At 37.7% G+C, this 72089-nt stretch overlaps 4 protein-coding genes across 8 annotated transcripts in view; all 4 read left to right on the top strand.

Annotated features, from left to right (window-relative positions):
- The first annotated feature begins 897 nt into the window (after window positions 1-897).
- On the top strand, window positions 898-21710 carry LOC117282992 (glutamate receptor ionotropic, delta-1-like). The gene is made up of 9 exons (XM_033754947.1): window positions 898-991; window positions 3253-3426; window positions 3516-3742; window positions 5641-5843; window positions 6642-6913; window positions 9289-9382; window positions 14423-14581; window positions 19724-19836; window positions 21533-21710. The coding sequence occupies exons 1-9, from the start codon at window positions 912-914 to the stop codon at window positions 21708-21710; spliced, it is 1500 nt and encodes a 499-aa protein (XP_033610838.1). The 5' UTR covers window positions 898-911.
- LOC111873100 (glutamate receptor ionotropic, kainate 2-like) lies at window positions 21689-29509 on the top strand. Its single transcript, XM_023867514.2, has 5 exons — window positions 21689-21706; window positions 22171-22397; window positions 24978-25186; window positions 26216-26487; window positions 28384-29509. The coding sequence occupies exons 2-5, from the start codon at window positions 22319-22321 to the stop codon at window positions 28616-28618; spliced, it is 795 nt and encodes a 264-aa protein (XP_023723282.1). The 5' UTR covers window positions 21689-21706; window positions 22171-22318; the 3' UTR covers window positions 28619-29509.
- A 4567-nt stretch (window positions 29510-34076) lies between these two features.
- LOC111873078 (tRNA (uracil-5-)-methyltransferase homolog A) lies at window positions 34077-55555 on the top strand. 5 transcript variants are annotated; one of them, XM_023867467.2, is made up of 10 exons: window positions 34077-34219; window positions 36673-36916; window positions 42254-42424; window positions 42526-42690; window positions 44609-44801; window positions 46464-46591; window positions 47922-48175; window positions 51525-51756; window positions 53982-54174; window positions 55151-55555. In XM_023867467.2, exons 2-10 carry the CDS (start codon window positions 36677-36679, stop codon window positions 55483-55485), a joined length of 1911 nt encoding a protein of 636 aa, XP_023723235.1. In that variant the 5' UTR covers window positions 34077-34219; window positions 36673-36676; the 3' UTR covers window positions 55486-55555. The 5 variants fall into 5 exon arrangements, with proteins under 5 accessions (XP_023723235.1, XP_023723238.1, XP_023723237.1 ...); XM_023867470.2 differs by having other exon boundaries at window positions 36673-36688; XM_023867469.1 differs by having other exon boundaries at window positions 34087-34119.
- Window positions 55556-58825: 3270 nt separating this feature from the next.
- Window positions 58826-72089, top strand: part of LOC111873092 (transmembrane protein KIAA1109) — a 169575-nt gene continuing 156311 nt past the window's right edge. The window contains 7 exon segments of the mRNA XM_033754961.1: window positions 58826-59062; window positions 61917-62210; window positions 63648-63791; window positions 66193-66354; window positions 66972-67102; window positions 68448-68807; window positions 70486-70584. Of these exon segments, the coding sequence (XP_033610852.1) occupies window positions 61973-62210; window positions 63648-63791; window positions 66193-66354; window positions 66972-67102; window positions 68448-68807; window positions 70486-70584 (1134 nt within the window). The 5' untranslated portion in view covers window positions 58826-59062; window positions 61917-61972.

The following is a 72089-nucleotide window of genomic DNA, read 5'->3' on the forward strand; positions in this document are numbered from 1 at the left end:
CTTCGACATCGAGAAAGCCTTTGGCACAACGTAGCACTTTTGCCTAGTACACAGACTGTCAGAATTAGAATTGTCTACAAGTTTCATTATACTAATTGCACTATTGTACAGAAGAGAGTCAGAACAAAAACACTTTTCGTTTCACGATTCTCTCAGATGATGTTGAAGTCTTAAAAAAACAATTGGAGCTTGCTTCCATAACATGCACTAAGTTAAAATCGTAGTTCAATTCATATTCCTTTTTTCACATTTCTCTTCCTGAAGAAGATCTGTACAGTAGAAAGAGAACTATTTCTAACTCCAAACAATGGAGTCCTAGTTCTCTTCGAAGCGTTCAGCAACCCGGAAGGGATAGAGGAAATAGGATTACCCCTCTTTTTCCTCTGAACAGTTAACGAAGCAGTCAACCGCTGATTTGCCTCTAGCCACTATGAAACACTCATGTGGTTTGTTTTTGCAAGAATTCATGTTAGCGGAGATCAAATGTTAAGCAATATTTGTAGCCAATTTTGAATGATTAGTAGTTCCTAACTTATCGTTCCTCCAAACTTCCTGAATCATTTGTCATGTTACTTAGGATTGAGAGATCTTTTTATATTCTAAGCGATATTTGAGGAATAAGGAACTTAGTTCAAATTATGGTATGAAAATAATTTATTGATATACAGCTTCTCCATCAGTTTCTTCTTCTTGTCACTTTCGGAAATAAAATGAAATAACAAGGAAAAAGTGAACTTCTTTTACTGTAACATCCAGTATTTCCAAGCAATTTTACTGCATGACGACCTAAATAAGACTGATATTAAATCAGCGAATGGAAAAAGAATGTTTAGCATCGATATGAGATTTGTAATGATCAATTAAACTTTTATTTGTAGGTTGTAGGAGATTCGTGGGAACACTTTTTCGACATGAGTCACAAGCATTTGAATACATTAAGTAAGAATAATTACGCGCTGATGGCCTATGTTTCGGAGATGCTTAACTTCAGGTAAGCTCTTCACATTTTTTTCCTGTGGCGCTACAGCCCCAATTTGGGCCTAGGCCTACCTCCAGGAAACTCTCCGTTTCACTTCGGTTTACTAGATCTTAAACATTCGGTAGGACTCCTTGGGGGGGTGATCAGCTCGTCGCAAGGGCTCTACCTGTACACAGACACAGAAAAACGCACATATACAAACACTAAACATCCATGCCCTGAGTAGGATTCGAACTCACGATCTCGGCTTCCGAGCGAGCGAAGACAGTGCATGCCTTAGACCACTTGGCTACCGTGACCGGCAAGCTCTTCACATAGCCTGTAGAATAATTGCTGCTGGAGCGTTCATGTCGGCGACGCTAGGAATAAAGAGTTACTCTTACGTCTTTGGTGTTGCACAGTATAGGCAAACTAAGCACGTGTTCATCTATAGGGGTGCAATCACAACGAAGCAGACCAGAGCAGTCCAGCCTGGCTGCTTTGAACTATGTTATTAGATCTAAATGCCGACGACCCAACGGCATAAGTCACAGGCAAACACAAGTCTTGTCTCGCTTTGTCTGGAGCACAAAGGTTCACATGCCATTCTTCGCCAGTCAGATGGAGCAGCGCAATAGGAGATAGTCCAGTTTCGACCCTAAACTTTTGAGTTAGCGCGACAGGAATCATTCCTATACGATGTAAAGGATTATCGCTACAATGTTACACGTATTTACGGGGATACAGATTACTACAAATTGAATTCATGACTTATTACAATAAAATCTGAGCGATTACACGAAGAGGCCTATTATCCTAATTATTCTAACATTGAAGTGTCCTGGTAGGAGAATGGAAAGCATGCAGATTTCTGTCTAACGTCAAGAGCGCGAGTGGGTGGCCTAGTTACCACAAGACGTGTCAGATTAGCGAGATTTTCAAGTCTTGATTCTGTTACTACTCGGAAAAGAGCTCCTCCATTCATGTTTCCTTTCGTTACAAATGCATGCAAATGAAATACATTTCTAATAAAGAGTTCAGTTTTCCCACGGTTGATTGCACAGGTTTTTCAATGACGGAACAATTTTAGTCACCATTCCCGAAGAATACTAAACTATTCTGCTTGTACGAAAGTTCTCTCCAGGGATAAGATCTCATTTCCCCGTGTGGAGACAGATTAGAACAATTCTACCGTAGCCCTGCGACTCCCGTGGAAGGAGACGGAAAGAACATTTGCTGCCCGGGGGTATAACTGGGCCACACTGTCACTGGGGAATATACCGTATTTACGCATGAATAGGCCGCACATTTTTTGCCAAAAATTCAAGAGGAAAACTGGGGTGCGGCTTATATTCGAAATATTCGAAATCACACTTCATTTAAAAAAAATTATATTCATAATTAGTAATACTAGTAGTATACTAATAGTAATAATATTCCAAGAAAATTATTTTTTCTANAGTGATAATGAAGATAGCGCTTCCTTAGTTAACAGTTCTTTTTCAGCAGTACATTATAGACATGCACTTATCTCTCGAAGCAAATGTGTTAAAATTATAATTATTATTAATATTATATTTTTTCCCTGTGGCGCTACAGCTCCAATTTGGGCCTAGGCCTACCTCCATGAAACTCTCCGTTTCACTTCGGTTTACTAGATCTTACACATACGGTAGGACTCCTTGGGCGAGTGATCAGCTCGTCGCAAGGCCTCTACCTGTAGACAAACACAGAAAAACGCACACAAACATCCATTCCCTGAGTGGGATTCGAACCCACGACCCAGGCTTCCTAGCGAGCGAAGACAGTGCATGCTTTAGACCGCTCGGCTACCGTGACCGGCATTAATATTATATACACTACATATAATAATAACAATTATTATATATAATTCTTGTGTAGCTGCACAACTGGTGCCTTCACAAGAAGGGCTCAGCTCCATGGAGTTAGTTAGATAGAATTATTATAAATGAAGACTTTTCTGTACCAGTACGCAAGTGTGAATATAATTTTAGTGTGAAAAACGACACACCCTAATTGCCGGTACAAGAGGATGTTTCTTTTCAGCATCAAGTCTAGACCAGCTCTAGGGCCTCTGTAGCTTGCCAATACTTCCATCTAATGCCGAAGTGAGCAATGCACGAATCTTCATCCTCCATACCTCTTCATGGCGTGATACTTATACGCGAGCGCCATTTTGTTAATGCACCGGATATGTCTTCTGACGTCAGACTTTAGATATTCGTATACCGCAGGGGTGAAGTTATTTAGGTTGTCTTGTATTTTCTCTACAGAATGAATTTGACTATGGCAGACACTTGGGGTTTCCCAGTGAATGAAACAAATAATTATACAGGCATTGTGGGTCTTATGCAACGTGGTGAAGTAGAGATCGGAGCTGCTGGACTTCTGATTAAAGAAACTCGCATGGATATGGTAGACTATGCTGGTGAAATAGTCACATTCAGGTAAGAGTACCATCTGTAATTTCACTTCTACTAATATATGTAATTCAAGTACTTCCCGTTTCTCACAATGTTTCTCTGGTTCTTTTCAGGGGTGCATTTATGTTCCTGAAACCTTCTTTGTCTGAAGTGTCCATTATATACTTTTTGCCATTTAGCGAAACGGTTTGGATTACATTTACTCTTACAATAGTAATCTTAACATTTGGCCAGGAATTGTCAAATCGTTTATATAGAAAAGCAAATAAGTCGAAGATTGGGGGACCAACAGAGTGGAGCGAAGCCATATTGAACTCTATTGGCATTGTTTGTGAACAAGGTAATGTTGTGATGGGTACCAACTGAGATGGGATTTTGTGTATTATGTGACAGAATACAAATTCCACAAAACATCCTGCCATTTTTCATAACCAACGCTCGGGTGAAAGACACGGATATTAAACACCAGTTATACGAAATTCAATCCAAGTAAGAAATTAATCAGTTATGTCCTTCAGACCAACTTCACAGTTATTCCTCTATTCCTCATTCGCTGTCCCAAGGGAATGGGTTCTCTTCAAGTTTCTATATCAAAGACTCTTTCCTCTTCACTTTTTCCCCACTCCGAGATACTTTTCCTAAATAATGAACCTCGCTGATCTATCGGTGCTAGTAAGAACTCCTTAATCAGAAGTTTCAAGTTGTATAGTTTTCTCCCTTCTACTTATAATTCCTCCCTTCTCTGTTCCCCTATGTCCCTTGCCAATTTTCTCTAAAGCTCTTAGTGTTCTTATTTCACTTCTCGGACCCCAGGACTCGAATAATCACGTGAATCCTGCTCGCCCATATACATTCAGACTTAGGATGCAAGTGAAGTCACCATCTGTAGTTAACTTCTCACTGGGCCTCGCCATAGCTCAAGTGGTTAGTCGCTGGCTTCCCACCGCGGCTGCCCGGTTTCGATCCCGGGGTCTAGTCAGGTGGGATTTGTGGTGGACAAAGTGGGGATGGGGCAGGTTTTCTCCAAGTACTTCGGTTTCCCCTGCTAATCTTCATTCCACCAATTGCTCCACAATCACCCTCACCTATCATCTGGGGCTGGTACAATAGGCCAGAAGTGGCCGCAGTACAAGGGACTTAGTCCCAACCCACTAGCAATAAAAAAGAAACTTCTCACTGCTGAGTGTGTCATTTTGCACCGTTCCTCAAACCCGCATGAGAAAGGGAAAATGTGGCGTGTCCATGTGCAGAACTTAAAGGTGTACTTGAAGATTTGAGGTTTTTATGCGGTGACTATGAAGAAAGCAGTTTTCTGCGATGTGGCGCCGTGTAGGTATTGTGTTAACCGACATTTCGGAGGAACGTATTACCTCCATCTTCAGGGTAGAAGAAAAGAAAAAATCCGCGAGCGAACCAGCGCGAGAAGGTGCAAACAGACGGTTAGCACGCTAACAGACAGTCTAACGTACTGTTAGACTCACGCTGGTTCGCTCGCGAATTTCTTCTTTTCTTCTACCCTGAAGATGGAGGCGATACACTCCCATGAAACGTCGGTTAACACAATATCTACACGGCACCACATCCCAGAAGACTGCTTTCTTTCGTGTACACGAAGAGTCCCGATATGTTTTCTTTGTTTATCTATTTGTTGCCAGTTTTCTAGGCAATCATGACCGGTTTAGTAATGCAAGGACGATCTAGGACAATCGCTCTTTCGTTGCTGTTAATAGAGCAAGGGATCATTACTCGGCGAGGCGGTTTGTATATATTGACATCATGGTTACATGTAACACACGTGTATATGTAGTATGTATATTCACAATAGTGCTATAACAAATTAGCAGTTTCGTTGTTCCAGCAGATAATATTTTTACAAAAACTCGATGAAGGAAAGGGATCTTTTGGAATATTTTTCCTTTTTGTTCAACGAGAATGTGTACGCGTGAGATTGCCATAAACAGATTTTCAACTAAAAGCAGTTCTTAAATTAAAGAAATTGTTACAACCCTAAGTAGCACTTCGAAGTTTCTTGCTGGAATTTATATTTTGCAAGTTTGTGACTAATATTTAATTTTATAATTCTAAATCATCCTTACAAATTTTTCCTTTTCGGCCTCTTCAACAGGGAGAATATTTTTATAGTCTTCACCAAATATTTTAAATGTTTAAATTTCCTTTTTAGCAGGAAAAATGCTTCATAGTATGTCATTATTTATAGCACTTGTTTCTTCATTTTAGGTTTATCAAATCCACCAGAGAATGTTTCTTCGAGGATAATTTTCTTGTGTCTTTTAATGTTCTCTGTCTTCGTACTCACGTCATATTCAGCTATCATTGTATCCCTCCTCCAGACTTCCAGCGATGCAATCAACACACTAACCGAGTTGATGGACAGTGGGTTTCATTTGAGTATGGAAGACATCAGCTACAACACAAACTACGTAAACGTGGGTACTAACGGTCTCGTGTTCAGATTTTTGAAGTAGCAGATTCCATTTTTAATTCATTTGTTATGATTTCCTTTCCCAACGTTCATAAAATGTTTGGATAATGGATAAATCATGCCTATCCGACCGTCTGCATATTTCATCTTCGAAACTACTCAGTTAATTTCTATAAAATTAAAAATTATGGAACTACGCTGAAGGTTTTGATGCAAATTTAATTTTAATTCATGTCGGTCCAACGCAAATCTCAGTTTAAGTGAAATTCGATATGAAAATATCGATTTTCCAAAACCTCACTTAACATATATGATATATGCCATAAATTATATACCTCCTTAACCTCTGCAGTTGTTATTTGAAACATGCGGATATTTCAATTAGGTAGATATTTAAGTAACTACCCACAGTTTCTGATTAACTAGCTTGTGTTATCTGTACTGAGATTAGCTTTAAAACAGTACATTTCTATTGGTAATATCAAATCTGATCATATATGTAAAATGTAAGGAACATGTCTCGAAAATATGTATACCGGAAAGTGAAGTTTTGATTTTAATTTTCCTGTTTTATTTGTATGAATTTTATATAATAAATGCATAATTGAATATTATATGTGCCCTCTCCGCCTGTGTCTTTAATTTTTGAAATACCGAATGGATTCAGATGAAATTTGCTACTGGTGGGTCCAAGTCAAATTTCGCTGCTCGTTTTCTTTTGTTATATTATGTTATGCCTCTGCAATCTCTTACTTCTGAAATTACTACATGTTATAGGCATGTATTTATCTTGTAGGACACAACGGATCCTATTATACAACGACTTTTCAAAGAGAAACTCTACGTGCGGCCATACAAAGAAGCATTCACCACACAGGAAGTAGGAGTTGAAATGATACGCGAAGGGCTCAATGCCTTCCACGGAGATGCAGGTGCTTATAAAGTTATGAGTGATACTTTTGAAGAATATGATAAATGCAGGCTCAAAGAAATTAAAATGTATTCTACAGATAAACTCGCATTTCCTGTTCGTAAGGGGTCTCCCTACAAGGAACATATCACACAGAGGTAAGAACACTGTATAGCAGAGTAGGGCAGATTAATTTTCATAATTTAATTGATTATTTAAATATGGTGTTTATTTTTATTTGTTATATAGCATGAAATGAGACGGAAAATTCGACATGAATTGTGAGAAGGAATTTGAAGGTTCTGAAATAAATTAGTTGCCGACTTCTGACTGTAGAGGTCTGTATTCAGTCATATTTCAGTCCACATGATATATATGATGAAGAAAATGCACGGATGAGGCTGCTCTGAGCGCTTTGTTATGCCACAGTGGAGGCGGAATGTACTAACTGGGCCACGATCATCTCCATCGATATCGTTTTCAGTTCTTTAGACATGCTACAACCCCAGCTACGTAGTCTCGAAACCGATAGCGCAGTTACATGACTTAGTTAGTTAGTTATTTAGAGAGGGTGGGTTTTCCCCATGCACCGCGACCAGTTTGATCTATTGTGCTTCCCTCTATGATATTCTACCAGTCTCTTTACCCTACCGATAAATGGTGCGTACCATCAGTCCCGCCGAGCAAGCGAGTTCGGCCACTTGCTTAGCGGTGTCTATAATGTTTCCCCCATCTATCGGAGGTCTTAGAGATTATTGTTGGGCGGGAAACGTCCTGGAATTTGGCTCAGTGATCCCCTTTGGGGATATGAGGTTCTTTTACGTGCCGTAAAGTTACGACACGGGACACACAGCTTAAAGTCCCTCCCGGAGGACTTGTTCCCTGAATTTTTCCGCCCTTAAAAATTCGACGACCTCCGCCGGGTATTTGAACCCGCGTACTACGAGTCATGAGGTGGGAACGTTACCTCTAGACTACGGAGACTGCTACTTACATGACTTACTAAAATGGATGATATGACCAATATTCGCGTAGGCATACCGCAGAAAATCTAGAAAAACGCCAGTCAGGAAAGTCGATAAGAAAGTTGAGGATGAAACCTGACCCCTTTCAAATGCATATTATTTTCCCGCTACGCCAGACTGCTGATTATAATAGATTATAATAAGGTGAACTGAACTGAGCTGCTCTAGCGTCTGGTGTTTGTGTTAGTGGTATCAAAACGTTGGTACTTAATAACAGTCGGTTTCGTGTGCGATAGAGCCGCGTCTAGTAAAACTTTCTTGTCTGTGCTGGATGGGGGCACGCGGTAGCGTAGTTGGTTGAGGCATTATGCTACAAGCCGGAAGGTCTCGGGTTCAAGTCCCGATGAGGTCATTGGATTTTTTCAATTGACCAAATCCTTCCAGCCTCACTATGGCCCTGGGATCGACTCCGCCTATAACAGAAATGTGTACCAGGAATATTCTTGGGGTATAAAGGGCGGCCGGCGTGTAAGGCTGACAGCCTTGCCACCATCTATGAGCCGATTGTCTAGATAATGTGGGGACCTCAACATCTCACAACCGTATGGACCTCCATGGCCTGTTACAGGGATACCTTTACTTACTTAGTTACTGTAACAGGAATACACACCCAGATTCATGTGTCCAGAGGTAGGGATCCGGAAGAAAGAGTTGTGGTCGCTCAACAAACTGCATTCGCCCCAGTCATTAGGCTGAGACTAGAAATGTACAGTCCGTCGGTCACCTTCAACTCGACCATGGCGACCGGGTGCGCATTTGTCAACAAGTGCAATTGAAACTGCCCTATAGGCGGAAGATGCCAAGAAACAGGGCAGAAGTGCAGTTAATCTCTAAAGTAGAAATTTGGACCTGTAATCAGGTCGCACCTGGTTCAGATTTCTGCCGGTGGAGATTTTAATGACTAAGGTGCTTCATGGTTTTCTTCCAAATCTATGTTTTGTTGGTTCCTGAATCTAGTCCAGATTCTTCTTTCCTCCCCTGTTCTTTCCCACCCCATCAAAATTCTCTGTTACGCCATTTAATTAGAACGTTGTTAGATTGACTGGATGGAGATGTTTGTCAGATACATAAACAGGTAAAAATAAAGTTATTCCCATGCTTAATTAATTAAGCAACGCGTCATGAAGACGTGTGGGGGAGTGGAGGTATATGTCCACTGTTCTTAACATCAGTATTAGATAGAGATGAGTGGTCAGCTTAACGCCCTTGCCGCTTTACCCCCTGTGAATAGCCCTCGGTTGTTGGATGGGCCCCAGATCCACTCTGGATGTTATGGAGTGGAAAAAATTCTGTTACACCCAGCTCCTCGATCGTCAAGTCCATAGCCTAGTCGCAATACGGACTGAGCTACCCCGTCTCTTTAGATAGGTAGATTCTTTTAAATAATGATGCCCCAAGCCATCCAGAGAAATTTAAGTCTGCGGCTTAATGGATACGTGTTTCCTTGATAAAAAAAAACCTGGAACTTTCTCCCATGCATAATTTTATACTTTCTTTCTTATTTTCAGGGCGCGATGGCTGAGAGAAATTGGCTTAGTGGGCCGAGAATATAAACGTTGGTTTTATCAGAAACCGAAATGCGATTCCAGCAGTCAAGGTTTTGTAAGTGTTCGGATTCAAGATTTCTACCCAGTGCTTTACATCCTCTTATTCGGCATAATAAGTTCCCTTGGCATTCTTGTGGCTGAGATAATATACAACTTAATTGGTGGTGTCAAATGGTGGCCTTGGATCCGCCATACACAACAAACATTTGCGCTGAGGTGATTATCTGATGTAGTTAAAAATATTTCAGCTTATGAAATTTTTTCTGTAAAGTATGTAACACATGCGTATGTTCCGTCAACACAATTCCGGTATAAATTGAATAAATTTATAGTGTTTCTACTTCACAAAATGTTTCAGCACGTTTATGGTCATCATCATGTAAATCATTTTACATTCACATTTCAGTTTTCCCAGAAGACTGCTTTCTTCAAGTTTGATAATATTGGTGAAGGATTAAAGTAGTTACAGACAAAGACCCCAATTTATATGCAGTTCGTGAAAGCACGTAATGTAATAAATGCATATTTTATTCAGGCATGAAAACATTTTTGGCAGCAGGCACATGCTGAAATGTTCGCATATAATATGCTCCAAAGGCTGGAAGCCCAGTTCCTGCAGTGTATCGACGTGGGTGTGCGCCTGAATACCTTTCCTTAGATATGGAACACTTTAGATGCAGCTTCTTTCTTAGTTTCTTGAGGTGGTTTAAGACAGAGTCCACTTGGGGCGTCGGTCACTAGTTGGTCTATTGAACCAGCCCCGGATGATGAGTGTGGAGCAGTCGGTGGAATGAGAATTGGCAAGGGAAACCGAAGCACTCGGAGATAACCTACCCCAACGCCACTTTGCCTACCACAAATCCAATATGACTCAACCTGGGGTTGAACCCGTACCGCCGCGGTGGGAAACCAGCAACTAATCGCCTGAGATATGGAGAGACCTTAATTTATATATAAGTACAGATCGTAATAGATTCATATTTTAACAATTTTTTACGATTAGCCAGCTCGAATTGCATCTTAGATTATAACAAGTTAGTGGAAGACATGCCATAGTTGTTACCAGTGACATGTCAGTGCTGATGTTTGTTCCGATTTCACAGTTTTTCTTTTATATGTTTCAAATAAACTTTACGAATAATATACTAGTTTTCAATAAATTTTACACAACTGCTCTAAACATTACAGTTGAGCCCAAGTGTGGAGGACTATGAAGACTGTTCTGGAAGCTCTGATTTTGTATCCCTTCATTTATGACTTTTTCCTCCGACCCGTTGTATTGTCGTTAGGTTAGATTATCCGGAATGCATAGCACCTTGTAGCATTATATATTTTTATATTATAATATCATCAATTTAAATTTAAATTAATATTTCTCAGTGTCTCCTTGTGTAGTCTTGATTAGTAAATATCGTCCCAGGGTTCGAAGGTTGCCAACCCCTGAATTACACATCTAGCTATGCTATGAAGTGAAGCAAAAAAGGAAAATCTTAATCCAAATTAGAATATATATTGTGCTAAGATAACGCAGCTTTGCATTTCGTGTGTTATACACTGGCATGAAAAACTATATATCGGTTACTCTAAATTATAGGGTATACTTATTTGGGATGTCTTAACTTTTCAGAAATATTAAACCACATACATTCTAGAACATGCCGATTTATATAATTTTTTATTATTTAATTGCATACGTATATGATATATGAATTAAAACATGTTGTATTCAATATAAGTGCTTTTTATTAATTTATTTATTTTCGTCTGTAGAGTAACAAGTGTCTGATCTTACAAAAGATATATTAATTTAATATTAGCTAATCTGATATTCTGATTTTACTTAAAATTATCTTATTGATTTTCTGTTCCTTTTAATAATTTAAAATTGTCAAGTTCATGGACAAGTTGATATGAATCTTCCTTGAACTCAGTTTTTTAAAACTTCAGTCTGGATTTCAGTCATTAAAATTCCTCTGAAGAAAGATCAAAGAATTCTCTTCAATACCTCTTTCTTAGAGTGAAGCAGACTCTGATGACTGTCAGTGTTAGTTATGAATTTTTCAGAAGAGATTGAAGAAGAGTTACCCTATAAAAGAGTTTGTCACTTTGTCCTACATCTGAGATGTAGAACTATGTTTTATTATTACATGTAGGAACAGTGGTACTATAGTGATAATACCTCTTTCTGGCCCTGGAACTGTAATAACTGTATCTGAGATGCCTGTTCCGCAGATCATATTGTCTCTCATTACGTCATTCATACTGCAGAATGACGTTTCTTCTTCTGTTGTTGTCAACTGTTGGAATTTTTCAGGTAACATAAAGTTTAAAAATTTTGTTTTATACTTTGACAGGGGAGGTTTTAAAGTCAGGCTATCGCCTACAACTTTAAACCTGTGGTCTATTTCTTCATTCGACCAGTTGCAGCCTTTATAATTATACATAAAGCTTTTAAACAGCAGCCGTAATTCGGTAAACTGAAACTTCGATTTCTTATTATAATAGTCAAGGTCTAAACACTCAGAATCATAATCTATATGTCCAAAGTTCATAAATAATGTCCAAAGCTTTTCAAAACATTACAATGTTGTTGTTCTTATTGTTGTTTTTCTCGTCGTCATTATTGATCTAATGTCGAGATCTGGTGGTAGCACTCCTTCTTCGTATTTGAGAGGTCCACGGTTCATGTCTCGGTCCGGAATCTATGTATCCTGGCTGATGTTTAGTTGGCCTCCTTCGGTTCTTCCTTGTGAATGCCGGGATAGTAACCAGAATTAGCCCAAGGTAGGTTTTCCAATTCATTATCCACCAGTTCTCCTGTTGTTCTAATTCGTATAATCGGATCTACTGAAACCTTCGTTAAAAAGGCAAAGTATATCTAATGACATAAGAGTATACAGACTCCGTGGTTCTAGTGCGCAAGCGAACTATTCCGACCGAGTGACCGCAGTTTGTTGGCGAAGTTAGTGCCAACTTTTAGCGGAAAGTGGATGTCGCGTGGTCAGCGCAACAAATCCCCATGGCCGTTAATTTAGGTTTTCTAGACCGGAGCCGCTATCTCCTTGAATTAGCTCCTCAATTATCATCACGAGGCTGAGTGAACCCCGTTGCAGACTCACTACTTCTCAGAAAATGTGGTAGCCAGGAACTCTGACCACTAGACCACATAGGCTGTCCCTTAAGAATAAGCAGTACTTGTTAATTTAATTAGGAAGAAAAATAAAAGATATTTGTGCACTTACATTGAGACGTATTCTAGCTTCCCACATAAAGATTTTAAGTGCCAATAACAATATCGGATCTTAAGTCGGCTGAAATTTTAACGCAGTATAAGCTGCTCCACTGACCGTCTCTGTGGTCTAGTGGCCAGAGTTCCTGGCTACAGATCCAGAGGTCCCAGGTTCGATTCCTGGTGCTACCAGAGGATAATTGAGGAGATCTTTCAAGGAAACAGCAGCTCCGGTCTGGAAAACCGAAATTAACGGCCGTGGGGATTCGTTGCGCTGACCACGTGGCATATTCTATCAGCTAAAGTTGGCACTAACTTCGCCGACAAGAGGCGGTCGCTCGGTCGGTATAGTTCGCTTGCGGACTATAGGCCACGGATTTGGTTGGTATAAGCTTCTCCGTTATCTCTCCACAGGCATTTAAACCATTCACACTTTCCTTAATCTGAAAAATGGGTTCTGATTTTACAGCTATATGGGTTTCTTTTAAAGTAGAATGGTAGAATGTTCAGTGAATAATGGATCGAAAGGAATGTGGAAGGAAACGTTGTTGCCAAATTTTAAGTTATTCTCTAAGCATTTTTCTGGATGGACTGAGAAGTAGGAAGGAAAGCCGAGATTTGAAGCTTGGGTCCCCCAGATGCGAAGCATGAGAGCTGATCACACTACGGCGAAATTTGGTCCACAATAATGCAGGGTAACAGATCCAGATGGCAGTAGATTCCAAATGCGGAGACGAGGTATTTTTGTTAGCAATAGATCCTGCATGTAGTTCCGATGTAACCAGATAAAATATGTTATATAGTTTTTTCCACATTTGGTTTTCTTCTATTATTTATTTTTATTTTACTTATGAACATTCCTAATACAAACTCATTTTCATTATGCATTCTAACTAATGATTTGAGTGTAAGATTTGAGGTTTTCACGGCGGTGACTATGAAGAATGCCGTCTTTTGGGATGTTGCGCCGTGTATATATATTGTGTTAACCGACGTTTCGGAGGAACGTATCGCCTCCACTTTCAGGGTAGGAGAAAAAAGAAGAAAATTTGCGAGAGAGGAACCAACGTGAGCAGTTTCTAACAGACTAATGTCGAGTGGCATTTTCTTCTTTTTTCTTCTACTCTGAAGATGGAGGCGATACGTTCCTCCGAATCGTCGGTTAACACAATATCTACACGAAGGCACATCCCAGAAGACTGATTTATTCTAATGATTTAAGTTCCTTATAAAATTAGGAGAATCTATTTATTCTCTTTAGACTGAAATTTGACACGGCATTTTTTTTTCTTGAAAATTTATGCACTAACGTTCTGCCCTACCCGTAGCATAGATACTGCAACTCGAATAGGGTCGGGAATTTATGACTTTGCTCTTGGCTTCAATTTTCAGACATTGAAAAAACATTTGTTCCTCTTTCATACGAATGGAATTGTTTGAAAATCGCTTATTTCGAAAACGGTTTTGTGAGAAATATATTATACGAGTAACAAGGATAAAGGATATCTAAAATCAAATCATTCAGAACTGCCAGTTTACTATGAAATCACTCCGAAATGCAGCGCCTGTACAATTTACAAAATTTCTCCCAACATGCCACAAAAAAAATGAAGATTCTGTACTCCCATTTTCCCCATCATGCGGCAATATCCAGTTTTCTAGTTGTTCATAACGGCGACCGTGATCGAAGAGACAGAAATTGAGCTGTATTCTCTAGCTATCAGCAAAGACCGACAGATCCTCTGTTCTATATTAGTTCACGATTTCAGCTTCTGTGATATTTTTGTGACTATTTTAGTGTAACTCACTTCACATTAGAAATTTGTTTCCTTACTTCCCCTGTGTGTTGTTTTATGTTAAGACCAGGTATTAATGGCCAAGTACTTGTCCCAGAAGAATGTTGTAGCGAAATTGCAAGATCCCGCAGAAGATGCAGACATTTCGTCACTTCTCAGGACTGAGTACAGTCACACTGCTGTGATTCTAGACCTTCAGTGTGAGGGCAGCATTCTCTTCTTAGCAGAAGTAAGCTGCTAAGTCTATATGCTATAACAGATCTCCAATGTTCGACTCATCATACTCCGGATGGTAGAATTGAAAACTTCACAAGCTTATAAAAGAGTCACATATAGTGTATGTCAACAAGATACGCAGGCTGTGGAACTGAATAATCAATATACTGTTACGAATGTAAAGCAATTTAGACACAGATGTTTGTAGTAAGGTCAGTTAAAGCTAAAAGTAAAATTGTTCCTGTAATCGATTAATCAAGCACCTCCACCACCATGGAGGTACAGCTCCATCATTCTTGACCTCAGAACTAGACGGAGGTGAGTGGTCAGCTTCATGACCCGACCACTTTACCCATTGTACCCATTCAATAGGATGCTGGGTGTATCTCAGAGCCTGCCCGGGCACTGTAGAGGAGAAAATATCTTATTCCTGCAGGGAATCGAATCCCGGCCACCCAGCCTTAGACCGTCCCTATACCGACTGAGCTATCCCGGCTCCTCACACATGTTAATATTGCCACACATAAAGACATGAAGCCATAACATGTAAACTATTTATATAGAAATGTGCGCATACACGAATTTGCCCCAAACAAACCAGGTAAAAATTGATTTTTCTTTTTTGGAACCGAAATTGAAGAGTATTATTATTATTATTATTATTATTATTGTTAGAGGGGGTGGATTTCCCCATGCACTTAGACCAGTTATTGGTCCATTGTGCGTCCCCCTTTAATTTCTACTATCCCCATACCCTACTGGTACTGGTGCGTGCTATCAGCCCCGTTGAGCCAACGAGGTCGGCCCTCGGTACCTGATAAACTGAAGAGTAACTAAAAAGGTAAAGAATACAAATATAAAACGAGTTTTTAGTGACAATGGAAATGAAGTAATTTCACCTCTTTAAGGTATTTAGAAATGTAACCAGACCTGAACTCTGTGCACATTACAGAGATTGCAATTTAATGACCAGAGGAATGCCAAACCCATGAAACTGGATTGGGTTCGTAGCTGATGTGCTCTCTTTTGCAATTATTTCACACCTACATCTCAAATCTCATTAGATTAAAATGGAGGAAATTTAGTAAAATATAAAAATATTTAGAAGAAATAACATTTTGTGACGATGGTATATTAATACGAAAATAATTGTACAAAGATGTTTGTTTCCAATAGCTCACTCCAGAAATATTAATGCATAGTGTTGAATTTTCAGTATAGTTAGAGGGTACCTAAAATATGGAGCCGACGGACTAGCAGCAACCAATACATGTAGTAGGGTAAATTAGTTGGAGCTAGATATTTTCAGATTTCACTCAGCTTCTAAACTTAGAAAAAAGAAAATATATTTTTATGTAAGTAAAAAAGTAAAAGTAAAGGTGTCCCTGTAACAGGCCGTGGAGGCCCAGAGAGTTGTGAGATGTTCAGGTTCCCACATTTTCTAGACAGTCGGCTTATAGAAGGTTGTCAGCCTTACGCGCCGGCCGTCCTTTACCCCCACGGAAGATTCCTGCTTGCCTCAACCAACTATGTTACCGCGTGCCCCCACCAAAATTAACTTTATTATAGGGAAGTGGATTCTATCCCTTTTCCTTTGCCTTTCATTCTTCTTTGGTTGGGGGGTGATTAGAAGTTTAATTTAGCGGTCACAATTTAATATCCAAATCCATGAAAGAAATGTGAACTAGCTTTAATGAATATTTCAAAAGTTGTGTTTAGGATGAGAAATATATTAAAAGTTCCTCATTAAAATGTCTAATCACAGGCTGGCAGAAACAAGTATCTGAAAATTCAACACCACTGGCTCCTACTGGCAATGACCAACTACTCCGGAAATGGTCTAATACCTGGAGAGAATTCATTGATCACAGTTCTGGAGTCACTATATTTTCCAGTGGATAGTCAAGTGTCCTTAGCACATCAAGGATCTGATGTGAGCCAAGTCCTACTGCAGCAAATATATAAGATCGGGCCTGAGCTACGTCTTACATTCACACCCCTTCTTCAATGGTCTTCTGGAGAGCTTCTGCCTCCAAAACTTAAGAGAGATGATTATCAAGGGATTTCTATAAAAACTACTACAGTGGCAAGTAGTAACAGATTTTCATATCCTACGAGGGAGAGTCAGTAAAAAGGCCATGAATGAAAGTAAAACAGCTGTAATGGATATAATAAGTTTCCTATTTGTGTCACTAGATAGCAGCATAGTCCATCTTCATGAAAGTCTAGGGAACAGATGAACATGCGCAGGTTCAGGAGCTGGTTTCAGTAGTAAAAATAGCGACTGTGCTTCAGGAATATACTACAGAAGAGCAGGGTTCTGTTGTACTTTTTTGTAGGCAAAAGGACTCAATGCAAAGGATATTTATAAAGAAATGTTTGCTGTTTACAGTGGGAAGTATTTGCCGTGTAAAGATTTTCACAACTGGGTCAAGAATTTTTCTGAAAGCCGTTTGAAAGTCGCACATTATGCCCACCCAGGTTGCCCCGTTGAGATGTTAATAGAAGCAACAGTTCAGAGGGTGGAAAAGTCGGTTCTGGCTGACAGGAGAATAATGATTGGCAGTGTGGCAATTATGCTAGGGTGTTCCCATGAGTTAGCACTCAACATAATGTATGATCGTTTTAAGTTTCGGGAAGTGTGAGCAGGGTGGGTGCCCATAAAACTGATGGATCGAGAAAAAATGAACCAAAAGGATCTGTCCTTGCAACATCTCTTACGATATGCAGATGAAGGAGAAGATATGCTTAACAGGATTGTTACTGGGGATGATTCATGGGTGCACCACTACAAATCCTAATAAAAAATTGCTTCAATGCAATGGAAACGTTCCAATTCACCTTCAACCAAAAGTTTAATGTTATGGATATGCCATCAGCTGGGAGGGTTATGCTTACCGTGTTTTGGGATTCTCAGGGAGTACTGTTAGCCAGCCCATTTTCAGAAGCGTCATGAAAATGTGAACTCTGCATTGTACTGTGAAGTACTGTTGAAGCTTTGGGATGCAATTCGCAGAAAACATCCAGACTGACTGATAAGAGCAGTATTGCATCATTATGACAATGCCAGAGCCCATACAGCCCGAGCAACCCAGGAGAGAATTCAAGAACTAAATTGGGAACTTCTCGAACATTCGCCTTACAGCCCAGACTTGGCCCATTGTGACTTCTCTCTGTTTGGTCAGTTAAGATCCATCCTAGTGGCACAGTTTTCGCTGATGATGGAGAGGTTGAAACAAGAGTGCGGAAGAGGATGAGATCACAACCAAAAGACTTCTATGCTGCGGGTTTTGACGCACTGGTAAAGCAGTGTGACAAATGTATCAATGTTGGTGGAGGATATATGGAGAAATATTTTTTTCAGGTTCAAATATAATATATTTTACTTTTTATATCCATTTGTGACCTATTTACTGACTATCGCTCATAATAACATATCAGATGTAGTAATATAAAAAAATATTCTATAGTAGTATATTCTTTTTAAAGTTTCTTTAAATGTTATGAGATAAAAAGTAAAATCATCCCTGTGACAAATCTCCATGCTATACAGACATAAAACGGAGGTAAAGCTCCACATACTCTATATCTTTTCATTAGGTGAGGCTGAGGCATCAGCTTCTTACACCAGCCATATTCCATTGTTCAAAGATCCCTTGCCAGGCACCGTCACACAAACATCAACAATGCAAGACAACACAACCAACATACGAGTATTGTCACATGTATCAGTGACTAAAGACGGGATTCGGATTGGTAATTGGATTTATTGACCACTTACAGGTTGTAACTAAAATTAATTATAACACTTCCAAGATTACTGTAATTACAACACACAAAGAAAGCCTTCAAATCACATGTTGAGTCTTCACAGGACGACTTCTAATTCTTCTTCTACTATGAACTTCCTGTGGCTATCTCCTACCGAGAACTGACTGACTGACTTGTAGTGCCGATTGTCTTCAAGATAATTCCTTTGGCAAGGAACCCATGGAAAACACTGTCTTCTTTTGTTAAGACTGCATGTCTACAGCTTCGTTGCTTGGCAATAAACGTCCTATGGTTCCGTGCATTTTCTTCTCACAGATCATAGAGTAAGCACAGCTTCCCATATATTGTTGTCATGTTCTTGGGGGGGGGGGCGTTCTTTCGTCAAAGAGGGTGCCCCCAAAAAAATAAGACTGTAACTGTCAAACAGTCATAAATATTTGGTCATGAAACATCAGATGGGGCTCGACACAAAGACTTACTGACTGACTGATGGTCAGTCGCAATGTGACTTTGAATTTGACTTGGATTGGATTAGAAAATTGGTTTAGAGAATTGGGTGGAGTTCTGGAGGGTCGGCATTCCAAGGTGATTCAACAGGAAATAGCAAGAAGGTTTCGTAGTGATTTAAAGTAACAGTTCCTGTGATACATGCGTTTCCAGGAAATGTATAGCGTGTCCTAGTGATTTGTGGAGTGAGTGGATTAGCGGCAGCTCTCTACTTGATTGTGAACGAGAGTGGTCGTAAAATAAGACGTCAATAAATCTAAACATCTAATCCAGAACCCCGGACACATGAAAATACTATATAGTAATATACAAGAGGGTGCAAATAATAAAGACAACCAACACAGTCTAGTTTTTCATACAATGATATACAATCCAGAAATATGCTCTCACTTCAGGGTCACACTGGTGTAATTAATGTTAAAATATAGTACAAAAACGGAATTTAAGTTAACTTGTGTAAAGTCATCATGATAAAACAAATGTGTGTAATTGTTATAGATTAAGTATAATTAATTTTTGTTTATATAACTGATGGGACTTGTCTTGTTGTCTTTGACTATTTCTATATCCACTGGTCTTCCAGCCATGTAAGAATCAATGGAATGTAAATGAATGAATGTATTTAATTGTGTGAGAAAAGTTAAAATGTTAAATATATTTTTGAGAGTGCTTATAAAGTAGGGAGAAAAGGAGTTGAACTATTTCAGCATCGGTTAGTTTGGCCACATGTACACACCCAATTGTTTCAGGCCACAAATCACTGGTATATATTTATGAATTTCTAAATTGTACCTGAACATATTTCCAAGTGGGGACCAGTACGAGAGAACTCATATTTGCAAATGAGATTCTGATAAAAATATAATTATTTTCACAGGTAATTGATGATGTGTGGGAGAACTTCTTTGATATGCGCTACAAACATATTAATTCCCTGGGAAAAAGTAACTACATGATTATGCTACTAATATCTAACATGCTGAATTTCACGTGAGTAATTGTATTAGATTTCTTTCAAATTACCTTTTAAACAAAGATAAATTAATAGACAGAATCATAATTAAAAACATGAATATCCCATACGTAACACTGTGTAATAAAACGAATCACTCGAAAGATGGGGATAGAGACAATTCTCAGAATATTGTGTATATCAAATATCTTCTGACACTGAACAGATGCCAGAATAATGCAGAGGAGCTTCCACTAAATGTTCTTTGACTTAAGGTTCTCCTATATTTAATGTTCAATTTTAGTCATTAAAAGCCAATACTATAGTCTTAAATTAACTTTATTTAAGATCTTCCTCAATGTAGTGTTCAAATCAAAATATCCCAAGAGCAGTAAAATGAAATGAGAGTGAAATTTAGTCAATAGTTTGAACCTCATAACTTTCAATATGAAAATAATATTAAGAAATTTCATGCAAATAACATGTCTTCTTTGTGCATAAATGGAATATTTTGACCTTGAAAGACAGCTGAAATTCTTAACATTTTTTCACAGTCCACCTGTGGTTCACTGGCTATGACTTTTGGAAACACTGTTTTATATAATTATATGCAGATCAACTACTTAGGCAAGTTCATATTTGAATGTTACATGTTTGCTATGCTACCACTGAGTGATACAATAATTAAAATTTTTCTCGTGATTTAATTTCACTGATTCTAGCAGATCAGTTCATTTAAATATCTTTCAAATACAGTGTTCAAATACTGAATGTGGGAGCAGTTCCCTTTGTAATTTGCTACCTTCCTTTGCATTAAGCACATTTGCAAATGTTGAAATATTTTCAGAACATGTCCTGCATTTTGACAGAGAATTACTGGGAGCATCATTACGTGTATATTGCATTTAGCTTTGTGTTAAATACACAACCAAGCTGCAAATTCTGGTTGTGACTTTTTCTTCTTCACAACATTCAGAATGGCTCCAATGCCCATCCAAGTATAAAGATAATCAGCATAAGAATTTTATTGAATGAATAGACTGAAGTAGCAGCAATGTTCTATTCTTTTATTTTCTTTTCTTTTTTGTGGTTCATATCTTAGATGGGTTACTGGTTAATGTCAATGTTTCAACACACTGCGTGAGCTAGGAAGATGGTCATGAAAGAAAGGGAGATAAGGTTTTGGAAAGATGTGGGTATAAAATGTAAAGCTGCCCATATAACAGGCTGTGGAGACCCATAAGGTTGTCAGATGTCAAGGTCTCCACATTTACTTGACAATCGGCTCACAGATGGTGATGAGGTTGTTAGCCTTGTGCACTGGCCGTCCTTTAGCCCCAAGAAGATTTCTGGTACTCATTTCTGTTAGAGGCTCAGTCAACCCCAGGGCCATAGTGCTGCTGGAAGGATTAGGTCAACTGACAAATCCAGTGACCTCATCAGGAATCAAACCTGTGACCTTCCGTCTTGTAGCATAGTTTCTCAACCAACTATGCTACCACTTGCCAGAAGGATGTTGGTACAGTATATTTCAAGATATTACCTTGGAATGTGTCTGGAGAAAGTAATAAACAGTACGAAAATCTCAATCAGAAGAGCTGCTGGTTGGCCCAGTTTTGAAACATGGCAGCTCATGAATACAATAATAGTATGTTATTACTAGAATTAATTCTTTGAGGATTTCTAATATAAATGATAATGACACCCATTGCACTAAATTTTGTGTTCCTACAGGATGAATCTAACTTTAACAGATACTTGGGGATTTCCAAGGAAGGGAACCAGCTGTTATGATGGAGTTGTTGGTCTATTAGAATGTAATGACACTGAAATTGGAGCATTGGCCATTCTTTATAAGGAGAGTCGAATGGATAGAATTGACTATGCTGGAGAGACATTTGTATTTGGGTGAGTGATTGTTCAAATGCATGTCTTTTTCACCATCCTTCATTTATCCTGTAAACATACAGTGAATTTTGGGTATTAAAATTACATGTCCTTGAAAACAATAGAAGACAAATCTAGTAAGATGTAGTTATCAGAAACATCCTGTAAGGACTGTATAAACTACCGTTCTGGGGATTCAATGTATAAGTTCTTTAGATGAAATATATTTTATATAACTTCCATATTTATATTCTTAAAAATTCAGAAGGCCAAAAATCCTTTGAAACAGATTTTATAGACATTAAAAGCATAAATATTTAGTCACATACATGCAATATCATTCATATCACGAGCCATTTAAAAGAACTAAAAGCATGCACTACTCTTCTGTACACAACTCAACTGACAATAAATTGTAAGGGTTGTAATGAAGAATGTTCTTTTTGGAGACAAGCAACAGATGTGTTTGTTCATTACTGTTCCAGGCTTTCATTTAAATTCTTGAAACCATCACTTTCTGAAGTATCTGTTATCTACACTTTACCATTCAGTAGAGCAGTATGGGTCACATATACAGCAACAGTAGTAATACTGTCAGTAGCTTTGTATGCAACAGAGAGGCTGCAACGCTGGATGAATCCATTACAAACAGATCCTCCTCTGTTATTTTGTGATACTGCACTGAATTCTTTAGCAATTATGTGTGCAGAAGGTAAGACACTATAAAGTAATTTCACTACAATTAGCACAAAGAACATTTCTTCCTGCTTTTTAATTTATTTAATCCATTCACTGTTCTAACCCTGTTCTATTCTGGCAGTATTGGAACCAGGATGTCCCCTGGAGAAGGGAAGAAAAATGGGGTGGCAGATAAATCACTATGCTCCCCTCGCCCTCTCATTCACCACTTGAGTTGTGTGTTTGTGTGTGTGTGTGTGTGTGTGTGTGTGTGTGAGAGAGAGAGAGAGAGAGGAGATGGGAGAACAGCTGGTGGGAAGAGAAGGGGGAAAAGGACAGGGTGTATTAGAAAGCAGTCACAGGCTGATTCAGAAGAAACAATCTGCCGAGCCAGTGAAAACATATGGAATGGTACATTACCAGTCCCTTAATAAATCACAAAAGAAAACTTATAATACATAAAAAAACTTGTCAAAATTATGTTTATCTGTTATTAAATTGATTTTTATTGTTTAATAGCTCAGACGGTATTGTGACTGGTTATGTGCTGTATAACTAAGATTCAATTTCTAGCATAAGCATGGATTTTTCTCCTTTCAATCATATCCAGTCCAATTCTGCGTTCTCTCCAGTCTCCTAACCTGTCCGATAGATAGCAATTTTACCTACATTGATCATACTTTTGTTTGTATCATGTTTGTGGGGAATTATAAAACCAAACAATGGGTGTCACGGTTGAAGCAGGTGGAATGTAAAATTGACTACTTATTCTATGTAGTACCAAGGTTAAGAATGCATGGAACTACACTCACATTGTTTCTTAATCTTTATTCCATGGTGCTCACATGATTATAAGGACAATTCTTTTCTGTATTGTTGTTGTTCCTGAAAAAGTATCCTGTTTCTTATATTTTAAAGCCTTATTTCTCATTAAGCACTAAAAGTACCCCCATCTCCCTGCTTTGTCACAACTAAGTCCCAGCACATTACTCTGTGTGAAAAAGCATTGTTTCTATACACACATACAGAGGACATGATAAGTTAATAAAGTATGGGAATTATTTAGAGAGTGCTGTGGAATTTTTCTGCATATGTAAGTATTTTTTTTAATACTGTTATAGCAGCAGATTTCCACACTACAACTTTGCAAATTTGGCTGAGTGGTAGAGCGCTTCCACTGTTTTCAACGAATACCAGATCTGAGCCTCTGTCACTCTATTTACATGTGCAAGGATGAAATATTTCATAGATATCTAAATTCTGACAGTTGCATGAATAATGGTAACCCACAGCTGGCTGATATACACCCACACCAGAGGTACATCAGCTACAAAATTTATTTACAGCAAGGTGAACAATGTTAGGATCATAGTACATGAAGAGTTAGGAAGACTATACAAAGTAGATATGGTGGCCTAATAGAGATATTATCCTTATATATGCTTTGAGGTACTGCAAGAGACCAGAAATAGCTGCAGCACATTCACCCTCTTACTGGATCTATATTTATAGTTCGTGAATGCAAATTTCTAGTGCTGTCTTACAAATAAGATGGAATGGATAATTTCAAGCAAAAACACCAAGGGTGCAGAAGTATCTTAAATATATCTTTTTGCTTTTACTCAACTAATATATCAGTGCTGAAATCATGGGATCTACAGATAAACACAAAGCTCTTGCATTTTTTTTTAATTGTAATATTTTCTTGAAAAAATGTAATTATTTGTTTCCATGTTGAATGATCTATTATGAATAAGAATGAGGGTCTTTATCAGCATTATCATATTATAACTAATATATATTTATATTCACAGAAACCTGTAAGTTCAAGTGAGAGGAAGATTTATTTCGTTATTTTTTTTTAAATAGGATACCTGATAGTTTTTGTATTTGTTCAGAAAACCATCATTGATTTAATTGTAATCTTTGCAGGGATTAGAAGATCATCATTGAGTGCTTGTAGATCTCTATGTAAAATATCCATTATTTCCGTCCAACTTTACACAAACTTGCAATGTATTGACAAGTTTTATTAAAATTCCCCAGTGCTGAATTTAATGAAAATCAATTTAGTGATTCTCAAGTTATTTCATGTGTGTGGATGGGCAGATTGACCTAATTTAACATGTGCCCTTCAGAGTTGCAGAAGTGCCTTTAAAAAGCAGCTAGAATATGCAGAAACCTGAGGTTCAAAACAAGGACCTGCTGAATGCAAGGGATTATCTCTGCCATTCAACCAAATGTGCTCAGTACTACAGGTGATTTATTGGTATTATCACAGTATTGGTGATTTAAAGCAATTTAAGCATATACCCAGGAAAGCCAGTTGCCTACAAATGGTGTGCCCATGCCGTATTGACTTATATCTTCTGTATGAGTGTGATAGAACTATTCACTAAGCTATGGTTCCCTCCGATAATCATATTTCTGTCAACCCTTTAATGGAATAAATAAATCTGTATCTTGAGTGGTTTCTTCTTAGAAATTAATTTATTTACTTGATAAGAGAGAAGCCACAAAGGTGAGGAAATCATAATTAGAGACATTGTCTCATACACACACACACGTATATATATTATATGATTTTTGAATGATTAATTTATTAACTTTGCAGGGTCACCACGTTCACCAAAGAATCTTTCATCGAGGATTGTGTTCCTGTTTCTTCTTCTACTGTCTCTGTTCCTCACTACATCATATTCAGCAATCATTGTGTCACTACTACAGACACCAAGTGATGCAATCAACACTCTAACTGAGCTAATAGACAGCCCATTCAAACTAAGCATGAAGGATATTGCTTATAACACAAAGTTTGTAAATGTATGTATTGTGAACTTCAGGAAACTCTGAGAGTTTAACATCACCATCATCTTTCATTCATCAACTCATTCATTAACATTTATAATAATGTTGGTTGCCACATGAGAAATCTCTCTGGTTTCTTCTCTTACATCAAAGTAGAGTTCGTCATTTAACCTCTCTCCTTATTCTTGGTCCATCTAGTGGTTATTTATTTACATATTCCTTTCTTTATATTTAGAATATATCTACCAATATGTATGTATGCTTTTCATACACAATTTAAAATATTTTAATTATAGTTCTTCAAATTAAAAATATGGTCTGTTTTTTACATAGAATACATAGGAAAATAGACAGGCAGATTGTTCAATCAGCACTGTGATGAAGTAGCACCATCAGTGTATGTGGCAAGGATGTCCGGCCAAGTCACCTGTAGCTCAGCACAGCATCAACTTTGGACACTGCATCTAGCTCCACGATATTAGCATCCTCTTAACTAGATCAAAGTATAGGGATCATATCATCAGGGAGGTCAGTCCTATTGAGCCCTTTCCCAGTAATAAGAAGAGGGAGGATGGCTCCTGCCTAAGCAAGTCAAGCGAAATTTTCATCTGCTCTTCCCCCCCCCCCCCACCCCCACCCCCAGGAGGACCCGAGCGCGGGAAGCTGAAGAATCTCCCTTTGTAGAATCCATTGCCAGGAAATGGCTAGTGGAGACTGTAATAGACTGAGGACACTAGTCTTCGGGTATGTGTCAGTGAACTGTAAAGTGTAGTTCTGACTGCTGTATAAAAGTAGTCAATAAATCCAATAACCAATCCATACCCAGTCTATAAGTCATGCACCCCCAAATATGTGACAGTATTTAAAAAGTATTTTATTGATTATAGGTTATCTCTGACAAAAATGGGGTGACATCATGGCCATCCTCACCCCATTACAAGCACCTCATGTGATAGTGTGCTTTACATAAAAAAGCAATAGGTTATTTTAAATGGGCTACTATGTAAATTACATGTTAATATAATAATGTTCTTACTTTCTTAGGATTCACCGAATCCTGAGGTAAAGAGAATGTTCTATCAGAAATTATACACTAGACCTTATCATGAAGCATTTACTACAGAAGAAATTGGTGTGAAGAATTTACGTAAAGGATTGCATGCTTTTTATGCTGGTTCAGAAGCATATAAAATTATGAGTGACACATATGAAGAATATGAAAAGTGCAGATTGAAGGAAATATCTATCAATCCTTCAAACGTTCTTGCATTCCCAGTGAAGAAGGGTAGTTCATACAGAGAACATATCACACAAAAGTAAGTACCTAGTAGCAAGAGCATGGTATAATACCCTAAGGATTCAGAACAATGGTTGATTTAATTTCTCGGATAAAATATGTGTATATGTGGTGTTAACACCACATATACATGGTGCCAAATCCCAGAAGACTGCTTTCTTCATAGTCACTGCCATGAAAGCCTCAAATCTTACATATTTTTAACATGTTTATGTGAAGTATAGATATAAAAGAACTAAATATATTTAGTATTGGACAGAAATTAAAAGAATGCCAACAGAATTATTGAACATATTTTATGAATGTCAACTAAGCAAACCCTTCAGAAGTTATTTGACTATCCTTCTAAAGGAAGAAGAGAGAGGAATCAGCCTTCAAAGTGATGGAATGCTCAGTTTACCTATCTCAAAGATCAGAACAGGTCAAAAGGACTAATGCTTGCAGTTGATCATGATGTATGTGTGTATCTATATATATGCAGTAGGCTCTTGTTGCACTGCATATTCAGATGTAGTGTGGCTTTGATCATGTTCCTCAATGTTATATGATGTTATATGTCTTATAAATTCCTATTAAATGTCGTGGTATTTTGCTCTAAGCAAACCCTGTGGAGCCAGAGAAACAGCCATTGTTAGTGAATGGCTCTGAAATAACATTTGTTTCTAGGCAATGGCCACAAAGCAAATGACAGAATGACATCCATTACTAGGCAGCAGATTCTTACTAAGCTAGAATAGACGGCAACTGCTAGGGTATGGGTTGGTAAACGCGTTCCTGCGGCAACAGATACGCATACAGAAACAGTGTTGTCTGCATGGGCTGTGCCGAGGAGTTATAAGGAAGACAAATGGGGCGACCAACTCAGTTCTGTACAGGAAGCTGTGAAGGAAATAGACAGTTGGATGGAAGCTGCCATTCAAAGAGGGCTTGAGCATGGAAGCTGAATAATCTCCACTGTTAGCAGTTGTTATCAGGGAATGGCTGGTGAAGATGCAGCAGGCTGGAAAGCTTAGCAGGTGCTGTGGTGATTTGTGAACTGTGGAGATTAGCAATGGCGCTGTAATTTCATGTAGTTCTGAGTAGTGGGTGTAAGTGGTCAATAAATCCAGTATCCAATCCAAAACACAGTCAAGAGCCACTCATATATGCAACAATGTTATATTTACATTACAGGTTTGTATTGTAACTTTTATTGCTGTAGTTTAAAGGTACAAATGGTAAAGTCTGTAGTCTGCTATGAATGGGTTGTATGTTTTTGGTTTCTCTAACTTCGAGACTAGTGTATTAAATGAGCAGAATTTAATGAGAACCCACTTTCCTGTTCAGCAAAAGTTTGAAATGTACTTTAAAATTTCAGTTATTTGTTTTAGTCACTGCATAAATAATGTATATATAACAACAGCAATTCCAAAACCAGATATGAAATAATTTCACTTCTAGCCAAGGTAGCTGATAATATGTGTAATGAAGCTCTTTCCCAGCACCTGTTTTATATCGAGAGCCTACTGTATAATATTTCGGGACCTTGCTAGGTTCCTATCTTCAGGTGATTGGTTATCATTATTTAAACAGATATTATAAATAACTTTATTTTAATTGTTACTAGCAGTGGTCAGGAGTGAGCCTGAAACCCTTTGAATGCTAAACTTGAATATTAACCACTAGATCTACTCTGGCCAACCAAGTAGTCTATTGATCTTGTTAAATATATTGCACTTACTGGCATGTCAACAACAGATGCCTTGAATGCCAACAGCAATATCAGTAACAGTAACAATAACAGTAATAATAGTAATGCAAATAAACTGCTTTCTCATACATTGTTTTAGAAGCAAAAATATGATAATATCTTCATGGGGAGAGAAGATGAAGTACCTAATTTTACACTAATTTAAATATATTTTTCTCTTTGTAGAGCTCGTTGGTTGAAAGAGGCAGGCATGGTAGATCGAGAGTACAAACGCTGGTTCTCCCAAAGGCCTATGTGTGATGCTTACAGCCAAGGTTTTGTAAGTGTGCGCATTAAGGACTTTTACCCAACATTGGTTGTGTTATTGATTGGTATTATCAGTGCTAAAGCAATATTCATTCTGGAATTTGTGTACCACAAAACAAAATATGGCACATACTGGCCAACAACCCACCTGTAACAGTGGATGAACTTGTTACTACTGAGCATAAGAAGGAAATGGCTAACCCATGATGTCAGATGACCTACCCTTACAGTTGTACAAATTCTATCTGAAAATGACTAAATAGTAGAAGTGAGCTACTTCATGATTCTTAGCAGATTAGATGAGCCACTAGTAACTTGAAATTTTGTCAGATTCAGTATAAAATTCTTAAAGCAGAGGTTCTGCTTGCTGCCTGCTTCATGATGGTTTCTTTTCTGGCCTGTTCTTCAATCCTGAAGATGAAAATGTCATGCTCCTCCAAAATGTCAATTGACTTTCATTGGTGTACGTGGCATTGTATCCTAAGAGATAGAGCTTTTCAAGACCACCACTGTGAGAACCTCCAATTCTACTTGATGACCTTCATTTTAATTTACTGCAAATAGAAAAATACTATTATGAAGCTACTCTCACTACAGTATCACACTACATTCATCTGAATTATGTTCTCATTTTGAGGTGACAGAGTTAAAGCAATTGCCATTTCACAGGGATATGTTTTCAGTGTTCTAGAGGTGAAGACTTTGAGAGAAATGCCGGATACTTCTTACTGAGGATGACAAAAAGTGTTTCAACCTATTCTATGAAACTGACATCTCATATTTGAAAACACCCCATTATGGAATTAATTTAGCTATTGTCATAGTGTTAGCAAGCCTGGAAATGAAGGCTTTTGCTGTCTCAATGGTGAGGCTCATGGTAGCATACAGATATGAAGAAACAAAGTTTAGTCCCAAACTGTGGTGTAAAAGTTTTCTGCTCTAAAATATGATATCATAGAAAATAATTTTACAGTAACTTGTAATTTCCAGATGATGGTGGTCCAGATATGTAGCCTACTTTTCATACCATCATCATCATCATCATCATCATCACCATCACCATCGTCATCATCATAATCATGCTCTAAAATATGATATCATAGAAAATAATTTTACAGTAACTTGTAATTTCCAGATGATGGTGGTCCAGATATGTAGCCTACTTTTCATACCATCATCATCATCATCATCATCATCACCATCACCATCGTCATCATCACCACCATCACCATCGTCATCATTGTTGTCATCATCATCATCTTAATCATCATCACTGCCCCTATTATGCTTTCGTTTGTGCCAGCCTTCTATATGAACACAGAAAAATAGCCTTCGGCTACAAGACTTCTACAACTTCAAGTATGACAAAACTAAGGATGTAATGACGAATATAAGTCATGTGCAGAACATTGCCTTCAAGCTTAGTCAACTGAACCAAAACGTTTATGTAAACATGATCATGACAACAATTCTACCAGAAGACTACAAACACTTCAGCACCACCTGGGACTCAACGGCGACCATGGACAGAACCCTTGACAACCTGGTGGCCAGACTGATGTTGGAAGAAGTGAAGTGCAAGATGGCAACTAAAGAAGAGGAAAGCATAGCTTTTAAGACAGTAACTAAAACCAAAAGTAAAACCCCTTTCAAGTGTTTCAATTGTAATGGAATTTATTACACCATGTAAGATTTGAGGTTTTCATGGTGGTGACTATGAAGAAAGCAGTCTTCTGGGATTTGGCACCGTGTATATGTGGTTATATTGTGTATATACTGATTTTTTATTCACGTTTAAGTAAGAGAATGTGGGGTGAAGCTGTACTCACTTCTGCATACCTGCTAAACAGAAGTCCAACAGTGATAGTGAATAGAACACCAGCAGAAAATTGGTATGGTAAAAGACCAGATCTGGCTGGATTGAAGATTTTTGGTTCAGAAGTGTACACTAAAATTCTCGGACCATTGAAAAAGTTGGACAGTCGTAGCAAGAAAGGAATATTCGTTGGATACAACACAAATGGCTACAGAATATGGGATCCAAATACTGAAAGGACCTATGCCACCAGAGATGTGACATTCACAAGTAAACCTGTGACAACTTATAAACAAAAGGAAATGGAAATAGTGATGGATCCAGAAGACAAGCCAAATACTCTAGTTCAGGAAGATAGCAAAATGCAGCAAGAACCCAAAGCTGACAACAATGAAGAAGAACCAACAGATACTGAAGAGGATGAAGAAAATGACTGAGAAAATTTTAGTTACATGTACTAATTTTGTAATCTGAAGACCAAAATTACTAAGTGTTATTCAATTTAACTTTGTAAAACAGCTAATAATGTTGTAACATTTTGAAATTAAGGAGCAATGTTGAGAGTCTAGTAATGTAAAAATGTTCATGTTGGTAATAGTGATCTATATTCATTTGTTTTTGTTCTTTATTATAATAAAAAGTTTCTTCTCATCCAAAATGGCTGTTAAGTGATATATAAGCATGACACAAATAAAATCAACAAATATAACATGTATAAGATGCACATCTAAAGTTGTGCATATCTATGAAAGGTTTAACGAATTGATGAGTGTCACATTTTTAACATCTGTTTCTGTGTAAAAATGACATGAGACTTGATCAAAGTAATGTAATGTCACAATACATTTGTCTCATATCACATGAATCTACAACTACACTTACAATTTTCCTTTTCATATTTCTTTTCCTCACTGTCATCGTTTCAATTTTGTGAACTACACAAACAAGAAAGTGTTTAAGAAGAATGCTGCCTTCTAGGATGTGGCACCATGTAGATCTTGTGTGAACTGAAACAGCGCCACATCCCAGAAGACAGCACTCTTCATAGTCACCACTGTAAAAACCTCAGATCCTACATTCATAAAGTGAATGAAATTGACATGTTGTAAACTGCAAAAACAAAACCTGTCCTAATCTACCAAATCAACCTGACCTAAACTAACTGAACTAAACCTATTACAACCTATACTCCTAACCAAACCTAATGAATACTAGTCTTTGTTACTGTAACTAACTCCATGGGGCTGAGTCCTTCTTGAAAAGGCACAAATAGCTTAGGTAATCAAGAGCTTCCACACATTTTATGAACCTGTATGTTCATTATTATATTCACAATAGCCCACCATTGAGCCCTATTCTGAGGCAGATTAATTCAGTGCATACTGCCCACTCCCATGTCTCTGATATTCATTTTAATATTATCCTCCCACCTATGTCAATGTCTTCTTATTGGTCTCTTTCCTTCCAACTTTCCCAGCAAAACCCTCCAAGCTTTCTTCTTCTCAGCCTCCCTTATGCATACTGCATGCCATACCCATCTCATACTCCTTGATTTAATCATTCTAGTTACATGTGCCCAAAAATGTACATTTTTAATCTCCTCATTATGCGTCTTTCTTCAACCTCCTATTAATTCATCCTCCTTGGTTCAAATATTCATCTCAGCACCCTGTTCTCAAATGTCCTCATTCTACAAGTATATTCTTCCTTAATGCCAGACACTATTTTTTTTTATTGCTAGTGGGGTGGGACTAAGTCCCTTGTACTGCAGCCACTTCTGGCCTATTGTACCAGCCCCAGATGATAGGTGAGGGTGATTGTGGAGCAATTGGTGGAATGAAGATTGGCAGGGGAAACTGAAGTACTTGGAGAAAACCTGCCCCAGCATCACTTTGTCCACCACAAATCCCACTTGACCAGATACGGGATTGAACCCAGGCTGCTGCGTGGGAAGCCAGTGACTAACCGCTTGAGCTATGGTGCGGCCCATGTCAGAGACTAAGTTTACACCCATACAAAACTACATTTTTAAATGGCAGATGAATTGAATGGTAGCAAGCATTGCCCAAGTTTAATCTGCTCTTAATTACCTCATGAATCAAATTCCGATTTTGTTATCATAACCAAACATAATTTAACTGAACCTAACCCAGCACAACTCAGAGTTAGTGCATGTTCAGTTACAGTCACTGGCGCCTGAGCAGATGCAGCTTCTAGCACGTGTCCCCACTGCTGCAACTACTGCTGACCCAGTCAAAGAAAGATGCTCTGTTTACTTCTGAACACACAGTAATGTAAAGGTAGCCAATAACACTGAAAGCAAGCTTATCTGTAAACAAAATGAACTCCACATATGAGGTAACCCATCTTGAACAAATTTATTCTATGAAGCATGCATTCTTCTAGGATGTTACATCATGTAGTCTTGTAAAAGTTTACCAAAATTCCGGAGGAACATAACTGCCTCCGGCTTCATGGGTGAAAAGAAGCCATGTAAGAAGAGACTGTGAGGTTGAAGGCGATATGTTCCACCGAAATGGTGGCAAATTTCATGCAGGCTACACAGTTTAACATCCCAGATGACAGGAATCCTGCTGGTCATAGTCATCTCTATTAGCACCTCAGTTTTCACTTATCCAAAATTCTTTTAACCTAGATGAACAGGATTTGCCCCTATTTGAACTTATAGGATAACACATCCTAATTTTAACTAACCTAATCATTCATATCATCCCAACTTAACTTACACAAGATCTGAGGTTCTCATGGCATTGACTATGAAGAGTACTATGTTCTGGGATGTGGTGCTGTGTAATGTGGCAGAAGTTCACTGACATTCTGGAGAAGGTTCGTGAAGTTCTACCCAAGTATACAGAATCACATCCCAGAATACAGTGCTCTTCTAATCTACCTTGAGGTACTAAGCTTTCCTTTTCTCCTGTCAATAAATAAGAACTTTAGCAGTCATATCTTCTAGAATGTGATGCCATATAGCCATTGAAGTCAACCTTAAAGTGTGATTATATAGAAAAAGAAGGGACCTTGGAAGTCAATCCATCAGGTCCCATTGGCTTTTTCAGAGAACTGTAAAGAACCGATAGGATGTAGGAGAAGAATAACTAGGTGTGCACCTTGAAAAGATCAGATGGCCAGATGAGAGATGGGAGATTGGGCAGAAAAGTCATTTGTGTGTGGGGGGGAACTGGGAAGGGCACTAAGAAGTCATGTGCTTGGGTCGTAGGCATGTGGCTGGGGATAAGAAGTGCAAAGACAGCATAGGAAAGCCGAGAGGGAAGGGAAGTTTTGGAGTTGATGGGTGTCCAGTGAAGGCAGGGATGGTACCCTCATATGGGCAGTGTTCACAGACCTACATGGCATTGTTGAGAGCCCAACTAGAGAATCTTGTGGGGGACGCTTCATATGATCTTCCAGGGAAGAGACGGAAGGTTTACATGATTCTCTGAGGCAGAAGCCAACTTACCTTATACATATTTATTTATTTATTTCATATCATATCCATGGATCATTGTANAACCTTTTTCATATTGCTGGGATGGAGCAGAGTGTCTGTCACATACTGGATGATATGTTCAATATATCTGTGTTTTGTGGAGAGAATGCTGATGTTAAGGAGCTGGATGTGATACCCCAAACTGATGCTATGTTCGCCATTGCTGTCTTGTCCTTTATATCCCAGAAGATAAAACTCTTCATAATCACGCCTGTGAGAACCTCAAATGACACAACCGGAAATTTGGTAGCCAACACACGAAAATTATTGATCGAGCCACCGGTATCGGCTCAACGGAAGCAGGTTCAGGTTTAGATGGCGGAGAAAGGTGATAACAATTTGTGAATTGTGTATTTCATTTATGGACACGTGGATGGGAAGAAACTGTCTACATTTTGTTTATTGCATAAATTATTACTTCAGCGGAGGTAAAAGTGATGACATAGCTTCATGTAACAGTCATTGTGTGAAATGTGAACCCTCTCAAGAGAGGTTATGGTGAACTTGGACAGTAATTTGAATATTGTTGCTTTCGATTGCATTCTCCTTTAATAAATAGTTTAGCCTCTTTGAAATACTTTATTAATTGTTATGATGACTTTTAATAAGTATTTGCATGCGGGTGTCTTATAGCATTACGATACTTGTTTTTGCCCTGCACGTCACTATTGCTCCCCATTGCGCAGTTGCTTGTTAAAGTGAAGAATGTTATTCAGGACTGGGCCTTGACACACAATGCTCCTTCATGATTAAATTTATTTTGGCACGGCTTGGCCATAATTGAGTTTCCTTGGCCAAGTTTTGTTAAGTCACGCAGTTTCAGACTGTTAGAAAATTATTGCTATTTCTAGAGCGTTTTTCTATGATCCAAAGCGATTTATGATGAACAAAAATGCCTTAGGTGTTATATGGGCCTTGTGCCTCTTGTTTCCGTCTGAGTTGTTTCTAATTCAGTGAGAATGAATATGTGTACTACACTGATGCCATTGTCTCTACATACATTTCTGCTGCCTGTGTGAAGCTCTTATGTTTCTGAAGGAATTACTACATGTAAATGAAGCTCCATTTTTTGTTAACCTATCTTCTGAAGAAAATTGTTGCACCTGACAGGGCTTCCGATGTTCAACGGTGATAAACATGATGTTCGTAGTATCTAGTTGGAGCCAGTCTTAGTGGGGTGTACACAACTTACATCATAAAACTTTTGTTGGAAACATTTCATACCCATAGTGATGTCACCCATCTTAAAAGTGCCAGTAACTTGCTTAAGTCTCATATTAAAAATTTACAAGAAACAGTTGATGATGGCCATTGAAAACTAGGACACCAGCTTCAAGGATCATTTTCTTTAGAGACAGTCTGCAGGCAAACATGGAAGTTGCTGACATAACTAAAATGGCCCATCATCAGAAGGTACCAACAATTATGCTGAGACCATTATTTCTGGTTCTTTGCATACTGCTCCACCTGCTAAAGAATCTGCTGATCAAGGATTTACTTTGGACATTCTATAAGCTGTCCCTTCATCTAATGTTTCTGCTGAGCAAGCAGACTCTGATGAGTTCAGAACTGTTACATACAAAAAGAAGACCACCACTGGTGACCCAGCAGCGAGTAGTGTAGAACATCATCCCCAGCCAATTATTGTTATACATAACCCTCCCTTCTTACCAGTTATTTCCACATAGGAAAGGTCCAAGGCCCTCTTTGTTTCCCAGTTTAACCTTGAGGTTAGCACTGAAGATGTAGCAAGCAGAGCTCTCTGCTTACTACCTGCTTCACGCTGATTTTTGGTTGATTTATTCTTCAGGCCTGAAGATGGAGGTGTCATATTTGTTTGGAACATCGGTTGGCTTCCAATGGAATACATGGCATTGTATCCCAGAAGATAGAACTCTTCAGTGAATATTCCCCATTAACCAGTTCAGAGTCTTATTGTGTTTTGAAATTTGAGGTTATCACAGTTATGATTAGTAACATTATGGAGTTCTTGGAAGTGATATTACATAGTTTGTTAGGTCTATCAGACTGCATGGTGTCACATCTCAGAAGACTGTAAACTTATATCAATCCTTATTTTGTATAGGATTTTAAAGTACTTATTAATCCTCAAAATTTTTCTTCTTTAATATTTTTTTGTTAATATAGGCGCAGATAACTTTGAAAATTTCACTGAACACAAACACACGCTGTATGTGTGCATATGCTAATGTGTGCAAATGTGCATGCTTGCATGTATATATATATATATTATCTGTGTGTTTTTTTTAATAATTGTTGTTTCTGGTCATTTGTCCTGAGTGTAAGAATAGAAATTTAAAGTATTTGCAAATAATATATGAAGGAAAATAATTCAACATAAAATGAAAGGTGAAAGCATATTTGAATGTAAGCTGAAAGAATGGAAATCTGTGTGTTTTATTAATATCTTAGTATTGTTGTGACAGTTAAATCAAGACTAGAATTGCTGGAAATGTTGCTAGGATGGAACAGGCAAGAACACAGTCCAGTATTTTGGTGAGAAAACCTCTTGGAAGGAAACCACCCAGAAGAGGCAGAAGGAATAGAAGAATTGTATTAAAATTCATTTTTGGGGAAATACTTTGGTAATATGCCCTGAGGCTGGCCCAGTGGTGAGCTTTGAGCTGGTGGTGGCATGTCTCTGGATCTGTTGCAAGAGAGTTTGAATCATAAACCTAATAATATTAGAATAATAATAAGTCTTAAATTGATAGTAAGTTATTTGAATTTTAAAGTTGGAAATTGAAAGACAGCGTTTACAAATTAATTAATTTATGGGTTCACCCTGGTGCACACTAGGGCAGAATGGCTGCAAAAGTAAGAGTTATGGGAGTCCTAATTTTTTCTGTTTTTATTGCAGGAAAATGGAAGAGTCTGTAAGTGCCAGTGTAACTGATAATGAAGAACCAGACCTAGCACTTGAAGGCGATGAGACCAGCAAGCCTGACTTACATAATGTGAATGACAAAGATAACCAACCAGTAGAGCACACTGATGAAGAAGTTCCAAGAAATGATCCATATGCTTATTTAGACAGAGCAGATTTCACTTCAGAAAAATTTAAAATAGAAATTCGAGGCCTTCCCAAATTTTATGGGATTGGGGTAGGGTTGTTTCTTTATTATTTAGAGAGAGATGTTTTCTGCAAAATTGTGTAGTTCTGTGTGATTTATATCACCATAAATGCCATGTATATTTGTAATTAACTCTTTCCCTGGTTCTGCATTTTTAGTTAGTGGAACCAGTGCAGCTTTTCAGTTACATACAGCTAAGCCAACATGACACACGATTCAGTTTTGATCGATACTATGGTATGTTGTAATCAGGTAGTACTTTGGAAAGTCGAGTAACCATAACACAAAAATCGTTTCCCCATTTTTCTTTCATATAAAGTATAAAACTGTTCACAGCTCTTTTATTTCAAAGCAACTGTGGTTTTATGTATTGAATAATCAGTTTGGTGTCACAAGCTTTACTTCCAAATGGCACTGTGACAGAATAGAAAAGTTGTTGTGTCACATCCTTTTGTTTCTGGAACAAAAAGAATAATAAAAATAATTCAGTGCTTGTTTCTTGCAGTGCACTAGATGGCAATATTACAAATATCATTGTCAAAGAGGCTGTAAAAAATAATTTTCAGTCCAAACTGATTAATGTTATTTCTTCTTTTGTTAGTACAAATACATTTTGTAGCGTGTTGTGTGTGTCACGCTACAAATAAGTTTACCCAATGTTTGATATAGCGGATTTATTCCACTCGCTCACCTTACACACTTTACAATCATTAGCTCTTGCAGTGTTAGAATTACTGCTTACACAATGTCTCGGCAATACTGGACTGTCTTCTTCGGCGGCTTATAACAGACTAACTTCTTTGGCGACTAATCTGAGACTCTCTTCTTCAGCGGTTGGATCCAGACTAACTGTTCGAGTGCATTCAACGCCGTTTTATAACCTCGGCCGCTGCTATGTAAATGAACCCTCTGTTATAACCGTGGAGACTCCTGTTAGAACTACAATAGAGCGATTGTTGTTTCCTAAGCAACGGTCTATTCTAGCATTTCCATAGAAGTGACTCCTCTGGATTCCAGACACGTTACATTGCTCCCTTCTAAAGGTTGTTCGTCCCCGAACAGCCTGAAGGTTCTCCCTCGGTTTTGATTCCGCGGTGTTTTGCTGGCAACGTCTTCTTTTGGTCTTGGTGTCATTTGCGCGTCTTTTTGCGCTGTTCATTCTGCCGCATCTTGCAGTGCACTAGATACCAACATTACAAATGTCATTGTCAAAGAGGCTGTAAAAAATAATTTTCAGTCCAAACTGATTAATATTATTTCTCTTTTGTTAGTACAAATACATATATATCAGTAACTTTTTATGAGAGAGGTCCCTTCAGTAATATTGTAATGACAGTCTATGTGAAGTATTTCCTTAATAATGTTGATTGTCTACTTTAGATGGCCATTAGTGGTTGAAACATGTAAAGCAGCAAGTATTTTATTTATTTATTAAAATATTTACACTTCATGGAATTCAACATGTGTGATTGTGTCTATATATTAGTGAGGTTGCCATAACAGGGAAGTATTATTACAGTATTATTTCTGTTCACCTTTCTCTAAGAGAAACTGGGAATAAAAAATGGGTACTTTGACTAATGTATGGTTGAAGCTATGATCTTTGACATCAGCACAACACATTCTTTATGTCTCAGGTCCCACAGGTATATGATGATGTAAAGTCCAGAGCTCACTGAAGTTACATCAGTAACATCTCAGTGTCATGTGAAGAAGCATAAATATTGGGAGAATATGGGCTTAGTAAAGAATTAGTGGCAGATATTGGAAGCAATGATGAGGAAATGATACTTTGTAGGATTTGAGGATCTTGCAGAAGTTGTAATGAAGCATTCTGTCATGTGGGTTATAATGACATGTAGTCCAATGAAGGTTGATCAGTGTTTTGGATGAATATGCCACCTCAGTCACCAGGGTCGAAGAGTAAGCCAAGCAAGTAACTAGCATGAAGCAGGCAGCAAGCAGAACTCTGCTCAGTCAGCTGTGAATGCCAGTTGAGTAGAGAGTGAATTGTTGAATACTATTTCCAATGAGGAGTTATAGCTGAGAGATCAGCTATGGTGATTGAGATTCTTTGTGGCTTTCCATGCCTCAGAGCAATTGTTGGGTTTAAATAGGCCACAGCAGTTTTCTTCCACATTGCAATCCATCATTCATATTCATCCTTCCATATGACATGTAACTATGCAGTTGAAAAAATATCATTAGAGAATTTAAATATCAGTCAGTATCCCTCATTTCAGTTAATGGACAAAGATTAATATTGTCCCAGTTGTTTGTGCTTCTGTATATAAACGTGGTATGAATATTGTGACTTCATAAGATGACAAACAAGTTCTTTGAATCCTTGCTCTTGAAGTGATCATAGAACAAGAAGTGCAAACAAAGAACAAATGTATGTATAACATAACAATTCTGGCATGTTAGCTCTGTTATTGCCTGTAGATCCACAAATTGTTAATGTTCATTTTTATGTTGTCTTGTTAGTAGTGTAAAACAGGCGAGGCTATACAACTGGACAGATAAAATGATTGACAGATATAAAAAATCTATTTACTGTAATGTTCTCAAAAACTGTAAGACTTACATGAAAAGAGCATAATATGCATTTTTTATTTTTCTGTAGAATATTTTTTTTGCACCCATAAGTAATTAGTGAATTAACTTAAGATGCACACAGAAAGATGTAGGTTCTCATGTAAAATGCCTGCTGTTGCCCAATTTTATCAAAATAGGACTGTGCTACATGTATTAGTAAAACTCCCCAATATTAAATTCCATTAAATATCCTTGAGTTATTTCTTGTGGACAGACAGGGTTGGTAAAGCTAATGGGAAGAATTTTTAAAGGAATTCATTGCAAATGCAAAAACTGTATTTCACTCTTCTAGAAAAGGGATGATACTGGAACTTCTGATCTGATGTTTCTGCACTAGCACTTACATGTGTGAGGGCTGCTCGGAAAGTATAATTTAAGCAACTAATGTAGGAGCAGGGGAGAGCTCACGCATACAAGGTAGCATTGCATGACTCATTACCTTATAAACCATGACATAACTGGTCACCTAGTGTTTGTTCTTGTCTCTACAGAGTGAGTTTTGATGTGTCCAGCAATTGATAATCCCACCAGCTTTCTTCACGCTAAAAACAGAAATCCATTGTGAATTGTGCGCAGTTTACAGCCAGAATATAATGACTAAAGTGTAAGTGAACTGTAAGACAGTGCTGTAAAATGTTCTAAGATGGGCAAACACATGTTCACAAAGAAGAGGGAAGTGATTGACCATCTATAGTGAGTGATGATCTTGTTCAAAGTGTTGATCAAAAGCTTTGTGAAGGACAGCACTTCACAATTTCAGGATTTTTGTGTGACTTTCAACAAATTTCATGCACTGTCCTGTACGAGATTATCACAGTTGGCTGCCACAAGTTCTGCGCAATATAGTATCCAAAAATGCTCACATGTGCTACAAAATGCAGAGAATGGCTTTGGCGTTGACTTTCTTTAGAGAAATACCACAAAGATGGTGATGAAATTCTCAGTCATGTCATGTGAGTAACAGGTGATGAATCCTGGGTTTCATTTGTGAATGTTGAAATCAAAGAGCAGTTGAAGCCATGGATATACACACATTCACCAAACAAGCTGAAAATGTTTAAACAAACGTCTACCAGAAAGGTGTTGGCAACTGTTTTTAGGAACAGGAAAGAAGTGCTGTTGGTGGAATTCATGCAACAAGGGACCATAATAACGTCAGAAGTATATTGTGAAACCCTAAAAAGAAACTCCATAGGGTTGGCCATTCAGAGCAAAGGTGTGGAATGCTGACATCCGGTGTACTTGTAATGCTTCTCCATAACACTGCAACCACATACAGCTGCTTGCACTTGAGCACTTTTGGAGCATAGGAATGCTGACATCCGATGTACTTGTAATGCTTCTCCATAACACTGCATCCGCATACAGCTGCTTGCACTTGAGCACTGTTAGAGCATATGAACTGGGAGTTTCCTGACCACCCTTCTTACGGCCCTGATCTTGGTCCAAGCGACTACCACCTGTTTACTGACTTGAAGAACTGGTTGGGCTCACAGCGCTTCAACAATAATGAGGAGTTTATGGAAGGTGTCAAAGCATGGCTTAACTCACAGGCAGCAGACTTCTTTGACACAGGCCTACAAACAATTATTCTCTGATATGATAAATGCCACAATTCTGGTGGTGGCTACATTGAGAAGTAGCTTAAGTACGTACATATTTTTTGTATAAAATCAGTATTCTTTTTCTCAATCGTTGTTGTGTTAACAGCTCACTGGAAGTTACTTTCCAAATAGCCCTTGTATTATGATGTGAGCAGTGTGGAACATTTCTTCAGGATGTATTAAAATTAATTGTCTAATAAATCGTACAGTTACAAAAATAGTTACAGCAGTTTTGTAGGCTACCATAGTGGGGTTATTGGCGACTACAATTAGAAGTACCTAAGTATGCTGTAATGTTATTCACACTGAATCTGGTGGAGAGTAGCCAAATTTTGTGATAGTTATTTTACCCAGTTATGTCCTATTCATACTTGTACAGCCTATAACAGAAATGAGTACCAGGAATTAATTAAATAATTTTCCTGTGGAGTAAAGCATGGCCGGTGTGTAAGACTGACAACCTTACTGCCATCTTTGAGCTGATTGTCTAGATAGTATGGGACCCTCAACGTCTCACAGCCCTATGGGCCTTCACAGCCTGGTACAGGAATAGCTTTACTTTTTTTACATTTCTCTTCTCCAAGTATAATTAGAATGACCAAGTCAAGGAGGATGAGGTGGGCAGGGTGTGTAGCACGAATGGGGGAGAAGAGGAATTCATATAGGATATTGGTGGGAAAGTCAGGAGGAAAGATGGTTTGTGCAGAAATAGATTTTCATCTTATCTCTCTCAGCCTAATTTAATGGCAAGACCTTAAGGTGTTGAAACTTATTTTGGACACATTTCATGTTGCCTTGAGCTTTGACTAAACAGTCTCCTAATACCACTGTGGATAGCATTTAAACTGTAAAACTATGGGACGGATATGAGGAAGCCCAGGGAGATAATGGAAAGAGGATTTTGAGGCCAGTGCAGCCATTAAGTTGCCTAGTTCATAAAAGCAGAAAGAAAGAATATTAATACTGATATTCAAATCTAAGCACAGACACAGAAAAGAGGGACTCTTTTTAATAAATATTTAGATACATTTGAAACATCATACTAGAGCTTTGTAGGTTCTCAACACAGACGCACAGAATGATGTAATTAAGTAATACAGTGTTTGGAATATGTCTTAGCTCTTGTTTTGTTGAAAAGATAGTAACAAATTTAATTATATTTCAGGAACTAAAGAAGCTTTTGAATGATAAATTAAAATTAGGTTCAAACAAAGTGAAGCCACCAGCAAAGGGTAGTTACTGGGTGTACGTGTGTTTCCGTTCAGAAGAAGACAGACAGAATGCTCTGAGAGCATTAGATGGCTTTGTATGGAAAAATAAGACATTAAGTGCAGAAGTGAAGTATTATTTTATATTATTTTGCTTATTAAAATTATTTTATGCTTCACTGAGAATGATAGAATATTTTTCATATGGTGATATACTTCCTATCAATAGATTGCTAAGCCAGCACCAGATCCATTAGTGAAGAAACGCAGACAAGAGTCGCATGAGAAAAGGGATGTTGAAGATGCAAAGAAACAGAAGATAGATGACAAATCACAGGAAGAGCGACTCAAAGCATCTACAATTCCATTTTGGGATGTACCATATGACAAACAGGTTAATAGATTCTTTACATTCACTTTCTTGTCCATAACTCATTCACGAAGCCCATGTGTCATGCTGTTATGTCCATAAAGATGCAAAACTGATTTCTTACATATTTAGTTGAATGTTTTAAGTGAAAGTGCAGGTAATAAATATTTCTTCATCATCCCTTTGCAGAGGTTATCAACAAACTCTGCAGAATTGATAAGTTTTCCGCAAACTTACCGTATTTCCGCATGTATAGGCCGCACATTTTTTGCTAAAAATTCAAGAGGAAAACTGGGGTGCGGCTTATATTCGAAATATCCGAAATCACACTTCATTAAAAAAAAATACATTCATAATTAGTAATACAGGGTGTAATACTCCTGAAATAATATTCCAAGAAAATTATTTTTTCTATAATTTCTGTCTGAAAATTGTGCTATGGCCTATACACGCACGCGGCCTATACATGCGTAAATACAGTATTCATCAGTGTTCAGTTATTATTCAGTGTGTTTGTCAGAAACATACTTTTGCATATTTGTGCGTGTGTGACTGTAGATGGGGTATGGATTGGTTATGGAATTTATTGACCACTCATGTACACCTCTCAGAACTACACTTCACAGATCACTGACACACACAGACTACTATCCTCAGTTTATTACAGCCTCCATTACCTGTTTCCTGACAACTGCTTCTACCTAGGGAGATTTTTGAGCTTCCTGCACTCAGGTCCTCTTGTCACAGCTGCCCATGCAGAACTCTTGTCAACTGACAACTCAACTAACTGGGTCCCTGGCTGGCGGCCATTTCATACCATCTTCCTAGTCTTCTCTTCACAAGCTGACTTCCAGCTGACAACTGAAACTTTCTCACCAACCAAGTACTTCAAGTCACTTCACTTAACTGAACTGCTGACTACTGCAGCTGGGTTGGTGTCCTCGTTATGTAACTTCAGGGCGGCCATTTATGTGTCTACTTTGAGGTCATTTTTCCATAGATAGTTCACTGAAAGGAATATTTCTTATATATGCCATGTTTCTAGACATACCTGTGCCAAATTGTCAAAACAGTAAAATCTGCCTGTGGTGGTTACCTACATTTAACATATGTTGGTTCTTGGACTCATCATTTTTGTGACCCTATAAACACAATTCATATGTGGCAGGTCATATAAGAAGATTGTATTCCAGCACTAAAATGGCCCAGCTGTCTTGAGTTGTCTGTATGTAAAATTGTAATACACTAATCAAATATGAAACTAAGGTACCTTAAAGCAAACTAAATTGAAACTACTTCATAACATAATGCAGTGTAAAGGTTTCATTTCCATGGTTTTTGTAAAATGTATTGAGATTAGGTACTCACTGTAGTCATGGTCCAAATGCTTTTTCATATGGAGGAATTAATTATGAAGTAAATTGTCTTGGGCTTGCGCCAGTGCAAAATGAACGGTTTTCCTGGAATTGGCTCTTCAAAAGGAGCATCCTTTCCCTTTACCATTTACTTCCTATGATTCACTGTTGGGAAGGACAGGTATGGATGAATGTTTTCACAGAGAGAGTGTAATTGAATGAATGAATGCGTGAGAGAAAGAGAGTGATTTATAAGTAAAATCAGTTGTGTCCGACAGCTCCTAAATATAACTGACTGGCTATATATCTAATATATGTATCTTTTGTGGTATTTTTAGAGTCTTTTGTATTTTTAAATAGCTAATAATAAATGTCATTATATTACCCATTAGTGTCTCTTTAGCTGGTGACTTAAAATGATTACTTCACAACCCTGGGGTTAATTTATTTATTTCTCATAATCTTTATTGATGAATAAAGTTTTGAAAGAGATATACCAGTAGAATTGACTTAAATTAATTATTTTATATTTCCATTAGCATTTTCTTTTGGTTGGTGGAATCGCTAATGCAGCATTATGTTTGTAGATTGAGCAGAAGCAGGCAAATATCAGGCAGATACTGGTGAAAATGGGTCATGACATGGTTAAAGGAAATCCTGCTCTGAAGCCGTGGGTTGACAAGCAGAGGTCGAAGTACAATGGATTACCTTGTGAGTTGTGGGATGTCCGAGCTTCACCTGTATGTGATGGATATCGCAACAAATGCGAATTTACAGTAGGTGTGTTTGCTTGTTACTTTGTTTCTTAATTTATACAGTGATCACTTTCTTATCTACATAGGCTGTATAGTGTCAGTGGAAGAGGATTGTAAATGATGTCTTGTGGGAAGGATATGGAGGAAAATGATCATGGCCTATTTAAAAAAATGAAACTAGCATTTAGTTGGAGACATGGAAGAAGCCATGAAGAATCTAGCAGGATAACTATCTTTAAGACTGGGTTTGCTTATGCTAGATGTGTCTCAGATTTGTAAACAAGTCCTTTGTCATGTAGATAGATTTTTAACATTTACCTATCTTGTCATCAAGTATTATGGTGTAGTGTGTTATTGCAAACTTGTTTTTGCTGATTGTCCCATAGTAGATGTAAAATTCTTGACTTGAGATTATCAAATGCCAAATGAATGAATTAATTAATTACTGTTTATAGGCATGTTTATTTTACATTTTTTTATTTTTGTTTTCCTGTAACTCATGTTGGGTTACCATCTGCTATCTCCACAAAATTTTTTCCAATACAATTTTGTTTATTCCTTTAAAGATTGACAGAAAAATATTGTCACAATTTTATGGAGTGTGACTGTAGATGGGGTTTTGGTTTGATGATTGGATTTATTGGATTCTTTGATATAGTGTGTGACTACAATTTACAGTTCACTGTTACACACACTAGTGTCCACAGTCATGTCTTCACTGCTCTTGCTTGGTAGCAGCTTCCAACAGTGGATGATCTCCTTCCTCTGGGTTCCCAAACTGCCTCCACTGCCAGTTTCTAACAGCAACAGCTCACAAGGGCTGAGCCCCAGCAGTAGTCTAACTAACTAGCTCATTGACTGACTGACTGCAACAGTTAACTGGCCCTGCTTATAACATCTCGGCACAAGCCACGTAGAAAACACCATTCCTCTGCTGCAGTGGAGTTTTTGCATTCGTGTCTGTTGGGGTGATCATGTGATCACTACTGAGCCATTGTCTAGCAGTGGTCTGCAAACGATATTACTTAGCAACTGCTGTTTGTATAGTTGCTTATTTCATGGTCGTTGCTAGCAGTGGGTCAACAGGCTACAATATGTTTTTGATATCCCATTTTTGAAGTAGCAGTACTATGATATTATTTGGAGGTGACCGTATTTCTTTGTATTGTACACTTAACAAATAATTATACATAAGTGATCATTTTCATAGATTGAGGGCCGTAAACTATAAACTTTAGAGAATATATCATAGCATGCAGGAGTACTCACCAGAGACTGAGGCTTGTTATAAATAATCACAGAACATCATTTACGCTGTTAGTGATCCCACTTGTGGTTGTCTGAATTGCCACTTGGCTCTGGCATTTGTTTATGCTGCATTGAAATGGCATTTGTTATGGAACTCATCTTGATGACTTTACAGTTATGGTGTGACCACAATGGTCATACTATCCTACCACACATTATTTTAATATAATTTCTGTGTTAATTACATCTACAAAACATAATTTGTGATGGAAGTTAAATAATGCATAGCAATTGTCAAATGTCAAGTAGCATTAAAGGATTTAAAGTTCATGTTTTATGCTTAGTGTCTTAGGTGGTCCCTAACTATGTGGGGTTCTCTTTAAATGTAAAGGATCATCTTGCATGCCAGTGTATACAGTACAGGTTTTATTTGGTTTAGGTATTAATGAGGAAACTGGAGAGCGAACAGTTGGTTTTCGGCTTGGAAGTTATGTTCAGGGGTTCACGGGTGTTGGGCCAGTGGATTGCTTGAGGCACATTCCAGATCGAATGAAGGAAGCAGCAAAGGTATGGTTACAACATTTCAAAACAAGGAAGTCCTTTTAGTTAATTTTCTAAAGGTGTGTTTTAAATCATTGATTCATTATGACAAAATTATATTTGACATCCATGAAAAATAAATGTAATGAAATTTTTTCATCTGAGTATTAGTATTTCATCAAATGGAAAACAGGAAGTGTGAGTCAGTAACAGAATCTGTGGAGCTAGGCAGTTTTACCAGATGTTGGAGATGTTAGTTCAGATATGGATATTTCAGAAGTTGAAAATATGTTTCTTAAAATGTATTACTTCATTTTTGACACATAGGGCAGAAACTTGAACATGAACTAAGAAAACGTTTCGATTGCTGTGACCAAGGGTTCTTTCTCCTCCTTTAATTTGCCCCTATTGAAGGAAGATGTTTTCTACTCTGTAACCTGCAGGCCCCATTTTCACTGTGCCATGACTTATTTTAGTGTTCTGCTACACTGAACGTCTATTTCTGTGGCTAAGCATTATTTTTTCTCGCTCCTTCTTTCCTCCCATATTCAATCAAGAACAGGAAGAAACTGAAATCAGACATTAGACAGTATCTAAAAAAAAAAAACACTACAAGGAAAGTTAGTATGGAAACAGGATTCCTACAGGGAGATAAAGATTAAGATATTGAATAAACAGCCATTTGGAGATAAAAGATGGGTTGAAGAGCCCAGGTGATGGAAGACACATGGAATGGAATATGGAAAGAGTGGATAAGGATACAAAAAGGCATGTGGGAGACTAGAGAAGGTTTTGTCTGATGGAAATGTCAGTTGGTGATTATGGTTATTATTATCCATTATCTGTATTGCAGTTGATAAGCCCTACATGTCAAAGAGTTGGATCTACTCAAGCTATAAATGATTATTTGTTTTCCACTCAATATTTATGTTTTTAATAAAATTATTATATATATATATATATATATTGAATATAGTTATCATGTGTTCTGCCTGATGATGGCTTTAAAAGGCGAAACATATAGCTAAGGTAATTTTAATCTTGACCGTTATGTTGTTGTGCTATGATGGAATCCAATAAGGAATTTTAAAATTATCTTTCTTATGAAACAAGTAGAGATCAGACATAGGACCCTATAAATTCTAATGTAATGTGCAAACCAGTATCATTCAGTGGTTACTGCTGGTAAAATTCTTGGTTGGCATGGCAGTGAAGTAAAGCAGTGTTCCATGTAATTTTATGTTGAACACCAATTGTGCTCAGTAAAACTAGTTCACTTCTTTGCTTTCACATAAACCTTAATATTGCCAGACTTTGTAGAATATTATTTAATATTTCAATACCTCTTAACTTACAGACATTTGAAAAATTTGTGCAAGCATCAGATTTGGGTGTATTTAACCCAGAAACACATGAAGGTTATTGGCGTCAGCTGATGGTGAGACTTTCGACAGGCAGTGGTCAGTTAATGCTAGTGGTTGGAATGCATCCACAGACTCTTTCACAAGAAGAATTAAGGAAAGTGAAGGATGATTTAAAAGACTTTTTTGAAAATGGAGAAGGCAAGACCTGTAATGTTGCCTCACTTTATTTTCAACACATCATGAGGAGGTGGGGCATGAAATTAGATTTATTGTTGAATAGAAAACATGTATATTTGTGTGTTGTCTGATTAGTGAATTGGATTTTTGTGACAAAATGTGATGTACATGTTTACAGCACTGTCCCATTGCAGAGATACAAATTTATGTGTGTATAGGTCACACTCTTTATTCTAGTGCTGAAGGCCAGACACCTATATACAAGCTGGTTTGTTCTCATTTGTGAAATTATGAAAGAAGGTGGTATTGTTGCGTGTTTTGCCACTGAAGACGCCGTTCAGATTATTAATTGGTTTATTTAACAATCTACAAGTCTTGGCTACAATTAATTATAACACTGTTACAGGTTTCCACAATTTACAAACCCTACAAATTCTATTCACTCTATCTTCAGTAGTCTACATGTATTCACAGTACAATATGGGAGCTATACAAATGTCACTGTATCACACACTCCCAATTATTTCTCTTGTGAGCCAAGCATCTGCTTCTCATGCTCTCACTTCTAATCACACGTTCCGGTATTCTTCTTTCTGCTACAACTGAACTCGGCGACTGTTCCATCTGCACTGTGTCACTCCTGCTCACACACTGACTGACTGACTGCTGACTCCCTGGCTAACTCGTAACTCTGTTGAATAGTGTTCGCTGCTCCTTATTTAGCCCTATTACAGACAACACAGAGAACAGTTACGTAATAGGCACCACTGTTGCGTAACGTCTTGTTTACCGACTGCCTAGGAACGGTCGTTGCATGGACTCCCCACTGTGTTTACAAAGGCATTGCTGGGCAGTGCTGCTGGGAGTTGTTTACGGCTACGTAGTAACTGCGGTGTCCAGTGTTACGTCACCGCAGGGGAAGGGGGTGCCCACCGAGCGTTGCACACTGATGGACCGAGTGGGGGTATGTGACGTCACTCGCGACATCACAGAGTTCACGCAACCCCCACCTCCCGCTACGCCATCCACATCACAGTATATACTCTTTTAGGGCTCCAGACTTCATATATAGTCTGTTAATTTCTCCGGTTGTAGTCCATTCATAAACAGAGTTTCAGAAATTGAGAAGGCTTTTAAATATTTACATGTAAAATTTAAAGAAATGTTAAAACGTTTAAATGTAGGTTTTTTCTTAAGACACATAGCTATTTGTAGAATGAACCATTTCATAATGTCATAGGTCTACACCATTGTTCCTCAGCTGGAGGTATGCATACCCTTAGGGGTACATGAAAGAAGTCTGGTTAGTATGTGAACACAACTGAAATGTCTGAGTTGTAACTAATACACATATTTGTAAATTATTATCAATGTAAAAAAGATTGTGAATTGAGAAAAGTTAAAATGTGTAGTTTATGCAGAACACCTCACACTATCTTGTATGTTTGAAAATTTTAGATACTTACAGTACGGAACTTCAGAAACGTTTTTTGAAGGGAGTACTTATTAAAAAGAAGTTTAGGAATGCTGGTCTGCACAAATGAATGGTCAAAAGTTGGGATGTTTATGCAGCCATAACATGTCTCAAAATTGCTGATTACAACTGAAGAATTTGAAATGAAGAAATCATATAGTCTCCAACATATTTATAAAAATAACTAGAAATGTAAGACGCAAATGCCTTGTTCTTATGGAAATGCAGACATAACTGTGTGTCTTCTCACCCCACTAACACCACACTTTGGTAAATATTGCTGATGTATATGGAAACATTAGCAGTATTTCTTATGTGTGTAGCAGAGACACCTATTAAGACATGTATTTACTAGGTAAGACATATGCAAAGAACATGACTGAAAAGGATATTGTATTTCCCCAAATATAAGACAGTTTCTTTTTTCGTACTTGGGCATCTGAATGAACAATTATCATCTTGTGTTCGCACATTTAGAAAACACCATGCTAGTGTCATCAGTGTATTCTGCAGGTAGAGTTTTTGGTAGACTTGTGTGATTCTTGAATTTTTGACATCAGTCAAAAAATTCTGCTCACAGAGTGTGTTTATGTCTCGTATGGTTCTCAGAATAAACTTATTATTTCCTGAAACAGCATTAACCAGTTTGGCTTTGTAGCAGAGATGTAATATGTTTCCTCTAAGGTACGAACTGAACTTTTATATATTATGAAAATAAACTCTGTCTTTAAAGGGTTTCATAAATATTAGGGCTGGATTGTTCAGTGCTTAGGTCTGAAATCAGGTATTGATGTACATGTTTTTGTAATGTTTACATATTCTGTGGGAACTTGGTGTAACGTTTCTCACTTTATTTTTTTCCCTCTTTTAACATTCAATTTCAGTGGTCCCAAGTCAGTAATCTCTATTAAATTTCCTCCACTTGAGATGATCATCAGTTTAGTGTTCAAATCATCCTCTTCCTTCTCCTACTGCTGCTGCCGCTATACAGCCTAGTTTGGGCTCTGGCCACTTCAGATATTTTTCCATTCTCTCCTGTCCAGTGCCCTTTGTCTCCATATTGTCACTCAAAGCATCCTAAGATTATCCTCAGTTCCATCCATCCATTCATCTTAGTTTTGTTCTTCCAACTCTTCCACACCAATCTGGTTTTAGGAGGGCAAATTTTTTAACAGGATTATCTCCCAACATTTGAATAACATGGCCCACCCATCATAGACCCCCAATTTTTATTGTTGTAGCAATATCTGTTTAAGAAAATAGTTGATATAATTCATTGTTATAACTTATATGCCAGAATCCAGTCTCTCCCTTTGGGCCAGTTATCCCTCAAGGCATGTTCCTTTCAAAGACCCTCAAGCTCTCCTCATTAATCCTAGTTAAAGTGTAACACTCACTCTTATACATCAAGCACAAGTCTCAGCATTGTTTTATGCAATCTCAATTTAGGGCTCATTGTGATAAAGTGAGACTTAAATTTTCTGTTAAGTCCTTGGTAGCATTTATTAGCTAAAATTATTTTCTTTCTTAGCTCCTTATTCATAATGTTATCATTTGTCACTTTTTTCCCCAGATATTTAAATTCACCCAGACACCCACTCTTTACCTTACTCCCATCTGCTACATTCCATGCTCTCACCATGGAATGCACTCAGGGCAAACTCTTGGAGGTAGGGAACTGCAGATTTGCTGGCAGAGCCTGCTTCACAGGAGGGAATTTCCCACAACTTAATAAGGAGCACCTGTTGTCATCAGTGCTCCTCTGTGAGACCCATACCAGCATTTGACCCCAGTGTTCAAACCCACAGCTTCCAAAAGATGTATGTAATGGGGTTTTGACTGTATGAGTATGTGCATGCATACACACATGATGTAGAGCGTGTGTGTGTGTGTGTGTATGTATATATATATACACACCCACATTTATTTATTTATATGATTGCAGGCAAGCTGGCAAGGAATTGCCCCCTTTGGAGCATCTGATGGGAAAGACCCACATTTATGAAACATTGTTGGGCTTGAAGTTTCGGGTGTCGCCAGAGGCCTTCTTCCAAATTAACACTTCTGCTGCAGAAGTTCTTTATAATTCAGTAGCTGAGCTGTCATGCCCTACTGAGAATACAACAGTCATTGACATTTGTTGTGGAACAGGGTCAATTGGACTCTGTCTTGCCAAGGTATTTTTAAGTAGGTCAGCTCAGCAGGATGTTAACTCTTTCTTTGTTCTTCCATCAATTTTCAAACAGTCTATTGACCATCCACTGAAATTCCATCACAGATGTTCAAACAGTAGCCAGGAGATGTCATGTAAGGTGTTTTTGTATTTGGTTTTATTGTCAGTGAACTAGAGGATAAGTGGTGCTGAAAGAAAACATTGTCTTGACAGTAATTGCTACTAAGGTCATGCCATAGTTCAGGTGGTTAATCACTGAATTTTCACTGCAGAGGTCCAGGTTCAGTCCCAGAGTTGTCCATGTGGGATATGTGCTGGACAGAGTGACACTGGGACAGGTTTGTCTGCAAAAACTTCAGTTTTCCTCTGCCACTTATCCCATGCTCATTTGTTATGAGGGTATGGAATAGAAGACCCATGTGAGATTACAGTACCAAGGGGTTTGGTCTCTCCCCACTCCTACATCTGCATGAGAGCTGTCTGTTTTGATTCTGTAGTATTACGGGAACATTTTCTTTTGCATACATTTTACAAAATAACGTTTGGAGAGATTTCCACTTTCAAGTATTAACCTTCCAGAATGCATCAAGATATCTATAAACATCCATTACTGTAATGTTCTATCAATGAAGGATGAGTGTCATTTTCCTAAGTACAAAAGGCTGGTAAAGTTCATCAACCCTGAGAATCAGACAACCTTGTGAGCGAAAAACCCTCTCTAAGTACAGGTATCTCTTATTATCTGTGATTTCACTTCATGTGATTTCATTTTAATATTGCTGCCATGAAGCATAAAGTAATTTTTATAACATGATACATGAATAGGTCAAAGATCTGTGAGCTCCACGGCACTTGTCAGTGAGGTATGCATGTCCAGAAGCCCAGAGCCTTTCTGCAGTGTCTAAAATTACATTTAATTTTGTACAATTCTTAACTTAATCATCATGAGCAAACATAGGAAGAGTGATGGAAGTGCTTTGGTTGGCAAGGGACAGTTGAAGTCATTTACCCTTGGCAACAAATTAAACATGATGAAATATGAACATAATGAACACAAGTAGACATAACCAGTGTCATAGGAATTCCCAGATCAACTTCAGGAACCACTTGGAAGCACACTGATAAAATTAAGGAATGTTGTAAAAGTGTCACAAGGATGACAGCAACTAAGACTGCATAAATTAAGGCATTGATTATGGGAAAGTATGGAAGAATGCTGGCTCAGTGGATGGGGTATAAATACCTTCTTTTCCTCTGCCCACTAAGGGGAAGAGCTTGTTTGATGAGGAACTCGCCTCAGATCCAAAAGTGTCATACTCTTGTTGCTGGAGGTGTGAACGTTTTAAAGGACCCCACGGAAGTCACAGCCTTAAGTGAACAGGTGAGAGTTGCCAAGTCGCTGACTCAGAGTCTTCAACTTCTGCAGGGGAGTCTTCTTGGCTTCATCTTCCTCTTGTGTCTTCACCCCTCACCAGCATCCCATGGGTCACCTAATTAATTTTATGTAGATTTTAAAATAAATAATGCCAATATTAAAGAAAATTTTCAACCTATGCAATTACTGTATTACATTTGGTTCACAATTTGGTGATTGTAGAATGCATGACATATTATATATCATGTTATCACTTTCTGTGATTTCAGTTTACACAGCCATTTTCAGGAATGCATTAATCATGGATAATGAGGGATACCTGTATGAATTCCGTATTGGTGTATTAATACTAGAAATGTATTTAAAATAGAATGTAGTAACTTTCAAATGATGATATTTCCATAGTTGATGGAGTGTACCAAATTGTAGTGACAGAAGAATACTACATACATATATCAGAGTTTCAGAGTATTCATAAGCGTGCAACTGGCACACACAAGACTCCTTTTGAATACATAATATATAAACTTGTGTACTGTAACTGTTCAGTAAAATTATATTCTTATACAGCTGCATAATGATCAAGAAAATTTCACCTCTTTTTTTTTTTTTCTCCAGAAGTGTGATATGTAGTTGTTCATGGGTATGTGATATTTGGATAAATGTGATGTAAAATGTAAGAGAGTTATCATTTATATGTATAAATGTTGTACATTTACGTTAATTTGGAAAGATACATTTTTATGTGGTTAACACCACATATACACGGTGCCAAATCCCAGAAGACTGCTTTCTTCATAGTCACCGCCGTGAAAGCCTCAAATCTTACATAAATTTTTATGTCTGTTCTACAGAAATGTGGTCAAGTTTTGGGGGTGGAGCTCTTAGCACAAGCTGTGGATGATGCCAAGAGCAATGCCAAAGATAATGACATCACAAATTGTGACTTCTTTGTTGGCAGAGCAGAGGATATTCTGTCTTCTGTTATGAACAGAGCTGTGAAAGGAGATATTTTGGCAGTAGTTGACCCACCTAGAGCAGGGCTTCGTAAGGATTTCATATTAATAAACGTAGTTTGTAGTGTATTTTATTTTTAACATATGCCATTCTTCTCAGAGTTTACTCATTATAACAGGTTTCCTATTCTCAAATTTCATAACTGTTTATCATTCCAGTTCTCTTCCTTCATTTTTTCCCCCTCTTCAATGCATGAATTCCTTCTGAGTGCACTTCTGGTTTCTGCTTTATACTATATGCCAGTTACTGTCTGGTAGTGGTCATTTTGGCTGTTATGATTTGCCATTCTTTCTGTGTGTTCATAGCATCACTATTTTTCTTGTCATCACTGTTACCATCATTAACAGATATGTACACAGAAACAGATGTATCAGCAAAAGCCAAGTGGTATTACATATTGTAACATGTATGGAGTAGATACTTCCATGGTAATGCAATAACAGTGGGCCATTGCATAGGAATTGCAGAATCAATAAAGCAATGTTTCCCCAGTGATAGACAGCGGAAGGTTCACTGCATAGCAATGGCCGCAGATATATAACAAGGTAATGCATTCACCGAGTTAGTCTTAGGATAGCTGCCGCTGAAGACAGTTGGAACCTAGTCGCCATATGATACAGACAGAAGACAGTTGAGATCCAGCCACGGCCAAGGATAGTTGAGATGTCGTATTGAAGTATTAGGCCAGAAGTCAAGTGACACTACAAGTGATAACAATTGTATGGTGTGTAAGAGTGAATGTTCAATAAAGATTCGCTAAATCCGAGACCCACGTAAAGTTATTTGTCGCGTGACTTACCCAACACATGACAATATGTTAGAAGATATTTAAAGACTGAGACAGTAATAAATTATGAGAAAATGTGACTTGTGCATGGAACTTTTGTGAATGATGATGATACAAGTGTAAAGCAAGAGTGGTGTCATATACAATGTTATGTTGAGAACTTTTTACCTTACAAGGTTTGACTTATGTGTTGCTATTTAGTAAACCATTTCTTTACAGATCACAGAGCCCTGATTCACCTTCGTCGCGCTGAGAAACTCAGTAAGCTGGTGTTCCTTTCTTGTGACCCAAAAGCAGCAGCAAAAAATTTTGTTGATCTCAGCCGTCCAACTTCAAAAACATATCATGGTGCTCCCTTGGTGCCTGTGCGTGCTGTTCCAGTTGATATGTTCCCCCACACATCCCACTGTGAGCTGATTGTTTACTTGGAGAGGGTGGATTTAAATCAGCTGGGGAAAACACAACCAGAACAGAGATCTTTTTATCATAATAGCAGTGAAGGAAGTACAAAACACCACACTTCATCAGAAGAAGAGATTCAACTTCAGTGCTAAAACATGTTTCTGAAATATATATAGGCATGTAAAGAAAGTGGTAAATAATAAATGTTATGTAAGATATATAGTTCTGGTCATTTCAGTTTAAATTACGGGTTGAGAATTCAGCAAGGGCAAAACACTACAGAAATCCATGTTGTGATTTGAGTTCAGAATTTATCATGTGTTGGTAAAACACTAGAGCAACTGCAGCTGTACTTACTGTTTTACAAGGGTTGGATAAAAAGTAGTGGCAACACTACTGTAACATGAAAGATGTGCATCAGGTGGCACTAGCACCATCTGTAGCTGATAGCAGAAGTTCAGTTGAAGTAGTGCAGTGAGTGGCTCTGGTTGTTTCGTTGAGTTGCATTGTGCATCGTCTTGAAGTGCAGGAGCCCAGTTCAAGCACCCTAACAACATGTTTAGAAAACAAGAATAATGCTCCTGGATAAAAATTGAAGTTGCATGAGGTCATAGTGCACAAAACTGTTATCTGGGACTGCGAGAAGCATGTGGTGATGCTGCTTTGCCACATCACACAGTGGCACGATGGGTGAAATTGTTCCATGAAGGGAGGGATGCCATTCATGACGACCCCATGTTGACAACCACACAATTCAGCTTCTTGCTTCTTTGCTGGATGTTGATCATCTTTTGGGATATAACTCCATGTAGTCCACTGAAAGTCAACTGATATTTCAGGGGAATAGGGAGGTGATATGCTGCTCCAAAACGTCAGTTGACTTTCAGTGGACTACACAGCGTTATATCCCAGAAGGCAGGACTCTTCAGTTATACATGTATCAACAAAATCACTGAAAGGGACCGTTAAGTGTGCATAATGGTAGAGACCAGTGGTTCTCAACCTTGTTTTCTCATGGACCACTTCTGAGTTTCATTCACTTCTGTGGGCCCCACTGCTCATATTCTTTAATTATAATAAATATGTATTTTATCAACAGTACTTTTATTTATAACATGTATTATTTGTTTATAATAATAAAAAAGTAAAACTATTCCTGTAACAGGCCATGAAGGCCCATAGGGTTGTGAGACATTGAGGATCCCACATTATCTAGACAGTCGGCTCAAAGATGGCGGTAAGGTTGTCAGCCTTACGCGCCAGCAGTGCTTTACTCCCCAGGAAAATTATTTAATTAATTCCTGGTACTCATTTCTGTTAGGGGCTGAACCCGAGGGCCATAGTGCATCTGGAAGGATTAGGTCAATTGAAAAAATTCCAGTGACCTCATTGGGACTTGAACCCTCAACCTTCTGGCTTGTAGCATAATATAAGGAATATTAATTTTTAACATTTCTGACTGCCCTAGTTCTAAATTTTTTAAAGATGTCGAAAAATTTGAAAGTAAGTATTCAAAAAGATTACTTTGGAAGCCATTTTTCGTGAAGTAAGTACAAAACTGCTGTAATCAGTTCACAACATTATTCTTTATATAGGGAGGGTATTCACATTGTATTGAAAGCCAATAATTTATTTGTAATTAAATTTCAAGTTATTATGAATTGTAATGCTTAGTTATTGAAAAATAATAAGCCAGAGTTTGTAACTTACCTCCAAAGTAGGGAACTGCCACAATAATAGAACTTGTGCAAAAAAGAATGTGTTCTTCCAAACACTCTGAATACTGACCTAAAGAACACCTGAAACTTACTGAAAAGGTGGTGGTAAAACTCAGGAATGAAAGATATTTAGGAAAATAAAGGATCACTTTTCCAGTTAACCATTTCATTAGGGCTCTGCCCGCTCTGAGAAGGTGAGTACCTGTTTATCAGTACTTGTAATTCCCAGATCTAAGGTTGTGGTTTAAAGACAATAGGTACTGTCCCTTCTAAGCAGATTATACAAAAACGAGGATACTGAGTTATTGTGTTATATGTACTGACCATTAGGAATTTTTATCTCTTTTTATATTATTAATAATCTTATTTTAGAAGTGAAATTTTCCTGGTCCACTTAACAGTTTTCATGCCCCCCCCCCCAATTTTCCTGACTTTGCCTGTGGCCCCTCCAAAATATGTCATGGCCCCAATTGAGAACCACTGGTATGGACTAAAGGACGCCATGCTAGCTCAGACTTTAGTGGCAGTTCTACAGAAACTGAAATAAAGGAAATGTTGCAACAGAACTTTCAGCAGTAAACCAGAAGGAATCCCTTGACTGCACATCACTCAGGATAAAGTTGTGGCCGTGACAGGGACCTTTTCAGCTGACAGCTCCTTTAGATGAACACCATTTTGATCACTAAGATTTCTACTGTTATAAAGTCCCTGTCCTTAATTAATCAAGCACCATGCTGAGATGTATGAAGGAGTGGAAGTATAGATCCACATATTCTTAACCTTGGTACATGATGGAGGTAAGTGGTCAGCTTCACACCACCTCTTTACCCTTCGGAATAGGGTCTCCAGCACCTATTGCCTGGGAGGCTGGCTGACTTCCTCAGGTGACTTGCATCTTGGCATTGCGACCTCTTTGGATTCCCAGCTGGATTGTGACATATAGTAATAATTGCATTCATCTAGCTATTAAAATTTCTGGAATGATAACTATATTTGTACTAAGATAACAGATACAACTCTTGACAGAACATTAACATGTGACAACTGGTTCCGCTATGAACTTTATTTTAGCAAAAGTCGATTCTGCAATATTGACTGCATTTCCTTTTATTGTTCTCATCTTCTGCTTCTGTTTTCATCCATTCAACGTGCATGACAACAGGCCAGCAATAGGATATGGTGACTATGTGAACTGTCAATTGCCCTGAAGACAGAAACTTCTACTATCTCAAAACTGTTGGCAAATCAGTCCACCACAATACTGTGTCACCACACCAAACATGAAAACCCACTCCTGGATTTTAGGTTCTCACAGCAATGACTATGAAGAGTAATTTCTTGTGGGTTGTAACGTCTTTCAGTCCCATGAAAATCAACCCATTATTTCAAAGGAACACATTGCCCCCACATACCTTTGTTGTTTNGGTCGAGGTGTAGGCCAAGAAGCAGCACGCAGATGGATCCGATGTTCCTCCGAAACGTCGGGCTACTTTTATCGTATTACATGACGTTATATCGCAGAAGACAGAACTCTTCATGTGAACGGAACTTCCTTTGGTCACAGAGGAGACCTGTTTAACGCTCGATACAGACCATGTGAATTAACTTTGGCGCCCAAGCCGTGAATTTATCCTATAGTTAAATGGCTGACTGAATTGTATATTCGAAGTCGAGAATGTACGCGTATAAAAACATTCTTGGAGAGTTCACGGATATTTTATTACATACCACGGTTGCATACTGTACTATTTAACAAGCAGTAGCGAACGTAGCGAACGTAGTAAAGCAACCACCGGTTATTTAGCGATGCGATTGCTCGGGATGTCCAACACGAAAAGGAGCGATGTGGAGGTTGTGGGCGGGTCATGAAAGCGAAGTTAGAAGGCAGCAAGCGGTCAGTTTTAGAAAAGGAGAAAATATATGATGAAAAAGTTGTTAGTAACGAACGCCTTGCAGTAATGCAAAATATGTGTATATTAATAGCACATCGTCACAGTTTACGTTTAATGCAGTAAGTTTGTCAGCGCCATACCATTAGATAACCTACATTGGAACTGTCAAAAAGTGAATTTTAAATAAGTTAAGAAAATAAAGCATGGAAAGGTTCCCCTTGTAAGTTTTCTGTTTGTAAAATTTTGTTTGCGTGGCTCTACTCAGAAGAGGTATTATGGATATGTGCTTTGATACCTGGGTTCACATGTGGCTCTTTTAAGGATTTGAAAAAGGTGTACTGTCTCCCCCGACTTTTAAATTGCTACCGAAGCATATAGAACAGCATATCATAATCTGCTTAATTAACCCTTTAAATCTAAGTGGTCACTATATGTAACATCTGCTTTTAACATGCAAAACTCTTATAGGCTTCCCACAGAGGGTATTTATTTATTTATTATTTCATATATGTTTCTCACAATAAATGACTGTTTCCCTAAACAGCAATAACCAGTTCATCTTTAATGCAGAGACGTAATTTATTATTATATTGCCATATTATTTCTGTATTATTATATACTTATAATTATTTAGTATTAGTATTAATATTAATCTTTGACTTGCCCCATATCATGTATAATGATTCATGGCTGAAATAAAATTGAATTGAATTGAATGTGTTTCCTGTAAGGTATGAAATGAATCTTCATGCATTGCATAGAATAATTGAAGTCTTCAAAGGGTTGCAGAATGTATGTAATGACAGAGCTGTACAAAATTGTTCATATGTCTTAATGACTATGGAGAATGCATTCCTGTGTGAAGTATGATGTTCTTGCATTGGTGAATTGTCTCTGGGTTGTAACAGCATGAGGTTGGTAGATGGGTAGAGCTTTATTACTGTGTGATGACATAAACCTGTGAGAAGGAGGGAAGTGAAGAAGAAACAGGATAACAGAGTGAGTAAGCCTGTTACAAGCTACTCGAATGCAGAAACAGGCTGTCAACAACAATCTGAACTGTCTACTCATATTTATTATAAGAGAATATGAGCTCGTCCATTATGCCCATTCACAAAAATTGTCTTCTGTGTGTGTGCCATCACATTGTAATTGAGCTTTGCCAGCATTATGGAGGAACTTACTGTCTCTGATTTCAGAGTAGAAAAGTAAGATGTGTGGAAAAGGAAGATTCATATATAGTGAAGGGGAGATATGAATGAGGATATGAAGAGGTTAAAACCCACTGATTACTATAAAACTTCTATGTACTGCCCTCTCAATGCCACTCTACATTCCCACCCACCCAAGAAGCAGGCCATACTTTTTACCTTAGTTTATAGGTCGAGAGCTCTTTGTGACTGGGACAGTCTTCATAATGAGTTGGTGTTTCTCAAGGAAATTTTCAGATAGAAGGCTGCAATAACCATCAGATTCTTCAGGCTCTCAATCCATCAGAAAGAGTTTCTGTGTATGGAGGATGTTGCTGTTCTGCCATTTTGTGGCTGAGTCATCAACTGCATTAGAAGAATACTGTCCATTCACATGTGTTTTGTTGGCCTCCAGTTTCCTTCAGCTTGTAAAGGATTACCTAGAACTGAAAACACCAGTCATGTGCAGTGTCCCTTGTGAGTGTGGTCAGGTCTTTGTTGGACATGCTGGCCATTCCCTTGAGACCAAGAATCACAGAACACCATCAGCATATCAGTTTGTACCATCCAGATAAATTAACTGTGGCAGAACACAGCATCAGCCTGAAACATAGTATCTACCCTAGTACACCAGATCATGGACTGTATTTCTGAGGTTGTAGAGATCGAGGTGCATCCATGACATGAAAAAGGAGGGTGGTAGCTACTTGGAGAAATCATGGATGCCTCTTCTGTCTTAGTGATGGAATGTAGGAAACTTCCAGCTATGGATATGCCACGTAGTGGGATTCTCCATACTGTCTTGTTAGGGCCACTTGATAAGTTCTCTTTTGAGGACATCTTTCTCTTCCTTCCCCTCCCTTTATGTGCCATATAATCTTCCCCCCTGTACTTCCTCCTCTGAATTTCTTCCAATTTACTTTACTTCCAAAACGTTTTCCTCACCCTTCAGAAAAAAAAAGTTTTCTTGTTTCTGTTAATCCTTTTTTCCTGCTTATTAATAAATCAGCCTCCCCTAGGTTATTATTTCCCAATGATTTGCTTGCATCCCTAGTTCCTGCCTTCTCTTCCCTGTATTTGGAAATCCCTTTCCTACACAGCTTACTCTTATGTGCTGAAAATGGAGGTACTAGGTTCTTCTGAAACTGGTACCTGTTAACCACTCTACATGGTTTCAAATCCCAGAAGACTATAGTCTTCATATTTGTCCGTGTCTGGAATCCTAGTAACACCATGATCCTAAATTCAAGAATAATTTGAAGAAAAGTTCTTGCAAACCTACCCATTTGTCAGAGTGATTCACAACTAACATATGCTGCATATAGATCGGAAGATTATTTGCATGTTCTTTGTATTGAATTCTTGTCACTATCATTATGGAACGTTTCTATACTATGGCCATCAATAAGTCAAAAGTGCCATTTAAAATAGGAAGTTTTAGTGTGCACTGTAATGTACACGTAAGTAACCTAGCCTAACCACTTTAACCTTGATGTTAAAATTGTTACTATTTAACTAAATGTGTTCTATGTTATAAACTTAAATATAACCAAAGTATAAAAGAAATCTGATTGAAAAGTTTACAGTTTTGTGTAAAATGCAGTTAATGTGTTTCTATGTTGTATAGTGCACCATCATAATCCACAGCATATTTAAAAACTTATCAGCTTGAAACCACTCTCAAAGAAATTATATAGCCCCTGAAATGAATGTAAAATACATATTTTGAAATATAGTATAATTAATAGAAATGTGTACTGTTCATATGTAATTTATGTTTCAGTGATGGTTTGAAATAAATTACCAGCTTCTGTAAAAGTACAGAAAAAATTTTGTATCATGGATTTTGAATTAACAACTATTTCAAACATGGATGCTCAACAATTACCCATGAATGGCAGCCACATAAACCTCGATGACTTTAAGATGGATAGCAACTTTGCTTGGTTGCTCTGTTCTCTTGTTTCAATCATGGCATGGGTTATCTATATAACTTATTACAACTCGAGAGTTATTGGATACTTCATAACACGCTTGTTGAATCATTTCTATATTCGTGAAGGTTACATGCATGTAGGTAAGTTTCATACATTTACATGTGTAATGAACAGAGCCTTGAACAGTGATAGAATGGAATCATCAAGTTTATGGCTGAGGTCTGTGAATTATTATTATTATTTCTTCCTTATTCCATTACATCTATAGTAGGCTAAAGCCTTAGATACAGAATTGTGTCAATTTATCTTGCTAATTCTATCAAGCAATTGTCAAAAAGACTTATAATATATGACAGTGTTTGTTTACATCATAATACAATTACTCTCTTGCACAATATATTCAAAATTATTATTTAAAATAAACATTTTAGATAAAAGTTTCCGTCAAACATAACAGAATATTTTGGTCATATAGCTTTAACATATACAACAAATCCAACATATAAAAACGTTCAATTATAAGTATGGTTATCGTACATTCACGATGATTATCCATTTACTTATAAACTTTTAAAGCAAAACTACTGTTGTACAGATATAATGTATTTGTATTTGTACTGGACTTGTTCCATGTCCTATGATGTCCCCCCCCCCCCCACACACACACACACACACATGAGCTGGGATAGCACAGTCAATATAGCGACTGGCTACAGGCTGGACAACCGAGGAGTCGGAGTTCAAATCTTGGTATGGTCAAGAATTTTCTCTTCTCCAAGTCATTTAGACCGGCTCTGGGGTCCAACCAACCTCCTATCCAAAGGCTACCAGGGTCTCTTTCCCCGGGAGTAAAGCAGCCAGTGCGTGAAGCTGACCACTCGCCTCGAACTAGTGCCAAGGTCAAGAAACTGTGGATGTATATATCCACTCCCCCATATGCCTTCATGGCATAGTGCTTAATTAGTTAAGCACAAGGACAACTTTACCTTTTTTACCATTTACCTATGGTGTCAACCAGTAATTGGATTTACGGACTGTAAATAAATTCAAATTCATATTCAAATAAGTAGTCTACCAGTTACAGAGTTAAATGAATGGATTTTAAAATAATATAACTCATAGGCTGTATAAGAATAAAAAGCATGAATTATGTAAGTGTATTGTGCAGGGTGATTCACTAAGAGGAGGCCGTGAATTAATAATTATAAATTATTCAGTAATTTGCCAATGAAAACAGAACTTGGCAACATTGTGTACTTTGCGACAGTGACCTAGTGTCTGCCTGGTTTGTATGATTTCTGCAATTGCTGTAATCCCTCCTGCCACACCGACTGCAGTATTTGTGAACATAGTGTGTTGTATCAGGCTGTATGTCCAGAGAGAGGTAAAACTGACTTCAGTATCATCAGTAACCCAGTTTTCTCTGTCTACGAAGGTATGTACTTGGTCATGTTTCACTTTCATTAGTAAATTATTGCGTGATTTATAATTATCAATTTGGCACGTCCTCTGAAGTGAATCATCTTGTACTGTTTCATAACTGTCTACCAATGATATTCTTTTTTAATTTATTGTAGGGTCCTTAACCTGCAATGTGCTCTCTGGGAAGATAATGTTTCGAGATGTAGTATATATATCCTATGATTATACCGTTAGAGTTCAAGATGGATGGTTGATCTTTCGTTGGTGGAGAGCTTATGTGCCAAAAGATGTGTCTGAAGGTAAGACTGACCACAATATAAGGTTCATATGTATAGTAGAATTATAAGGAAGCTGGCCTCACATTTTAACTAGTCAGGTGGTCTTGCTTCACAGTAAATTTACCTTCAACAGTACATTCAGCATCAATTATTTAGTCTCATAGTTTGTCTTAAGATTAATTCATGGTATCTCACTCACTCACCCACCCACACTCTGGTAATAGAATCCGCAGATTAACCACCCCTGATGCTGATGTCTGACATCTGACACTGGACATGATCCTGAGCCAGTTCAGTTCATCATATTGTAACTCTTTCCCATAGGTTCTTGTTAATGCTATTTTATATTTCAAAGAAATTTATCCTCAAAATTCTCTGTGTATTTCTTGTTTCTCCTGTTTGTGTTACATGTACATTTCAACCTTGTTGATTTAACTGCTGTAGCAGCTGTATAAGTCACAAAGTTCTCTTTGTAAAATAACTTGCATTTTTCATGTACGTGTTCCTTACCATAACTAACCAACCTAACTCCATGGAGCTGAGTACATGAGAAGCTGAAAGACAATCAGCTAATTGAGAGATTTTCTAAGAGCCTACAACTGGACCCTGTCATGAACTGGTTGAATCCACTCCACATCTTCAAACCCTATGTCTTTTTAAGTTCCATTTTAATGCCATCCATTTGCACATAAGCCTCCCAAATGGTTTCTTCTCTTCAGTATATTATACTGTGGCATCCTGCTCCACTTCATTTAGTATCAGATGGTTTCACAGTCTCACATACAGCATGTAAGGCTGTGAACCCATTTGATTCTTCTCTTCAAGTCTTCTGAATGTAGTCTTGAATGCACTTCTAATTTCTCCTGTTTTTGCTGTATGGCCTGCCTATCCCATGCTCAGCCTTCCAATTTGTCAGTGATTTTAAATGTATCCACTCACAGTTCAGCACATCAATAAGATTTAATACAAGAGCTTTCAGAAAATATAATTGCATACAGTGGAACATTTTGTGAATTCTTTTATCATTGTACTGTAGGTGTAGAGAGGTTGTAAATCTGCTTATGTCCCTTGTTGCTGTGCAACCTGAACAACCTGATAGGGACCTGTATCAGTGTGTGAAACTTCACTTTTCTCTCATCAGTGGAGAAGGGGGTGGGGCTAATAAATTTATGTATTATTTTATGGCTTCATGCTCTCAGAAAATTTGAGAATCCCTGCATTAGACAAATGTCTGTATGTACAGACTTAATTACTACTACTGTTTAAACACATTTTAATTAGTGTAATTTCATTCAGTAAGAATACAACACAGTACTTCTCTCCTGAGTGGGGATCTATTAAAGTTCATAAATAGGTGATGCACTGACCAGTGTATTTCCCTTTTTTTATCCAATACCTGATGAATCAAGAATGTAAGATCAGCATTTAATTTGGTATGTCAGAATCCACAATTATGACCCCCATTAATTTTGTCTCCCTACCAATGGTGTCTCCTTTTCGTGGTAGTGATATTTGAATGCTCATGAGACTCAGAGAGCTGTGCCAGTGGTAGCATAGCTACTGGTAAGGTCACCCATGCTGGACAGATCAAAGGGTAGGAGCCAGATGAAGAGGACACCCTGGTCCTCCAGGTTTTGGCTTTGGCATGAGGCTAACAACCTCACACTGTAAAAACTAAATTGTTCAGAAACCAGATAATCAGCCTTGGACGGATGGCTGGATTGAAGGGAAATTAATATCAGTGAAGGAGCTAAGATGTTTGGAGGATGTACATGATGTTCTCCATAAAATGAAAGTGAAAGGATGGGGAGGAAAGATGAAGAATAGAGAAGAATGGAGGCAGATTGTTCAGGAGACCAGACCTCGCCCTGAGCTGTAGCTCTTAGGGGAAGGAAGGAAGGATTAATTTTCTCTACATATGGATGGATACAGCAGCAGCACCGCTGCCGCCATAACAATTCAGTTCTTTATATATTGACATTCTGAGTGCAACAGCCAGTGGCCAATTACAGAGTCAGCACAAATGCAAACAGCAACAGCAAGAAGACAAACACAAGGACAAACCAAAATAATGAATTAAGGTTCTTTACATCTAACGTGAATTTTGAAAAGGCAATATCTTCAGTTTTATTTAAAAAAATACCAGAGATATGAAGATATATTAAATCAGCCTTCCTTTTTCCTAAAGTTTGTTATTTCATAATTGTTTATGGTGATATTTTAAATTTTTGTTTTTGTTGCTGCTGTTGTTGACGACGATGACAGAAGAGGTGCTCTGAGCACATATACAAAATAAGTTAAATGGAAACCAACTTTTGGCGATTGTGTCACGTGTAATTTGTGCATGAAGGAAGTTGAAACTGTTTAACCCTTTAACAGAGTGAGCCCACAGATATTTATTCCCCTGTTTTTTTTTTCCCAGATTTGTCACATTCAGATACACGGCTGTCTGTAATGCTGAATGGATTTGAACTACATGTGTACAATCGATGTGAAATGTATGGTAACCTTGAAAAATTATTTGGCCTGGAACCTCAGATGTTTCCATGTGATGATGACTCTTCTGGGAGTGGTTCTGGAGGAGGTGAGAGTAAGGAATTTGTCGCTATAGGAAACCATATTTATCAGAATATAGAAATCAAATTAATCTTCAGACATGTTACTCAAATACAGTAGATTATTTATCCCTGTACTTGTAGTCTGAATTTTTATGCATTCTTTCCATGATAGGGAGTTCATATCTGTCTTTCAACAAGTTTTCTCTCTGAAAGTAATTGACAGATGTTGATGAAATTTGGTGTTATGGTAATTCACATCAAAGATTTTTGGGCAGTTTTGATCTCTGTTGGTCCAATGTATCTGCACTTTCTGTGAAGCCAGATAAGATTATATCCAATTTCTAAAAGTGACCCATAATAAAAGTGATCTGTAAGGTGAAATGTGTATCCTTAAGGTCAGTAACTTTTAATTAATATTTGTGAGTACGATGTACATTTAACAGACTAAAAAAAAGTTTTATGTCTCTACGCATTTTGAGATTTGCCTGCTGAATAATTCTGTTAGCAGTAAAATTTATTATTTATGCAGGTTACTCTCTTTTGAATAGCTTTAGAAGCAGTAGAATTTTACCTCCAAATTGGAATGTGCTTTTCTTCTCTGTTGTAGTTAATGTGGCCATTAATTGAGTGTATATGGTTTCAGGTGATCATGATAATGGCGAAATGAGAACTACAGTGTCATCTAGTTCTAGAAGACATCCACAGACATCAGCATTGTCCCAGGGACACAGTTGGAGAGACTTAATTCCTGTTATCAAGGTGGATGTTGCTTCGGTAAGAGGCTTCTGTACTCCATAATATAGAGAAGTGAAAAATATAGGAGTAGATAAAGGATGATGTATGAAGTAGATTGATTGCCTGGTTGTATGTTTACTTAAAACTCAAAAACACCCAATCTTGTCTGCACCAAGATGATCACACATAGACATTATGTACCAGTAAGCTATATAACCAAACAAATTCCGTGATTTTAGCCCGCAAGTTAACTATACCGACCGAGCGACCGGTGCTTGTCGGCAAAGTTTAGTGCCAACTTTTGCAGATAGAGTGTCGCACGGTCAGCGCAAAGAATCCCCACTGCCATTAATTTCGTTTTCCTAGACCGGAGCCGATATTTCATTGAAATAGCTCCTCAATTATCATCACAAGGCTGAGTGGACCCCATTCCAGACCCACTACTTCTCAGAAAAAATCTAGTAGCGCCGGGAATCGAACCCAGACCTCTGGATCTGTAGCCAGGAACGTTGACCACTATACCACAGAGACAGTCCACTAAGCTATATATAATTGTAAAATAATGAAAATATGCTAAAATTTTACAGAAAAATATATATTAAGAGCGCTGTCTTCTGGGATCTGATGCTGTGTATTATGGTTTATGATGGCAGTTCACTGATGCTTTGGAGGAATATATTTCCTCTGTCTTTAGGGTCAAAGTGTACACCTAGCAGGCAACAGATTGAGTTGGCTTGGTGTATGCTTAAACTCTGCAGGTGGAGGCAGTACATTCCTCCAAAATGTTGGTGAACATCAGATTACATGCTGTCACTTTCCAGAAGATAGTACTGTTCATAGTCATTCTTGTGAGAATTTTAATTGCAAAATATATAATATGCACATAAATAGTGATGAGCATAATGTTTTTTAATGAAATAGAGCATCTATAAAATAAAAAAAATTAATTTGAATCTGTGTATGATATAAGGAAATTAGATTCTGAAAGTGATTGTTCTAGCAGTTCGACCTGTTGACAGTGATCATGAAGTAATATATTCTTTTTTCTTAGGATACCATGTTACTACATATGTCACTTTGCATTGTTGTGATTTGTCACATGCTGAGGAGTGTTGTATTGTCACAGACCCTTATGTTTCCATAACCTACATTTGACATTCTGCCTTACAGCTTGCATGCAAACATCAGATGCATTGTATTGGCATGAAAACATTGAATCAGTAGAGGGCAGACACAAGTGACTAGTGTGGTGCAGGGTAAAAAGGGTTTGCAGGGGTCACTGGTGACTGCTATGACAAGCAACATATTAAATGGGCATTTCAATGTAGGTGGTGAATGTGTTAGAGTGCCTATGACTGACTTCATAGTTAACTTTCATTTTCAGGGTCGGGTTGTCTTTGGTAACCGTCTTGTGCCAACAACTCTGTCAATCAATGTTGAGGAAGCTCATTTTGTTTACTCAACGAAACCAGCTGCATCAAGACTTGATCATTTCATGCACTTCACCAAATGCAAAGCAGAGAACTTCAAAGTAATTCTAGCCCCAAGTCCAAAGTATACAGGGATGGTAGATGACCCACCTAGGTATATGGGTGAAGGGTTTGTGGTTCTATCATCAAATAACATTGAGCTGTACTACTATATGGATGAAGCAGGTCTAGTTCCAGCAGAACCTGAGATGTTACAACTTGCAAATGGAGATATTGTGGAATCAGCCCCTCCCATCTGGGGCATGGACATAAAGGTAGCTTCATACATTGAAATGTGTTCTAAATGCATATGTAAGACTTTAGTGCTTGATACTTTGCATTGACACTCCAATGGAAAAAAGATATTAAACTCACATCGCCTTTCAATGCACTGCACTGTCATCATCACCATTCATGGTCTCATTGTATACACCATTATCATCATCTGTGGATGTTTAATTATTTATGGGGTTTATTTCATTTATTCACCTTCCATAAATCCTGTTGAGAATACATTCTCATGCGGATGTGGAGATTGTCCTAGTTACAGTCACAACTAAGAATTACAGTTGTCATCCAATAGCATACACATTTGTAATACAATACTGATAAACGTATACAATATAATAAAATAAGTTAATTTTAGTAGTAAAAGTAATGGCAAACCTTATACAATTTGTACAGTTTTATACAAGTCTATTAATTAAAAATTCAACCGTTAAAACACAATGTCATAAATGAGTTTTATATAACATACATTAATAGTATAATAAATTGAAATAAAGACTCGTATACAGTGATATAAAGATTGTGTATATCTAAAATAAGTAACTAAAAACTAGAACACAGACTGACAATCTTGTCTTCTTTTAATTGTAAAGTAAGACAGTTACTCGCACCTTAAAAGGATTTATAACAGAAATATTCCTGTAATGAATAAAAAGAATGTAAATATAAATATTGTTTTAATTGTACCTCAAAACTCTTAATGTCACTCGATATATCCTTAATATGTTGTGGTAGATTATTATAGACCTTTGATCCTAAACAATAAACTCCCTTTTGGTATTTATTCAAATTTACAAGAGTTTGATGGAGATTATTTTGCTGTCTGGTATTTATTCTATGAATCTCTGGATTTACTATGAATTTGTTTCTGTGTTTTATCACAAAGAGTTGTTTGTTTCCAGAGCTACTTCATTTTATTTTGTCTTATGATCTCTAATTTTTTTATGCATATCAGAACTATGCCTAGTCTCTTTTATTCACCATTACCTAATCTCTCCACCCCATTCTTTATGTTAAGATGGGTTGTCTTAATTTCATTTTCACACCTAAATTATTTCTCTGTATACAATTTCAGGTATCCATTCACCTGACATGACTAATCTTGTGGGATATTTCACTTGAAGATCTTATTTCTATCCTCGCTTTTAATTCTGCATTCTTGTCCTTCTGCTGGGTCCTTATTTTTCTGTACACATTAGATATTTGACTTCCAGGCTGAAGAATATAAGGTCTTGCCACAGGTCAGAGGCTTTGTTGCAGTGTTAAGGAAACTGCTGAGGTTAGTTAACAATGCAATGATGTGAGGGGGTCATCATATTTTACAGCACTGGGAAGGAAATAATTGTGGCCTGTGCTAATGTTTATCCTGATATGTTAAGCATTGGGTGCTTCTCATAGTCATAGTTCTTTCATTGGTTTTAATGGTGTTTTCTTATCTGTTGATCAGAGCCCCAGTTAGACCTTCATATCCTTGGACAGGCAGAGTCTAGGAAGATTGATACACATAAAAGTGCATATTTTCTTACATTCATATACAAACATGCATGGATGCATGTGTGCACGCAGATTTCATTGTAGTGGTACTGAAACAGTGCTAATCAGTGTTGATAAGCTCTTAATTTTACTGTTCTTTTTGTACTATAGAAATATCTCTAAATTTTACAGTGTGGAAAGGGAACAGATTTCAGCTATGGACCATGGGCAGATCGACAGCGAGATCACCTTTTCAGGTTCTTCTTTCCCACTGACTTTCAACCATTAAAGGTAATATAGATAAAGGTAATTTATGTTAGTAGCATAGTTATACTCTGCATAGTAATCAAGTATATATGTCAATTGCCATACTTAATCCTTTCAAAGTGGATCCAAGATGTGAATCAAGGATCTCCTGAATATTTAGATCCTTGGCTCTCCAGCCCTCCAAGAACCTCAGCCTCCTATACGACAATGTAAAATGTGCTAACTGCTACAACATAACATTTGTTTCATTATAGTATGCAATCATGTTTCTTTTTTTGGGGGGGGGGGAGGAATTGAGTGCATGTTATGAGATGACATTATTCCTTTTCTCCTTCCAATGCATCAGAATGTAGTAAACTTGAAAGATACATGCCCCTTCAAACTTAGTAACTTATAGTGAAGAGTCATTTAAGATTTTGATGTCCAGAAAACTTGGCTGTTGGCGCTATGCACTAACATTTTAAATGGAATTGGCAAAAGGTTAATCTGTATGTTACTACTCTAGAGTTATAGTACAGATTTCAATGAATTATGAAATTGAGGTGGTCTGCACCAAAAGACAGCAGCAGAATTTAATTCTGGGCTATATCATAGCAGTAACAGACTACACACATACTTTTATCTGGAAAGTTGGACTGTATCAGAAAACTTCGTGACAGATCAAAACCACCATTGGTCACTAATGTGAAATGGGGACCCACAGGTTAAGACTGTGGCTTTAATATTCTACCATTAAAACTTATGTTAAAGAGTGAAAACCATCAGAAAGTCTGCAGACATGATGTGCTGAACTGAAGTCTATTGTCTTTGTCAGGAACCTGACTAGCAGTTTTATTGACAAAAGGGAAATTATGTATTTGCATGAGAAAAGATATTGTATGTGATTTCCCATGATGTACCTTTATAGTATGTCATTTATGGATGGCTTTGCACGGCAGTGGCCTAGGTTCATTCCCAGATCAGGTTATATGGGATTTGTGGTGGGCAAAGCAGCACTGGGACAGGTTTTCTCTTGGGATTTATAATACTATATGAGTTATTCAGTTTCCTCTGCCAGTTATCATTTTACCAACTGCTTAGTATTCAGTAATAATCCTGTCATTGATGCTGTATAGTCTTGATACTGAAAACGATAAATAGCAAACTTAATAAAAAATGTCAGCATATAATGTTGTTCCAAATCGATTAAGAATTTGTTATGTGGAAAGGAAAACTATTGTGGCTTATTGCGCCATGCAAAAACATTTGAGCCACAGAAACAGCCATTTCAAAATAATACACGCCAACACCAACAGAACAATGGGATTATGCAACCCATTTCTAGGCAGTGGCTCGGTAAACACACTTTTGCTTAGGCAGTGACATCACTTAATAATACAGCAACAGTGTTTTCTTTGTATCCATGCAGCTTACACATTCTCTGTGCTCTAAGGTTACTGGAACAAATCTGAATAGACACAGACTGGTGTCGTCTCTTCATGTATACACAGAGTTGTCTTCACAAATGAGGACCACAATGATCCAAAACT

The sequence above is a fragment of the Cryptotermes secundus genome, unplaced genomic scaffold (assembly GCF_002891405.2).
Source record: "Cryptotermes secundus unplaced genomic scaffold, Csec_1.0 scaffold120, whole genome shotgun sequence".
NCBI classification, from domain to species: domain Eukaryota; kingdom Metazoa; phylum Arthropoda; class Insecta; order Blattodea; family Kalotermitidae; genus Cryptotermes; species Cryptotermes secundus.

Coding starts and splice junctions, on each gene's coding strand:
- LOC117282992 (XM_033754947.1), top strand. CDS start 912: ATGAGTCACAAGCATTTGAATACATTAAGTAAGAATAATTACGCGCTG. Junction 6,914..9,288: donor AAGGAACATATCACACAGAG/GTAAGAACACTG, acceptor TCTTATTTTCAG/GGCGCGATGGCTGAGAGAAA. Junction 9,383..14,422: donor ATTCCAGCAGTCAAGGTTTT/GTAAGTGTTCGG, acceptor TGTTAAGACCAG/GTATTAATGGCCAAGTACTT.
- LOC111873100 (XM_023867514.2), top strand. CDS start 22,319: ATGAATCCATTACAAACAGATCCTCCTCTGTTATTTTGTGATACTGCA. Junction 22,398..24,977: donor AGCAATTATGTGTGCAGAAG/GTAAGACACTAT, acceptor TTAACTTTGCAG/GGTCACCACGTTCACCAAAG. Junction 25,187..26,215: donor ATAACACAAAGTTTGTAAAT/GTATGTATTGTG, acceptor TTACTTTCTTAG/GATTCACCGAATCCTGAGGT.
- LOC111873078 (XM_023867467.2), top strand. CDS start 36,677: ATGGAAGAGTCTGTAAGTGCCAGTGTAACTGATAATGAAGAACCAGAC. Junction 44,802..46,463: donor CAAATGCGAATTTACAGTAG/GTGTGTTTGCTT, acceptor TATTTGGTTTAG/GTATTAATGAGGAAACTGGA. Junction 46,592..47,921: donor GAATGAAGGAAGCAGCAAAG/GTATGGTTACAA, acceptor CTTAACTTACAG/ACATTTGAAAAATTTGTGCA.